The sequence below is a fragment of the Ricinus communis genome, chromosome 4, assembly GCF_019578655.1.
Source record: "Ricinus communis isolate WT05 ecotype wild-type chromosome 4, ASM1957865v1, whole genome shotgun sequence".
NCBI classification, from domain to species: domain Eukaryota; kingdom Viridiplantae; phylum Streptophyta; class Magnoliopsida; order Malpighiales; family Euphorbiaceae; genus Ricinus; species Ricinus communis.
In genome coordinates this window covers 12,258,423-12,330,511 of record NC_063259.1, presented here as the reverse complement: position 1 = coordinate 12,330,511, position 72,089 = coordinate 12,258,423, and the positions used below count along the sequence as shown (strand labels likewise).

The window sequence follows — 72,089 nt, the reverse complement described above, 5'->3', positions numbered from 1 at the left end:
TGCTTTGCTTAGTGGAGTAGAAATTATTCCACTTGTCTTTGGAGTATTGTGGAGATGCTTCACATGCTTTGGAGTCTTTTGATAATGCCAACCGTCTTTTGAGAAATTTGTCGGCCATGCTTTGAAGGAATCTTTTGCTTTTTGACTTTTCTTTTTCTTTTGTCTTTTGTCTTTTTCTTTTCTTTTCTTTTCTTTTTCTTTTTCTTTTTTCTTTTTCTTTTCTTTTTCTAGGCTTTAGTGTGGGCTTCTTGGCCCAACACAAATAACCTTGGGCTACCATTTATGGTTTTCAACCCATGGGCTTTTAAAGAAGGAGATAATAATTATGGGACTTTGAGTATCCCATAACAATCATCTCTCGCTGGATCATCCAAATCGAATGCAGCAGTACTAGCACTGGAAGAGGATGATGATGAGGCTTTGGATTTGCCTTTAGAAGAAGCCTCTCGGACAACCGCTTTTATAAGTTGTAGGAAATCTTCTTCGGTTTGGGCTGCGGCAAGCTTTGGAAGGAGAAAAGACTTCTGTGCCAAGAACGTTGTTTGTTCTTTAGGAGGAGGCAAGAAGCTATGTTTGGTCAAGAAGTTTTGAACGGCTTTTAGGGACAGTTTGTCTTGGTGGTTGAATTTATCCCACCATTTTACTTTGAATCGACGGATAAGTGTAATCTCACCATCTGGAAGCAGATTGAAGTGAAAGTACCATACACATACCCAGGGTAAAAAGAAATTTGAACAGAAAAGGAGAAGCGGGAAAACGCTTTTCCATGGAATTTGGTTTGTAATTTGCTTTGAAGAGGTTGAACAGGGGTAAGACTTCGGGAATAAGAGTCTCAGGGGCATTACCGTAGTAATTCCACCACTGTTTAAACCAGTAAGGGATTTTGGAGGTTTGGATATTGGTGTCGAAGTAGAATAGCCAGGAGTGGCTTCTTCCTTCGTTTTGGATAAGAAAGGTATTGAACCAGGCTTGCTGGTAATCCCAATAGGAGAAAGAGGTGTTTAGATTTGAAGGGTAGGTTCTTTTTAGAGAAGTAGGGAAGGAACGAGGAGAGTGTAAATCCATACCCCAATCAGACGGGTGAAGGATTCTTTGGATTGTGTATGTTGAATATGCAGGGTCTTTATGGGCTTTGTCTTTTTTGAAATGCTTGAATTTGGCTGAACCAGTAACCTCAAGGATTGACTGGTAATAAGCCTGAGGCTTTGAAATATTCCAGGGTTTAAAAAACCAACCTGGAGGGAAAATCTTTGAAACCAATTTTGAGGGGATTTCTGTGCAAAATCCTTCCTCAATGGTTAAAACATTTTGAAAAATAGGTTTTTCCAAATACTCATTTGATTTAAAACGTTTTGATTGCGTCAAAACAATCTCCTGAGAGTTTGGCTTTGAAAAACTATTTGAGTTTTGAGATAGGTTTGGAGGGAAAATCTCTATCTCGGTATTTTGAAAAGGGATAGATAGTATACCTTTATCCTTTGTAGAGGAAGAGGACGACTTTGGAGTCGCTTCTGGCTTTGGAATAATTTGCTTTGTAGATGGTTCAGACAAGGATTGAACCATTTGTCTTTTATATTCTTCCACCCTTTGAATGAATTCAGGGTCTTGCTGAGCAAGCCATTCCTGAATTTATTTGGCTTGATCGGCTTTGAAAGGATCCATTTGTTGTTGAACTGGATCCGGTTGATCAATTTCTTCTTGGATTATCTCAGTCCAAGTCCTGATGGGCTTTGAAGTTGAAGGGAGAACTTCCTTCACTGGGCTTTGAATTTGGGCCGGTTTTAAACTAGCCGTGGACTTTTCTTCTTTGGACTTGATTTTCTTGGCATTTTGTATCACTCCTGTTTTGTAAGAACTCTCCGGTTAGAAAGTCGGGAATAGAATTTGATTCTCCTCGAATAAATTCAATCTCAAAATCAAAAACATATAAGATAGCTTGCCAATGAAAATCATTTTGAAGCTATATTTTGGACATCTTTTGTAAAACTTCTTTCGCAGACTTGCAATCAATCCTTAAAGAAATTTTTGATTTAAAAGATCGCTTTGAAATTTAGAAATCTGAGAGAACTATCGAAAGGATTTCTTTTTGATAGTAGAGTAATTCTTTTGAGTATCGTTCCGGTGGCGAGTAAACTGGACAATACATTCTTTGGAATTTTGAACTTGCTTTAGAATCCCACCATATCCTAACTCCCGATGCATCCGTTTCTACAATCTTGAATGCGGAAGGATCCGCTAGATGGTGCAAGGAATTTCTAAAACTTGTTTTTTAATGCTTTGGACTATCTTGGTATCGATCGGACCAAGGAGGAGGGTTTTCCTTAGCCTATCATGCAGGGCTTTGCGAGACAGTTTAAATTAGGATAAAAATCCATGACATAATTTAAACTAACAAGAAATCTTTGAAGCTGAGTTTTTTCCAAAATTTTATCCGGAAACTTTGGAAGTGAATGCAAGGGATCTCTCAATTGGAGTAATTGTACCCCGAGAGATGTAATGTCCAAGAAATCTAATTTTCGTTTGAAAAAGAGATATCTTAGACTTTGAAACCACTAAACCATTTTTCTTAACAACATAGAAAAACGTTTCTAGGTGTTTAAAATGTTTATTCAATGGAATTTGAAAAATTAAAACATCATCTATGTAGACAATGCGAACTTTGAAAATGGATTAAAAATGTCATTCATGATTTTTTGAAATTCGGAAGGGCATTCTTTAATCCAAAAGGCATCACATTCCATTCATATTGACCGAATGGGACGATGAAATGCCGTTTTGTAACGATCTTTTGGATCAATCTGGATTTGCCAAAATCCCGATTTCATGTCCAACTTTGAAAAGATGAATGCAGAATGCAGTTTTTGTAAAAGATCTTTCTTATTTGGAATAGGATACCTAATCCACTTAAGAGCTTTGTTCAAGGGTTTGTAGTTGATCACTAGCCTAGGAGTTCCTCTTTCTATTTCGCTATTCTTATTGACATAGAAAGCTGCACAAGACCAAGGTGATCTAGACTTTGAAATTAAACCCTTAGACTCAAGATCTTTAATCTCTAATCTGCAATGGCTTTCTAAAGACTCATTCATCTCAATGGGTCTGGCTTTAGTAGGGATTTGCTTATCTGAAAAATCGTTTTCATATGGCAAATCTACCATATGTTGCTTTCGATTCCAAAAAGCATTTGGAAGATCAGAACAGAGTTCATTCTCAATCTTCATTTGAAAATCAAAAATTTTTCTTTGAATAAAATCATTTTACAGTTGATCAAGGATTCTCTTCAAACCCACATCTTGTTGAAGATGAGAAAGATGGGTCTGTTTACCTTTGATCAAAGCATTGATATCAAAATTGTAAATGGAATGTGCTTTGATAAGATTCAAATTTCTCTTTTTTGGTTTTTCTAGAAAAGGAAAAACAATCTTTGAATCTTTAGCTTTGAAAATGATTCCAGCAGTTGTCACTTTAAAGGGAGTTATCAAATTGATAAACGGAGTCCCTAAGATAACAGTTTGCTGAAGATCCTTTGTAAGAATAAAAACATTCTTTAAAGCAATATTATTATTAAGAATTGCGACCAGTTTTACCGGCAATCTTAATCTTTGAAGAATTGGTCAAGTTAGCCTTTCTTTTGTTTCTTGATGAAACCTCTTAGGAACCGATTCATGATTGATAAAATTGAGGTCCGCTCTGTATCAAACAACGCGATGGTTTCTATCTGGAAATCACCAGGGAAAACAAGCTTTATTTGAATCAAATATTTTCTTGAAGTAATTTCCTTTAAAACATTGATAAAGTTTTCAGGAACATTTTCAGAAACTTCAAGGTTTTGAAAATCATTTTCCTCATCAGAATCAGAATCACTATTCTGTTTGAGGATCAGGCTTTGAAGCAAAACAGAATCATTTTGTTGTTTTTCTTTCAACTCTTTGAGTTCTGTTTTGATGGTTTTAATCTCCTTCTGGAGTTCTGAGCGATGGGAAGAGGGTTTTCAACTTCTTCCCTTTGTCCAAAATCATAGTAAGATCATAAGTATTCTTACTAGAAGAAGGAACGGAGATTCGATTTTTAAAATCTCTTTTAAAACCCGCTTTTGAATAAGAGGATCACTAATATGCTTTACAAATTTCAAGAAGAGCTTCTTGTTGCCTAGTGAGCATATTAATGTTCTTTGAAGAGCTCTCTGAATCTGTCTCAGAACAATCAGTTGAGATTTTGATTTCATCAATTTGAAATTCTTCCTCACTGTTTGAGAACTCTGATTCAGATGAATCAACTAGAAGAGCAGAAATCTTTTGCAAAACTTCTTCTTCTATTTTAAGCTCAAGAAGTCTTTTGGAAAACTTACAATACTTCGAAGTATGGCCTTTCTTACCACATTTAAAGCATGTAATTTTTGAAAAATCTTTTTTAGAATCTTTCTTTGGAAATTTAGAATGAAATTTGGAAGAACGGTAATTAGGCTTAAACTCTAAAATCAACATAGACCTAGTAGGCTTTGCCATGTTGTAGTTAGGTATTTGCACCATATTAGATTTAAGATCACTCAACTGGGCCTTATCATAATAAGTAGTCCATTTAGGTTTAAAGGGCCGAAATTCAAAGCATAATTTGAAAACTGGGCTAGACTAGGAAGCCATGTACATAATTAACTAGTAAATTAGATTCATACCTTCGAGTATGGGCTAGGCTTAATAAAATGGACTAGACTTAGGTAGACCTCGCATACTGTAGTGCTTGATGTGTAGAAATATAATTATTGTATTTATCAAAAATAGCCCATTAAATAATAAAATTAAAGACAAAGATACACAAATAGGGAAGTTGGCTTCTGGATCCATCTCTAAATTTGTGGTGTAAGCTTCCTTATAGAGTCAAAAAATGTCACTCATTAGTAAAAGTCTCCCTGTGGATTACCCAGATGGTGAATTCCATCTCTGCGCTAGTGTTTGTGACTAGTTAGCATATTCCTAATTAGGTTAAAAAGCCTTACAGTGCTGTAGTCGCTAGAGACACTGCGCATCCGAAACTGCCGCCCACAGTGGCGACTCCACTGGGGATAAGAGAAGTTGATTCTGATGTATCTTTGTTTTTAATTTTATTATTTAATAAGTGGTTCTTGCATCACTACACCATTTTCACATATTGTGCACTTTAGTCCCTATAGCCCCGATAGCGTCTACTAGTTCTTTGGTTCCACTTGAATCTTAAAATTACGACACTGGCTAACCATCACTCACAAATGATGAATGAATTTGCTTCATCCCATGGACCTTTAAATGGGGAGACGAGCCAAGATAAAACACTTTTTGCTTATAGGAACCTTTTATCCTTATCCAAGACTCAGCTCATGTAATGGCAGTAGTAATCTCCTCTAGGAACCTTATTGTTTGTTATTCAGAATGTTTCTCATCATAAGTACTTAAAGTCCACATATTGAAAAGCCTTGACCCAAGAACATGTGGAATCAGGCCCTAGGCCCAAAGTATACAAGCTTTTATACATATTGGAAAACACCGCCTTGTTTATTTTATATGTTTTGAGAGCTTATGACATGCATGTTGGGCCTATTATCCCTTGTTGATAGAAAGCCCAGACCCAAAATTCTAGGAAAGAAATACTCACCACGAATCGTGTGCATGAGTAATAAGGTTGAAAGGATGATTTATATATTAATGTGTCAGTACTTATTTTCTACATCTAGATATCGAGGGAATTATGGAAAACCATATGATGAAAGTTATTGCCTTCTCGGGTCTCGAGAGATGGAGGACGGGCAAATTTAAGATTAGGATTGAAGTTAATCTAACCAAATCAACTTTTTGAAATCAATTTGGAGCTAATTGTTAAGAAAAATGAAGTTTGAGGTTTAAACGATGAGTTTTGCAAGTTTGGGGACTAAATTGTAAAGTTTTCACAAACTTTCCTCTCTTTAGAGTCAATTAACTCTATGTAGAGCTAATATGCTCTATATAGAGCCGATTCTTATTTTTCTTGTTTTGACATTATTTTTCGGCATTTTAAACGACTAAAAGTAGATTTTAGAGAGTATTTAATGATAATTGATAGATTTTAATGATGTTTATTTAAATTTTAAAGATTTGATTTATTTATGGAATATGGGCAAGTAATTATCTGATAAAAGAAAATTGGTTCTTTAAAAAGAGTTTTAAAGGAGATTGAAATCTATCTGCTCTTCTAAGGTGTCTTAAAAACCTACCTCTATAAATAGAAAGTAATGACCTAGGGTTAGGGAGGAACAGCATCAATTGGAGGCTACTACTATTGTAAACCTACGTCATTTAAGCATAAGGTTTTTGGTAACTGAAAAGTAAGGTCATTAAGAAAGAACCGTAGATTTTGAAACTTTTGTGAATGACAGAAGCTATTTTAACACCTCATCCAACACTGGATTCCCAATCATTCTTCGATTCAACTGCATCCTCGTCCCCTGAGACCCATAGAACGATCAACTAGGGTGACAACCTTAGGGTTCCCCTACATTCATTATCATCAACATCACTCTCCCATTAAACTGGTTTTTCTATTCTTTTTATGTTTTTTTTCTTAGAATCATGATTAGGGTTTCTTTTATTTCTTGTTTACTATGTTTGATTAGATTTAGATTTCTTATGGATTAAAATGTTGCTAATTATATTAGATTTTGAATCTGACAATAAGAACACATTAGAATTTGAATTAGATAATATGTCTACCTTTGGATTTTGAATCTGATTAGTCAAACAATTAGGATTACATGCTCGATTTGTATTTTCTTTATAGTTTTGTCATTAGATTAGTTTTCTAGGATTCTATAATTTAAATATGAAATCTATCATATTTGTCTACTGTATGTTTAGACTTTTAGGGTTGCATGACTTTTTTAGGATTTCTAGTTTAATATGATGTTATTTACATCTTTTATCTTATCTTTTTTGTGTTTTAATTAATTATTTTACCTTTTGTACATGTGAAATTGGCTTTAGGATGTGAGTATCACAAAGGAACTATAGAAGCTAGCCTGGAAAACCCCTACAGCCAATCAGCTCAGTGCATAGCTGATTCGGCTCTGCGTTGAGCCAATCAGCTTAGGTCATTTCAGCCCTAATTTTTAGATTTTTATGAACTTTTGACGTATTTCTTTAGTTATTCATGTACTATACTTAGTTTTAGGCCTTTTATTTCTCTTTTTAGTTATAGCCTGGATTGTAATAGCTAGATTTATTTTCTGCACTTTATTTTTGTTTAGTTTTGATTTAATGTATGTCAAATAACTGTAATATGACTGCTTAATTAAAATAGGACACATAGACTTTAGGTTAAAATTGGAACCAACATGAAAACTGTAGTCCATTAGGCTAATCAATGGTAATTGGGGCTTTATCATGTTTTAGTTAGGTTAATTGAGCAATATTAGATTTAGGTTCACATAATTGGGTTTTGTCATAATAAGTAGTCCATCTAGGATTAAAGGCTTTGTAAAATATAACTCATAATTGGGCTAGACTATGAGGGTCTTGTAAATAGTTAAATTAGTAAGTTAGTTTAATGACCTTAACATGGGTTGGGCTTAATAAAAGTAGGCTAGACTGTAGAGGGCTTTATGTGCAATATTGTATGCTTGTATATAAAATGTTGTATTTATAGGGAGTAATTTGTTAAGCAATTAAATTAAAGACTAAGATACACAAATAACATAGTTGGCTTCTGAATCCATCTCTAAATTTGTGGCGTAAGCTTCCTTATGGAATTTGAAAAATGTCACTCATTAGGAAAAGTGTCCCGGTGAATTAGCCAGTTGGCAACTCCCGTCTCCACGCTAGTCTTAGTGATTAGTTAGCATGTTCTCGATTAGGTTGAAAAGCTTTGTACTGCCGTAGTCATTAAAAATACTTGGGTGCACGCCCAAAACCATTGCACACAATGGCGGCTCCGCTGGGGATAAAAGAAGTTGATTCCAATGTATGTTTGTCTTTGATTTTATTATTTAATATATTATTCTTGCATCAATACACTATTATCACACATTGTGCACTTTGGTCCCTATAACCCCAGTAGCGTCGATTAGTGGTTCTTTGTTTCCATCGAACTCTAGAGTAACGATACTGGCTAACCATCACTCACAAGTAGTGAGTGAATTTCCTTTGTCGCATGGACCCTTAAGTGGGGAGACGATCCAAGGAAGACCACTTTTTACTTGTAGGAGCCTTTATCCTTATCCAAGACTTAGCTCATGGTAATGACCATAGAAATCTCCCTTAGGAACCCTATTACTTGCTATATGAAATATTTCTCTTTATAAGTGTCTAAAACCCAAGTATTAAAATCCTTGGCCCAAAACATGTGGAATCAAGCCCTACACCCGAAATATGTAGGCTTCTATGCTTATATTGAGAAACATTGCCTTGTTTGTCTTAAATCTGCTTTGAGAGTTTATGGCATGCGCGTCGAGTCTACTATCTCATGTTGATAGAAAGTACAAACCCAAAATCCTAAGGAAGAAAAAACTCACCATGAACCGTGTGTTGGAGTAATAAGGTTGGAAGGATAAATTATACATTAATGTGTGTCCTAACCCTTTTCTTTTTCTGTCTTTATGCATTGTACGTGCATCATGTATCTCACTTGTCTTTTAGCCATATAGACTCTCCTGTGAATTAGAAGAAGCAAGATAGTGGGAGGTTGGAAAGAGTATCCATTTCTCTGATAATCCGAGCTGTATTAGAACATCTTGATAGACTAAGACGCCAAGCTACTGAAGTTATATCTAAAATGGACAAGGAAAAAGCTAACTAGCAAGACATTGAGATCCTCAAGAATGCCATTATCAACGATTTAAGAGGTGTGATTCAAGAAGAGCTCCAGCAACTTTTAGTGGGGATGGTTGTAAACCAAGCCCCATCTGCTGCTCCTATTGCACCAACTAATCCCCTTGCTGCTATTGACCCGGCTGTAGTAGCCGCTGAAACTGCTACTATCTCTACTAATGCCAATGCTAAGGACCCAACTAGGAAGGGAGCACCCCAGAATTTTTGGGACTTTGATGAATTTATGCTAGACCAGGTGTGGGTGGCAGTTTCGGCGTGCACCCATGTGTCTTTAGTGACTACAACATTATAAGGCTTTTCAACCAAATCATAAACACGCTAACTAGCCACTAAGACTAGCGGAGAAATGGGAGTGGCCACTCGGGTAATCACCAGGACACTTTTACTAATGAGTGGCATTTCTCAAATTTCATAAGGAAGCTTGCGCCATAAATCTAGAAATGGATTCAGAAGCCAACTTTCTTATTTATGTATATTAGTCTTTAATTTTATTTTTAACAAATCATTCCCTATTAACATAGCAGTTCATATAGCAGCATACCAAATAACACATATAATTTACCTAGTTCTAGCCCATTTTTATTAAGCCCAGACCACATTAAAGTTATTAATCTAGCTTGCTAGTTAATTTTGTTCAAGTCTTTCCTAGTCTAGCCCAATTATAAGTTATATTTTACCTAGCCTTTAATCCTAGATGGATTACTTATTATGATAAAGCTCATTGTGTGAACCTTCCAATCCTAACTAAAACATGGTAAAGCCCACTAAGTCTACTTTGATTTTTAGAACTTAAGCCCGATTAATATTAATTAACCTAATGGACTACAGTTTTCATGTTAGGTCCAATTTTAATCTAAAGTCTATATGTGTATTTCTTAATTAAGCAGTCATGTTACAATTGTTTAAAGTACATTAAACTAAGAACTAAATAAAAATAAAGTGCAGTTGTAAAGAAAAGCTGCAAAACCTAGCTACAGTACACAATCGATAAAAGTATATCAAAAACTAGTAAAACACCAAAAATTAGGGCAAAGGAGTGCAGATTCGATCGATAATAGACATAGACCCAATCAACTCAACGCAGAGCCAATTGGCTCTGCACTGAGCTGATCAGCCCTAGGGGTATCAGGCTGATTTCTGCGATTTTCTTTGTAATCTTCATGTCCCAGAGCCGATTTTGACATGTACAAAAGGTAAAAAAATGATTAGAATATGAAAAGGATAAAATAATAAACAACATTAGATTGAGCCAGAGAGCCTAAAAATTATACAAACCCTAAAAAATTGAAAGCACAATGGACAAACATGGTTGATTAATCATATTACTCTAATAAACTAATTTGATTACTAAATCATAAAGAAAAGGAAGATATAATCATATAATCCTAATCATGTGATTAATTATATTCAAAACCCTAATGCTGATATATTATCATATTCAAAACCCTAATGTTCTTATTATCAGATTCTAAAAGAAACACGCAAATTCATAGGAATCCCTAATCTAAACATATTAATTATAAAAATAAGACACAAAGTAAACCCTAATCATGTACCTAAAAAAAGCATACAGAACAAGAAAACTAGTTTAGAGTGATGTTGATGATGATGGATAAATGTTGGGGAACCCTTAGGTTGCCACTATAGTTAATTGTTCTGCGAGTCTTAGGAGATGAAAAAGCGGTTGAGTTAAAGATGGATTGGGAATCCAGTACTGAATGAGGTATTAGGAAAGCATCTGTTGTCTTCAAAAGAGTTTCCAGATCTTAGTACTTTCTTAGTGACCTTCTTTCTTAGTGACCAAAAACCCTTCTGCTTAGTAATGAATGTGAGTTTTTTTCTTCTTTTTCCAATTCATAGTACTTTAATCGATTTTAGCTTATGTTGTTGTTTCTATCTTCTTCTTGTTAGCCCTAACCCTAGGCATCACTTTCGATTTATAGAGGTAGGGTTTCTAAGGAAACCTTAGAGGAACAGATAAATTTTAGCTTTTCAAAAAAAGAATCGATAAACATCCAATATTAAATCTTTGAAATTTTAAAAGATATCATCAAAATTCATGATTATCGTCAAATACCTTCTAGAATCTGTATCTAGGCATAAATATGTCAAAAAAATTACATTGAAATGAGGAAACCTAAATCGGCAATGTGTATAGTTGATTGGCTCTATACATGGAAGGTTTAAAAGAGGTTTGTAGTTAAGTCTTTGAACTTGCGAAATCCATCGTTTTGAACCTCAAACTTTATTTTTCTTGATAATTAACTCCAAATTGATTTTAAAAAGATAATTTTGGTTGGATGAGCCTCAACCCTAACCTCGAATTCGCCCCCGTCCTTTTTCTCCCAAGACCCAAGAAGGCAGTAACTTTCATCATAGGATTTTTCGTAATTCTCTCGGTATCTAAATTCAAAAAATGGGTGCTAACAGCTGCCTTTGGTTTGTCAAAATTTATAAGCATGCAATGCATTTAAATAAATTGAGACAAATCATAAATATCAAGGTTACAACAAAAGGATATCTCTGCGAGCTGTAGAAGCCGCGCCTGTTTGAATTTTCGAGGACTTCACCTGCTTAGGTTGAGGGCTTCTCCTGCTATCTAGGAATCAAGTCCACTGACTTTGGAACCATGTCCGCTGATTTTGGAACCATGTTTATTGATTTGGAAACCACGCCTATTGATTTGGGAACCATGTCCATTGATTTCATGATTGCAAAGACTCCATTTTGGCTATTTTTCATTTCAAGAAACAATTTACTACTTTGGGTTTATTCGATAATTTTCCACTTTCGGGTACTTTTAGTTAGAATTGCCCGCCTTGGGTCACGATTCAATTCATTTTGATGCCTTTTGGAAGCTATACTGGTATTTGACCCACTTAGGGACTAAAGCATAATTTTGATGGGTCAGGGACCAAACTTATAATTTTCAGGAAGCTTTCACTTTGAATTGCCAATTGGCCTTCTATGTGTGTTCTAAAGACTTGTATCGTTCTTTTGGACTTAAACATGATCTTGATGGGTCAGGGGACCTACACAATATTTCGTCCTTGCCAGGACATATATACATCCTTATATCCATCATTCATTCACTTCATCTATTTTCCTTCACTTTTCTCTCTCAAGCCCTTTTCCACCTCTTTCTGTCACTTCTCTTTCATTTCTTAACCAAACTCCACAAAATTAGTCTTGAAATGGCAAGCTCTTCCTTAAGATTTGTTGGACGTATCCCAATTGCACCGAGTTGGTAACTTTCTCCTCCAATTTCTCGCCAAAATGACCTTGGACTTGTGAAAGGAGAGTAAATCACTTTTTTTCACAAAATTGAATACCCATCAAGCATTTTCGGGCATCGGAGAGGTATTTTCATGGCTTTAAACTTTATTTCCTATGATTTATGTACTAGATATATATGTTATTTATCCAAAATATATGAACAATTGCGAAGAAGATGTAAAAAAACTATGTGCCCTAACCTATAGAACCGATTGGCTGTGTGTAGTGCCAATCGACTATGCGCTATGCCGATTGGCTCTGTATAGAGTCAGTCGGCTTTGCACAGTCTGAATCGACTGTGCATATGTCGAAAAAGGGTTTTCAGAGATATTTTACAAAAGGTATCAAATATTAGACACATACTTACCTGTTTAGTGTCTTTTCATGCATAAATTATGTGTAATACTTGTGCATTTGGCATTTCAGGGTGACGTTGTGTCGATCCAATTCGTTAAAATTTTTTATGGTGCTCGTGAGTGGTTCGATGAGCTCCCTAGCTCTATCTAAACTAGGGTTGGAGATACCAACTTCTATCGATTTGTAGCTACACTCCTGTCAGTCATAAGGAGGGTCAACCAACCTCTGTCTATGCCTTGCTCGAGAGGTAAATGGACACTATGTACACCTTCCACACCACATTGATGAGCTGACACCCTCTCCTCTTTCCTTTACTGCTATGACAGGCATTGATTTCTCAAGCATGCCTGTGCCCTTTGATGATGCGATCCATGATCAATGCTCCGATGTTTAGGAGTGCTTCATCACTGATTTTCTTGGGTTCTTACCAAAATTCAAGAACTAGCGTTGCATTGCCTATCAGAGCATACCCCTCCACTACCAGGCCTTTGTCCCTCGGAATGCTCAGGAGGTTAATCAGATGGCCCGAGCCTTCTTGGTGTTCCTTTTTCGTATAACTTTGTTTAGTGACTCAGGGAATTCACTAAACTTTCACTACTTAGCCCCCTTGCGGAGTTTGGATTAGGTCTCTAGAATTAATTATGTGTATTTCAGTTTATCTTTTCAGTCATTGCTTCAAATTGCACTCATAAACTATAAGTACAAATTGCCATTACGTAATTCATAATGAAACTCCCAAAAAATCAATTAACATTTTCATTCTACTTTAATAAGTTTCAAACACAATGGCTATAAAATAACAAAGCCTAGTAGAATTATAACAGTAAAATAATGCCATTGTATACTCACTAATTTATTATTTTATGTTACCTAACAGTTTCTCTGTTTTAGTTCATTTAATAATATCATTACATTTGAATACATTAATTATATTTCTTCAATATAAGAATATTTGACTTAACTTAAACCATTTTTTAATTGTAATATTATTCAATATTATTATTTACTTTAATAACTTTTAAATTTCATTTTTATAATACAAAAAATTATACATTGGAATATTTCATTATAATTGAAAATTATAAGGCATTTAGTAATATGATTCTATACATATGTCAATTTTTTAGGATTAATATGACAAGTTATTACTGCAATGAAATGCATACTATATTAAAGTTGATAAATATATATGCTTCTCATATTTATTTTTCTAACCATATAATAAATTTAAAAATTTTCTAAAATTTCATCAATATGATTTTTATAAATTACTAGAACAGATGCATATAGAAATATCATAAAGATAAAAATAAAACTTATATTTTATATTAATATTATTATAAATTAAGTTATATATAATTATAAAATAGAAATTTTAAATATAAAGTAAACAAAAAAATAAGCATCCAATAGCATTAGTAGATTGCTACTATTTTACTAATGATTGACATTTATTTTTAATAATCTATATTATTAAATATGTAAATGTCATTTACGCTAATGCGAAAACTAAACCAATATATGATATGCTCACTAAGCCACTTTTGAAAATTCAACTTATATGTCCTCCACCTCTTACCATCAATGTCCATTTTTCTTTAAACTATATGTCCAATATCTCCACCCTACCACAACTAAAATGATTTGATATGTTAACTTCATATCCATGCTCAGCACTAACATCAGGTTATTTCAAGGCTCATCTGTAGGGTCGCTCCTCCTTAATTAGATGTTTATTCAAGTGTCTTAAATAAGGTTACACATGTGTGGGATTGCATCTATCTTAGTGTCCCAGAATTGATACTTTAGTATGCAATTATTTTTCTAGTATTTTGGAACTCGATTAATTTATTGACTCTTTTCAATAATCTAATTATATATTTTACTAGTGTCATTTTATTTTCAGTACTGTAATTGATATTAATCAAAAACTAAATAGGCCATACAAAATTGAATAGTTGAAAAAGATCATAACTTTTAATTATAAATTTAAAATTCTAAAACGAGATTTTAATTAAGTTAGGTCTTAAATTAGTAAAAAGATATCATAATTTTCATATTCTCACTACATGTGTTTATTACCATTTCACTTTAGTGACTAATTTCTCGATTAAAGGGATCACCGCTGATATACTTTTGTAGCTTCTCTTCATACAAAGGCCCAACATTGCAATATCAGATTATTTCTAGGCCCATCTGTATATATCATTGATCAGTGTGGAAAGTTGTAGTATCCTGAACTACCTTCAATTGGTGTCGAATTCCATATATCCTAAAGTCCTAGCACTGAACACTTATATGTCCTATTTTCTTATTGTAATTCTTTGAACTCAATTAATTTGATGGATCTTTGTCTTATTAATGAACTCAAAGGCCAACTTTTACCATGATACTCCATGTGGGAGAATTTTATAAAGCCATGTCATGTTGTTTGTGGCATACTCATAAAAATATTTAAAAGATTTAAATGTGATCTTAAATGTTGATAATGATTATGGCAAAAATCAATGACTTATTTAAATATAAAATTGTTATATCTAAATACAAATAATTATAATAAGTATAGTAATTGTTATAGCCAATATAAATGTATGTGTTGTTAAATAAATAATATTAATAATAAATTAATAACAAGATTTCTAACTATATTCGTATCAAATTTCATATGATTATACTATATGATTTTTAAAAATGACTAATATACATGTAAATACAAATATCATAAAGATAAAAGTAAAACTTATATTTTATACTAATACTATTTTAAATTAAATTACATATAATAATAAATAATTTTTATTTTAATACAAACTACATAAAATAATCATACAACAACATGAGTAAATTCCTACTATCATATTGATGGCGAACATTTTTTTTTCAATATTCTATATTATTAAATATGTAAATATAATATATGCTATTAAAAAAAATTAAGCCATTAGTTTTAAGAGAAAATAATAAAAATACATATATTTTTTTATCTTTATCAAATTTACGGTGTCAATTTTTTTGGTTCTATTGTGTTAAAATAGCAAAAGTATGATTTTTTAAAATTTTATTAAGATTACAGTTTCAATATTTTTGGATTTTTCTTTGATAAAGCAATATAAACAATTAAAAGATAACAAAAAATCAACTGAAAAAACAACCACAATGTCTTTTTTCAGGGTTAATTGCAAAAAAATACTCGACCTTTGGCATTTTTCTCAATTTAATCATGTGTTTTTAATTGTAACAATGTTATGCGCGACCTTATCAATTTTGTCAAATCGATACATAAATAAAATTTCCAGTAAAATTTATTCCACGTGGCTGTCGGAGCTCTAGTAACTTAAACACGTAGAAACGGTGCGTTTTAAAGCAAAACCAGAAACGGTGCGTTTTGGAGATAAGAAACGGTGCATTTTTGACATCCTAAATTAAAAATCCTTGTTCCCAAATTCATCGTGCTTCATATGCCCCAAATCTCTAATTCCCAAATTCATATGCAATCTGTAACCCTAGTTGTTCTTATTCTCGTGGTTCATATGCCCCCAAATTCACATTTGTCTCATAGTTTGAAGGTAATGGTGTTGTATTAGGTTGATTGAAAGATTCATTTGGAACTTCTGATCCTGTAATGCTTCAATTACGAGCTCGATCAATAGTTCGATGGCTTCATCCTAACATAGCAATGCTTTCCTTATATGAAAGATGTGATGAATCATTTGAAGGCTTGGTATTGTAATACCTATGAGTTTAGTTTAACTGTTGGATAAATATTTTTATTGTAATTTGAACAAAAATATTGAATAAATGACAATGTTAATTTATGATTATTGAGCATTTTTACATAGGCCATATAACTTGAAGTTGGATGCCTTTTGCATATATGGTAGTAGTATAAATCATAAATGGAGAATACAAGTGTTTAAGAAGAGTATGAATTGATGAAAATAAAGGCATTATCTGCCTTCAAAACATTCTGTTAATAGGTGTGAAAACAAAGACAGTATTTGCCTACAAAAAAATAGTATAAAGACTACTACAAAGAAAGGCACAAGTCTGCAAACAAGATAACAAACACAATATTTGCCTAAAAAAGGAAATTTCATGCTCTACATTTAATCACAATTGCATTGTACTACTCAAATTGCTTGACTCCAACAGGTGCAGCACCTCTCCCACCATTTTTAGCTCCTCTGTCATGACCTCTGCCACCTCTATTGTTTGTTGAAGTTGCAATTATTGGTCTGATATAAGAGGGAACTGATTTGCCCTTACTTGCTGCTGCCTTTGCTGATGTTGCCTTTGCTGCTGCCTTTGTACCAAAAATGAATTTCACTTTCCTTGATTCAGGCATCTAGAAACCAAATACAATTGTTCCATTAGACTAGGCATAAAATAATAAGAAAAAAGATGTTGTATTTAAATTACCCTCAAATACATTTTGCCAGAATCTTCAAAGATTCTTACTCCATAACCTTGGTTAACCTGTTTGTACAACCATAATGAATACAAATTGGGCTTCTCACTGTTCAAATGTAAACTAAATACAAGTATTCAAATGTAAACCAAATACAAGTATTTAAATAACTTACTAATGCAGTTTCTTTTTTCCTGCTTTGAGGTCCACTTGAAGGTGTGCCAGCAAATTGCCTTAGTTCACTTGAACTAGGGACATCAGATTGAGTTGTTGGGGAAGTTGTAGTAGATCCAAGTGCAGAAGTTGCTTTTCGTGGCCGGCATGCTTGATTGGCAGTTTAGGAGGCTTATTGAAAGATGGATCATTTTTCATCTTACAACTCCTCTTGTTGTGCCCAACTCCTCCACAAACTACACAAGTCATTTGAATTCCTTGTCTAGACAGCTTATTAGGATTCTTTGGATCTTCAATGATATCTCTCTTCCTGTTCTTCTTTAGGTCTGCCAGGCATTTTCTTAAATTTAGGTGCCTTGATTGGAAGCCCATCAGCTTGTGGCCACATTTTTCTGCCATTAAGTGGCTCAAGAGCATTTTTGTAGGTTTCAATATAAGTTTCTATAGTATAGTACTTGTCCATAAAGGTTGCACTGTCCTGGTTCATCCAATGAATGCTAAAACATGCATGGATACAAGGAATGCCTGTTATCTGCCATGCTCTACAAGTACAAGTGTGCATATTTATATCAATCACAAACTAATCCTCTCCTATGTTCACTTGGAACTTGCCACCAACAACAGGTTTGCAAGTACATAATCTGCTATTATACTTGATTTCTTCAAGCTTAGTTCTAATTCTAGGTGTGATGGAGTTAGTTAAACCACTAGCATGTATCAACTTACTGTGCATTCTCTCCATTAATGCACATCTAATCTCTTCGAGCATGTCTATAATGACCATACTCCTAAATTTCACAATGTAACCATTGAAGGTTTCACTGACATTGTTATCAATCATATCACACTTAGGAAGCTCACAAATAAATGACTTACAAAAATTTGGATGGATCCCTCTGTAAAAAATTGTTATAGGCAGCTTCATTCTCTACTTTAATTTAATCAATGGCTTCCTTATAAGCAGCTTCATAAGTACTTCTAGCTGCACTCCAAAACATGTTTTTTAATACTTGCCCCTTAAACTCCTTCTTCCAATTACAATAAACATGTCTAGTACAATTCCTGTATTCAGCAAAAGGTGCTAGGTTCTTATAGCATTAGTAAGACCGTGTGCAATAAAGCAAATATAACTATTCAGCAAATACAAATATAAAGTAAACAACAATTAAAACAGTCAAGAAAAAATCACCTTTTGTTGGTCTGATATAAAGGTTCAACCTAAACCATCTGTAATTTGTAGCTCCTCTAAAATAATGGTTAAAAACCAAGTCCAAAAGTACTCATTTTCACCTTCAACTACAGCCTAAAAGATGGGGAACATTTGATTGTTCCCATCTTTAGCAACTGCACATAATAATGCCCCTCCCAAAAAAGTTTTCAAAAAACACCCATCAAATCCAATAATGGGCCTGCAATCCTTCAAAAACCCTTTCCTCAAGGAACTAAAGACTATAAAAAACCCTTTAAAGGTGCAGTCTTCATCAAGGAGGAAATCAAATCTGCCTTCCTTATCCACCCTAAGCAATTCAGCTTTATAGCCTCTTAACTTAGCATAATGTTCTTGTACATACCCTCTTAGCATATTAAGTGCTTTCTATTTTTCCCTATAACACTTTGTTCTTGACACTTGAACACATAACTTATCAAGTAAGTTATCCTCCAAGTCCTTCACACTCCAATTGGCATTTCTTCTGAATCTATGTATATATTCCTTAGCTATCCATTCAGAGATAGCTTGCCTATTTTTCATTTTCCTAGGGCACCTATGCTCACCAACATATGTCTTAATAGCAAAGGTATGCTCTCTTTTAATCATGCTTCCATACAGTCTCCATGGGCATTCCTTGTCACATCTCATTTGAAGTTGGTACTTGCTACTTCTCATCACCTGCACATTGTGACCATTAATAATTGCCCATTTACAAACTACAGCTTTGCACTGATGTGCATCTTCAAATCGCATTCCAAGAACTAGCTGTAAATACTTATGATCATATCTGGGATCATATACAACCCTCATTCTCCTCTTTCTTGAAGCCTCTTCAATGCCATCCTCATCAGTACTGTCTGAATTCATATCCCCATCAAAGTTTTCGTATTCACTTACAAAGCCAGATGCTTCATGTCCAGCATTTTCTGCCCTAATAGTGCCATCAGTAGATGATCTTTTGAATTGCAAACCAGTGTTGCCATGTAATCTGTCAGCAAGCTCATCAACAGGCACATAACTTATACTTTGTTATCCTTTTCCTTGCTTCCACATACTCATCATCATCTGACAGTTCATTATCATTTAGTGCATCATCTGTGTCACTCTCATCAACTGGTAAGTATTTAGGATCCTCTTCTGATTCTACTTGCTGTTGCAATTGCTTACTATGTTCAACACTGACATCAAACACAGTTTCATCTAAATCATCTAAATTGTCACTCTCATCCTCAGTTTCATCTAAATCATCAGTCTCACCCTCATCAACTAGTAAGTAGTCAGGATCCTCTTCTGATTCTACTTGCTGCTGCAATTGCTCACTATGTTCAATACTGACATTAAATACAGTTTCATCTAAATTGTCACTCTCATCCTCAGTTTCATCTACACCTTCTGGATTTTCACTAATACAGCTAACACCACCATCTTTTCCATGATTAGATTGACTTGTGCCACCAGGCAATGCTACTTGTCCTTTCTCTCCTTCGACATAGACTTGTAATACTCCATTGCCATCATCTATATACTTAATCATATCCATTAAACCTTTATCATCCACCATTTCCCTTAACCCATCATTCAAACTCATTCCTAGAATCTTATAAGAAATCTTTGCCCCATAATACCCTAGTTTTTCTACTTCATCAAATATGTCCAAATATCCTATCCTATCTAGGTCTAATCCATGTTTAGGCATAATATCTCCACCTACATAAACCACATTCCCACAAATATATGCCCACCATAGTTTATATATACAGAAAACCTGTCAGACATTATGTTGAAAGAGTGCATGAATGTTAATATTTCAATAAGACAAACACAATAATTACATGAATAAGACCCTACAGACTATGACAAACTCAAATAAATAAATACCAAACTCACAGTACTCTAGAATGACAAACTCAAATACATTTTGACAAACCCAAAAGTGCAGTAATAAAAAAATGATTGATGGCCTACCCCACAGATATCACACTCATCTCCTTAATGTAAAAGTTTCTTAGAAAAAGGTATTAACAATGTAATAACTTATTTGTCATTTTCCAGTGGTCGGTACTTCAAAGGACTACAATGTTCGATGGCTTCAGTGTCTTTGCTGCTTCAAGGGACCACAATGTGTTTGATTCTTCAAAGCACTACAATGTCTTCGCTTCACTTTCACTCTTTCATTTTCACTCTCTTTAAAGAAATGGTTTCAGTAACAATTTCAGTAACAAATAACGAATCTATTTCAATTTTGGGGATTTAGGGTTTTCTTACACTATATACACTATTGTTTCGTTCTTTTTTTTTGTTTCTGATTACGATGTCAAAAACACACCGTTTCTGATTTGGCTTTAAAACGCACCATTTCTACGTGTTTAAGTTACCAGAGCTTCGAGAGCCACATGAAATAAACTTCATCGGAAATTTCATTTATGTATCAATTTGACAAAATTGATAAGGTCGCGCATGACATTGTTACAATTAAAAATACATAATTAAATTGAGAAAAACGCCAAAGATGGAGTATTCTTTTACAATTAAGCCTTTTTCAAAATGGAATTTAAAAACACAATAAAGATGACATTTTTGAAAAATTCTCAAGTTTTTTTTTATGCCCACTAACCCTCCTACCACCTATGTCCCTTTCGCTTTAACTTAGGTGCCAATTTCTCCATAATAGGAGTCCCAAGGCTATACATTTTCTTACCTTGAAATTTAATGACATCCAAATGCGGCTTTAGGTTTAGACTCCCTTTCTTTCCCATGCAGTCTTATACCATCCAAATAGAACTTTGGCCTTTTGCTCTTTATATTTTATATGCATGTGACAGTTTAGCTTTTCCTCTTTAGAAATAGAAAAGGTATACTGATATTCTGTTCTTGGACCTGATGAAATAGTTAGCCAATCACTAAATAAATGGTTGTGATTAGTTTGAGTAAAATAAATGGCTCAGATTGCATTGTACCGGTATATTTAGGTACCACAGTGTAGAAAAATATGAACCTGATAGAGCAAAATCACAGCTAATAATTTGAGAAAATAAAGATAAAGAAAGACAAAATACACAATAGAACACACAAATATACGTGAAAAACCCCTAAACAAATTAGGGTAAAAACCACGGGCAATGATAGAAGAATTTTACTATAAGAAAAAATAATAGGAGTTACAAACTCTCTATTTATAAAGGAGAAAACATTAAAATTCTCTCTTTATAATAAGAGAAAAATAATTGCTTAACTCTCTAATATTTTTCTCTTATTTTGGGATACTTTAATAACAAAGTGAGGCCTCTATTATATAGGCTTGGAAAGTACCTCCACATTGTTAACTTAGCAATGTGGGAGAAAATGCTCCTCAAATATCAACAATCTCCCACTTGAAGATTTGATTGAGGATCAATCAGATCTTCACACCGTTCTTTCTTCCTTGCCTTTCCATGCTGCTTATACTTTTATCAGGCCACTAGAGGATTGACACCAAATAAATTTATCAGTGTTAACTGCCTTCGTCAAAAAATCTGCTAGGTTGTCTTTAGTATGAATTTTCTGCATATCCACAGTGCCCTCTTCCACTTTTTCACGAACGAAGTGATACTGGACTCGTATGTGCTTTGACTTTGAATGAAAAGCTGGATTCCTTGCGAGATGCAAGGCACTCTGACTGTCACAGAACAGAGGAATATGCTCTTGTTCGTGCCCGAGTTCCTCCATCATCATTTTCAACCATACTGCTTCCTTACTAGCTTGTGTAGCTGCTACATATTCTGCTTCTGTTGTTGATGTCGCCACAATCGACCGCAGCTTTGATACTCCGCCAAGAAGTGTGAACACATACCCTGTAGTAGATTTGCTTTTATCAAGATCACTGCATAATCCGAGTCAACATATCCTCCCGATAATAAAGTCCGATCCTCCATAACATAATGCAACATCCGAGGTTCCCTTAACATATCTTAGAATCCTCTTTACAAAGATTCCAATGCTCTCTACCAGGATTCGCCATGTACCGACTTACTACTCCCACTGCATGTGCAATGTCTGGTCGTGTACAAATCATCGCGAACATTAAACTCCCCACTACTGATGCATACGGTACTCGAGACATTTCCATCCTTCCTTCTTCACTGCTAGGGCTCATACTGGAGGATAATTTGAAACTAACAGGAAGTGCGGTAGAAATTGACTTACAATCTTGCATATTGAAGCGTCGCAAGACCTTCTTCAAATAATTTTTCTGAGAAAGCCAAATCTTCCTATTGTTTCTGTCTCGGTGAATTTGCATCCCTAGAATCTTGTTTGCTGGTCCCAAGTCCTTCATTTCAAATTCCCTAGCCAACTGTGCCTTTAGTTCTTCAATATGATCTTTGTTAGGGCCTGCTACCAACATGTCATCTACATACAACAGTAAGATAACAAAATCACTTTTACCAAACCTCTTGAAATATGCACAAGGGTCTGCATTAAGTCTGTTGTATCCAAGACTCATGATGAAGGAATCAAATCTCTTATACCAACACCTCGGCGCCTGCTTTAAACCGTATAGAGATTTGTTCAACCTACAAACCAAGTTTCGCTTTCCTTTTTCTTCAAAACCTTCTGGCTGGAGCATATAAATTTCTTCCTTAAGATCTCCATGGAGAAAAGCTGTTTTCACATCTAGCTGCTCTAGATGTAAGTCAAATGTAGCACACATCGCCAAGACTACTCGAACAGTTGTTAATCGAACCACAGGGGAAAATATTTCGTTGAAGTCAATCCCCTCCTTCTGAGCATATCCTTTCACCACCATTCTTGCACGAAACCGCTCCACTTGATCATCACTATTTCTTTTGATCTTAAAGACCCATTTGTTGCCAATGGCCTTTCTTCCTTGTGGTAGTGGCATAAGCTCCCAAGTCTTGTTCTTATGTAGAGCTTCCATCTCTTCTTGCATTCGCCATCCAACGAGATGCATCCGCTCATTGCTTCTTGGAGAGTTGATGGCTCTCCTTCCTCGATTAGAAGACGATGCGACATTCGCCTATATCATAATCTTTATGCCAGGTTGGTGTAAATTTTATACGTTTTCCCTTTCCAAGTTCTGACTCTTCAACTTCGGCTGGCTCTTCAAACTCGACTGGTTCTTCCTCTTCGTGCTCTGGTGCTACTTCAGAAGAATCTTCTTCCCGTAGACTTTCTTTCCACCCTGTATAGTTGTAGTCTCCGAATTTTCTTTTAAAGTGCTATCATCTTCTCCCTTCAATTTATCTTCAGGAAGATTACATCCCTGCCGATTATAACCTTGTGGGCGTTGGGATCCTACAGTGATACCCTTGACACCATCAAAGATATCCCAAGAACAAACACTTCCGGATTTTGGATCCGACTTTATAGTTTCTTGGATATTATACATCACATACAGGACTTCCAAATATATGGAGGTTTGAATAATCAATCGGCTTCCCACCACATCTCCATCGGTGTCTTTTGATCAATTCTTTGTAGATGGAGACCGGTTAATCACATAACAAAGTGTGTTAATCGCCCCAAAATGCCTTATTTAGGCCTACAGCTCCCAACAATGCTCTAGTTCTTTCTAACGAGTTCGTTCATCCGCTCGCCACTCCATTTTGTTGAGGAGTGTATGCCAGTGAACTGTCTCTTGATGCCTTCTTGCTTGCAAAAGCTATTAAATTCATGACTGTGTATTCTCCTCCATTATCCCGTCCTTAAACACTTGATCTTATTGCACGAATCAAGTTCAACCCGCTTTGTAAGTTTTGAAAATTATAAATACATCTCCCTTGCTCTTGATTGGATACACCCAACATCTCCTTCGAGTAATCATCGATGAAGGACACAAAGTACTTAGCTCCTCCTAGTGATGAAACCGGTGCTTGCCATACATCGAGTGAACTAATTCTAGAGCATCCTTGCTTCTAGAATTGGATGTATTGAACTGTAGTCGATCTTTGTTTGCTTGTTATGCAATGCTCACAAAAGGGTAATGACACCTTTGTGAGACCGGAAGTAGATTTTTCTCAAAGCAGAATCTTCATGCCTTGTTCGGACATATGTCCAAGCTTCCGATGCCACACCACTGCAGATCTCTCGCTTGAACTACTTGAAGCAACAGATGCTTCGCCCATGCAGTCTATCCCAAAACATATACAAATTAGCGTAATTTTTTCTCCTTTCATAATTACAAGCGCTCTCAGCTAATCTTCATGATTCCTTTCCGAACTTTGATAATGCAATTAAGATCATCCACCGTCCCGGAGATAACAAATTCTTCTTCGGACCTTCCACATGTCGCACTCCTTGAATAGTGCGGACTGTACCGTCATGCATCTTCAACCTGATAGTTCCAATGCCTATAATCTTTAAGGCATTATCTTCACAACTATACACAGATCCTCCTAAGATAGGTTCATAATGATGGAACCACTCTTTTCGAGAGGTCATGTGATAAGTTGCTCTTGAGTCAAGAAGCCATACATCAGCAAATCTCTTCCTGCTTTCAATTGATATTGTTGCTTCACAGCATAATACATTTCCATCATCCGAAGTGCATGCCACATTCCCTTGAGGATTGGAATTCTTTAAACTCCAACAATCCTTCTTCAGGTGACCTTTCTTACCACAATTGTAGCATTTATAATTCTTCTTACTCTTTGATTTTGATCTACCATGATTGTGACTCCCACTTGGACCACGTTCTGTTGATCTCCCTCTCATCACCATCAAGGCTTCCACTTGTTGTGAACTTGCCTGCTTGTCTTCCTTGTTTCTTCGCCGATTTTCTTCTTCAAGAATAGCTACCGCTATATCATCAAAGACTAGAATTTCGAATAAACATTATTTGTCAAACTGATGATGAGTTGATCATACGAATCAGGTAGACTTTGGAGTAGAAGTTCTGCACGTTCTTGTGACTCTATTTTATAGCCCAATGATGTGAGTTGAGAAAATAGAGTATTCAAGACATTAAGATGCTCACATCAAGTAGATTCCGAGCATTCTTAAGGTGTAAAGTTTCCTCTTAAGGAAAATTTTATTGTGTAATGACTTGGCCTCGCATACCTAGTGAGGTGGTCCCAAATCTCCTTTCGCTTTTCTTTTCTTCTATGCTGGACAAGATCCCATCTGCAAGTGCTAGATGAAGGTTTGCAATAGCATTCCCATCCATCTCGTTCCACTTATTATCATCTGTGAGTGTTGTCGGTCGTTCACTGATAGCCGCAAGACAATTGTCTTTTCTCAATACAGCCTTTATCTTTAATTTCCACAGTGAGAAATTACTCCCGTTGAACTTTTCAATCTCAAATTTTGCCGCCATTGCTTCTATCACAAACGGTGCGTTTTAGCTTGTAAAATGAACCGCAGTAATGAACACAACTCACTAGGTAAGTTCCCAGGAAAGACTGGAGGGTTACAAGCGGACCTCTTAAATACCAATCTCCTTAGACAGAACCTTCCCTAGATTGTAAGTATTCTTACTACTCCACACAAGCTCTTTTGCACCAAAGAAAACCTCAAACTCCTGTGAAAGATCAGGCTGAGCTGCAATCACAGAATTTTAAGGAATTTCTTACCAACCAGGAGCTCTAATACCAATTGTAGAAAAATATGAACCTGATAGAGCAAAATCACAACTAATAATTTGAGAAAATAAAGATAAAGAAAGACAAAATACACAATAGAACACACAGATATACGTGGAAAACCCCTAAACAAATTAGGATAAAAACCACGGGCAATGATAGAAGAATTTTACTATAAGAAAAAATAATAGGAGTTACAAACTCTCTATTTATAAAGGAGAAAACATTAAAATTCTCTCTTTATAATAGGAGAAAAATAATTGCTTAACTCTCTAATATTTTTTTCTTATTTTTGGATACTTTAATAACAAAGTGAGGCCTCTATTATATAGGCTTGGAAAGTACCTATGCTCCTCAAATATCAACACAGTGCAATCCTAAATACAATAATGTTCATTAAAAAATATGGTAATGAGGTGATTATTATGTAATTACCGAACATGCCCTAAAAATTTGGAGTGATTACCTTTTGAGAAGAAGCTCATGGGGCAAAGAAAATATTGCTTCCGACCCACGTGATCTTAAATTCCAAAAACAACGGCCGAAGAAATTGAAAAAGAAAAAAGATTTTGTTATCCACGTCTTCTCCAATTTGAGGCTGCCTCCACCATTATCACATGTAATCAGAAAACAAGGGAAAGCCCTACCCCACTCCCCACTCCTTCTCTCTCTCTCTCTCTCTCTCTCTCTCTGCAATCTATCTTCTCCACATTTTCCCCAGATTCTTGAATTTGTTTATTTGTTTATTTATTTTTCAAGCTCTAATGTCGCTGCTGCTGCTGCTGCCCAATGACTGTTTCTAGTGAAAGAAAATGAAAAGTGTTCAGATTATTCTCCCTCAACTCTGTCCCTGTAAAAGTTTGAATCACAGTTACCGATCAATCCCTTTCTCTAAAAGAAAAAGGAAAAAAATTTACATCAAAAGGTTGGGTTTCCATGCTTGTGTAACCCCAAACAACACCACCAGCTCTACAAAAACACTCGGTGTCGTTTTGAAACGGATTGCTAATGAATTATCAACACACGAAGGAGTAGGAGAAGGAGAAGAAGAAGAAGAAGAAGCAGAGATTTCTCAGTCACCATCAACTTCATCTTCTTCAATTCAGTTGGGTTCAAATTTCACATCTTTTGATGAAGATCCAATGATACACAAGTTAAGGACACAATTAGGAGTCATACACCCAATCCCATCACCGCCAGTTAATAGGAACATACTTGGATTATTTGTATTTTTCTTCTTTGTAGGTGTAATTTTCGATAAGCTATGGACTTCAAGGAAGACAGCAACGGCAACTAGAAACAGCAAAAATAAAACAGGAGGAGGAGGAGAAAGCCAGTTCGGTCCTTGGCCACAAGTTCCTACAAGTTTCTCATTATTTTTAGAGAAAGATTTGCAGAGGAAGGAGTCTGTTGAATGGGTAAATATGGTTTTAGGGAAATTATGGAAAGTATATAGAGGTGGTATTGAGAATTGGATTATTGGGTTGTTGCAGCCTGTCATTGATAACTTAAAGAAACCTGATTATGTTGAGAGAGTTGAGATTAAACAATTCTCTTTAGGTGATGAGCCTTTGTCTGTTAGGAATGTTGAGCGTAGAACTTCGCGTCGAGCTAATGATTTGCAGTGAGTTTGCTGTTATCCTAAGCATTCCTTTTGTAGTATTGTTGCTAGTGTCGATACAATTTGATACATAGTTAATTTCACATTTGGTCTTTTTTGTTTATATAACTGAATTTTACTCTCTTTGGGTTCTTTTAGGTATCAAATTGGACTCAGATATACTGGTGGTGCACGGGCTCTGTTAATGCTTTCACTAAAATTTGGCATTATCCCAATTGTCGTACCAGTAGGCATTCGAGATCTTGACATAGATGGTGAACTGTGGGTTAAAGTGCGGTTGATACCAACTGAACCTTGGGTAGGAGCTGTTTCTTGGGCTTTTGTGTCCCTTCCAAAGATCAAATTCGAGCTCTCACCTTTCCGCTTGTTCAATTTAATGGGTATGCCATGATTCAATCCCTAAAATGAGTTCTTTTATCTCCCCTTTTATTTTCCTCTTTGTGTTGGTATTATTGTCAATTTGATTTCTTCTCTAAAGTAACTAGTTTTCTAAAAAGTAATAGTTCAAAATTAAATTTTTAATGATTAATTTCTTCTTCTCTTGTGCTTTTCACCTTTCCTATTCAGATATGTGGTTGTTATAATATGGTCATAAATGGTCAAGGTTGGCTATGAACTGTAGTAGATGTTAAAGATCCCCAATGGGAATATGCTAGTGATCTTTCCATGAGTCGCTGAGTGAATTAGAGGAATCTAAAGGGTTCATAGTATCACTGTCTTGCTTTTTCTCAAATTCTGAGATAATTCTCCCGTAGTCATTTTCCAGATGTTGCAGTGTTCTTTTGAAGAAGATGTTGGGCCTAGCACATCATAGACGTTTACTTCTGAAAAGGAGTTAGACAAAGATGGACCAAAACTGGAAGCTGAAAAATAAATATTCAATGTAATGCAGCCCTTGTCAAGTAAAGTTATGCATTTTGTTGGTTTCTGATGAACTTTGTTGACAGAAACATCGAACATAATGAACCAATGGCTTTAGTCTTCCTGAAAACTGTCATATTTATTGAGAAGTGTGCTTATTCTTGCTTCCTTTATGTATGAGTCTGCATTTTTTAATTTTTCAAATGAAATGAGAAATCCACTACTTTTTTTGATAATTTTTATGGTATGAGTCATGACTGGTCAAATGTATATGTTTTGAGAACTGAACCATATATATGGCACAAAGCTGCTCTTTATCGTTTACATCTTTGTATTTTCATATCTAATTGAGTTGACATAGTAATATCCTAATTTCTGTTTCTTGTTTTCTGATCTTTGCATGTATTGGGCAACTCCAGCAATACCTGTTCTCTCAATGTAAGTGGGTTTTTGACTCCAAGAAAGTTTCAATCACTAGTTCTTTTTTCTTTTTTCTTTTTCTTTTTCTTTTTTGTCTACTTTTAATTTATTAATCTTTAGTTATCTTGCATTTAGTTTTAAAAGGTAAGTTTTCTTAGCACTATCGTTTTTGCTGTATTTTATCAGGTTTTTGACAAAACTTCTCACTGAGGATTTGCCTCGACTGTTTGTTCGTCCTAAGAAGATTGTCTTGGATTTTCAGAAAGGAAAAGCAGTGGGCCCTGTGGCAAATGACTTCAGATCAGGGGAAATGCAAGAAGGAAACAGTGATTTTGTTGGAGAGCTATCAGTTACTCTTGTAGATGCTCGGAAACTTTCCTATGTCTTTTATGGTAGAAATTACTTCTCTCTGTTTTCCATGTTTCCTTGCATCTTTATTCTTTTTCTTTTTCCAGCAGACAAGATACTATGTGGTACAGATTCAACTCTGAAGGACTTTGCTTGTATTATTTAGTAGCTGAATTGTAGTTGATTTATATTATTGACTTGAAAGGATAGCTTTCTATATGCTACCAAGAAAAATCATAGTAATTGAGTTCATTGAATTGGTAACTTTGACCATTTTACGACTCTTAGTAGAAAGATATTTTCAGAATCAAATATGACAGACCATATGAACCAGAATAACCAGGAATAACACGACTGCAGCAGTTAAATATTTTCAACCAGTTACTATCACATCCACTTTGAACTGTTCAAACTATCAAGGTAGCTAGAGAACCAATTGACCCAGACACAATTCAAGTGGGAGTAGATTGTTGGACATAATCGCCCATTATTATCTTTCTGGAGTATTAGTTTAATCATTGAATTTAAGCTTGCATTACACCACCCTTGAGAAAGTGTACATGGATGTGGCATTAAATGCAGGGTGGTTTCTGTAATGACTATTATGGCGTCTAACCTGTGTTCATCTATTGTTTAATTCCTCTTTAGATCAAATAAGCATTCATATAGCTTTATTTAGTTGGGACAAATGAAAAGCATTGGCCAGTGTCCGGTAGGATTCAGAGGTGCAACCATTTGATGAGTATCAATTTACTTTCTCTATCTCTTTTATGTTGATGTGTTACAATTTCTATTTGGTGAATTTATAAGGCCTAATTACAAATTAAATCCTGAATATTACACTTTTAATAATTTTATCCAATTGTTTCAAAAATTAAAATAAATACCTAGTCTTTTAATTTGTTTTCAGAAATACTTTCCGATGGGCAATTTTTGAAATTTGAAGGTAAAAACATGATGTGTGAAGTCGATTATGCTTATTAAAAGAATAACAATTATGAATCAGTAAAAATAGTTTATCCACTTAATAATATGACCATTAAAAATCTTACATATATGTATTTAATCACATATTTTACATCTAAATGTAACAAAGTTTTTATTGACTCACTAATTTTTATATTAGTAAGCAAAATTGACTTGTCACGTCGTTTTTCTCTTTGTAAAATTTTAAAAATTATTATCGAGACGTGTTTTTGAAAATTAATTGAAAGTATATGTATTTATTTTAGAACTTTGAAATAATTGGATAAAATTATTAAAAAAGTGTAAAACTCAGGATTTAATTATTAATTAGGCCATTGATAATATGATAACTTTCATCTCTTTGCTTCACTTGAGATCTGCCAGACACAGTTCGTGTCATTGCAGAATATTCATGTCTGTTGATCATCAAAGAATGTGGTCTCTTGGTTCTCTTATATCTCTTTTGCCCTCCATATGCTACTCTATTTTATTCAATTTCTTTTCCATATTATATGCTCATTGATCCCTTCTTGTTGTCAGGTAAAACCGATCCATATGTGGTTTTGAGCCTGGGGGATCAAACTATACGTAGTAAAAAAAATAGTCAAACTACTGTAATTGGGCCTCCTGGAGAGCCAATTTGGAATCAGGTGATGTGCCTCATAATTTGTTGTTGATATAGTGTGATTCCAATATGCACAAAGATGGGTTTTATCCCACTGGAATTGTACGTCAAACAAATTTATTTTGATGTGAGCAGCAAGGTTTGCTTAACTAATTTTGTTTTGTGACTTTGGCAGGATTTTCATATGCTTGTTGCAAATCCTAGGAAACAAAAATTGTATATCCAAGTGAAAGACTCCCTTGGATTTACTGATTTGACTATTGGTACTGCAAAGGTATATATCTAATTCCTATAACAGAATGTTCTGGAAATTCCAGCAGTTATCCATAGCATTGACATGATTTTATTTCAGCGGATGTCTTTAATTGTTGGCATGCATGGTATATAGTGGGTTTCACATCATATATTACTTGCATGTTAGAAGTTACCTTGCTTAGACTTTTGGGCTATAAGTGTCAACAGCTAGGATAATGCAATTAGCCTAGCAAATTATGAGCAGAAACAAACCATGCCTTGTAGTTTTTTTTTTTCCTAATTATTTATTTTTCAGAAATTTGGCTTAGGTTTGTCAAATCACTTTTAGAAATGATAATTTTGAAAAGCTCAAACCGTGAACCTGATCATATAGTAACATAAGCCCAATTGTTTTCACAATTTGAAGATAACAATCGCCATGCACCAACAATCTGTATGCTTTTTCCTGAGAATTCAACTTCCTGAAAAGTATACTTCTCGGGAAGTAGACTTTTATACCAAACAAGGCCTTATATGCATGTATGCAATGAAGGTTTCTAAACCTGCCCTGAAGGTGAAGTTAGAGGGTCAAGGATTAGAGGTCCAATTCTAGTTGCACTGGGGTTGAACTGAAATTTTAAAAATATAGTATTAAGATATTTTAAAAGTTATAAAGTTCGAACAAAGTGATACATAAATTAAAAATATTGAAGAATAGTAAATTCATAAATATCTTCTAAATTATGAGTAGAATAAATGTATAATAAACTGTAAATATTTTCTAAGTTATGACTAGAATAAATGTAGTCAACTTTGACACGATCCAATTTATTGCAACAAGTGTTTGAGACTTTAGATAATAATGTTTGACAACAAAATTAAGAGTGTTAAGCTAATATTAAAATCTCTACGAGAATAAATTTTTCTGTAACTTACAATTAATAATAAAACAATTTTGCTAGACTACACATTGTATATATAAAAAAAAAGTAGTTTTATGAGCCATACTAACAAGTATTAATGTATTTATTTATACAGATGTTAACTTTTAAACTTTAAAGAAAAAATACAACTTAAATAATATGGAAAATTTGCATTTGAATATTTATCTTGGTGGAGAACAAAGCTCAAAGGAAGGAGAGCAGGGTTAATTATCCACAACTGGAAATCTTAATTTTATTTAAGGTGGTTTAGCATCTTAATATGGAGCCAAGTCACCTCAAATTAACCCACTGAATCACTTGAAGCAGTAGCTGGTCCATTGGTTCACTGGTTATCCAACCCGTCCAGTTTAGATGATTTTTAATGGGTTCAATACTGAAGGGGTTTCAAACATTATCAGACAGTGGTTCGGTCCCTTGGTTTTCCAACTCCCCACTGCCTGTTTGTCTGGGTATGACAATCATGGGTACCATTTATGTCCAGTTCCAGCAGTCCCTCTGTTCTATAGTTTGAAGACAGCAAACAGCCATGCACCAACAATCTGTTTACTTTTTTGATCGATATATAAATATGAAGAAGTACTTGCTAGTTTGTGGTCTTTCCCTTATGGAATTCATGTTTTTAATTTCTTCACTTTATATGGTCTTAAGTTTTTGATTTTGAAATAAACTTGAGGGTTAAGTGACCAAAAGGGGGATGCTAAAATAAAATTGCTTTGCAGATCTGTATTTACGAATCTCCTTTTCTATGCTTTTATTATATAAAATCTGGCTTACCAAAATGGATACGATGCTGTTATATAAAAACGTCTAAGTGAAGTTTTCAGTGAGGTGCAAATGTTGCTTCATATGTCTATTGAACGTTAATTACCTAATTGTTATTTGCTGGTTGCTGCCTTCTGGGATTTGGCCCGTGTTAAATTTGTATTTGGCTCTGTTAAAGTATTCCTGCATCTATTGCCTGCTTTAGAAATGGAAGTTCTCTGTCAGCAGTTAATATCTTTTATTTTTATTGTATGTATAATTTCTAAAAATTCAATGATATCTTTAGGTTGATCTAGGATCTCTCCAAGACACTGTACCAACAGACAGGATTGTGGTTTTGCAAGGAGGTTGGGGAGTGTTCAGGAAGGGGTCTTCTGGAGAGATTTTACTTCGACTAACATATAAAGCATATGTTGAGGATGAAGATGATGACAAGACTGCAGTAAAGTCCATTGATACATATGCTTCTGATGATGAATTGTCTGATTCTGATGAATCAAATGCTACTTTCCCATCAAGGGCAAGGGATTCTTCCAATGAATCAGATAAAGAGTCATTTATGGATGTTCTAGCAGCTTTAATCGTAAGCGAGGAATTTCAAGGGATTGTGGCATCTGAGACAGGAAACAACAAACTTTTCGACGATGTCTCTGCAGCAGGGCCACATGGTCGTAACGCTGAATCAATGCCATCAGATTTTGATAACAGTTCTGAAGGGCCTGGAGGTATATATTAGTACCATACTTAAGGTTGGTTCAACTGCTTTTTTCATGATGCACATTTCAACCTGTCAATTGCAGGATCAGTCATAGTTGGGCTTGCTATTTTAACAAGCATATTAGTGCTAATAGCTATCAATATGGGTGGCTCAAGCTTCTTCAACCCTTGATATGACAAGGAAGGCTTACAAAGAGTTGGTGTCTAGTACTTCTGTTTTAGAAAGTAATTCCTAAGCTTCCTTCTGATTTATTTTTCTTTGCAATACAATACAGTTTCTGTCTTGAACTTTTTTTTGTTCCCACTATTCAAGCAAATATTTACTTCTCATCTACTTATTTTCTTATCTAAACATTTGTTTTCAGGACAGGAAATACTTTCTCATTCTGGACGTGTGGACCTCTTTTTTCAGTTGAGAAGGGGACAAGAATTTAAATGGGAATGCCATATTCTCCTTTCTTGGTACTTAATAGTACGAGAGGGAATGGGATTCCCCTTGTGAGGTAATTATTTATTTCCCTATGTTCTTGAGTCCACATTCTCATTTCGTAGCCATTAGATTTTACTAGTAGAAAAAGAAATTAAACATCTAGAAGTTGTCAAAAATGATTTTAGACCGGTGCCAAGTCACCAAATGGCATAAAAGAATTTAAGAACCAAATGGCAATGACATGTTGATATTCTTTTAATTACTTCTGTTCATTTAAAATAGTTTAAACTACTCTTATCTGTTCATTTAAAATAGTTTAAACTACTCTATCCTAAGATTTTTAAAATATTTATTGTCCATTGTATCATTTAACTTCTTTTCATAATCATATTTTAAATCTTAGTACATGTCACGAGTTGCAAAGTTAAATATGCAATAACTGAATTAAAAATAATAACTGTTATTAGAAAGGAGTATTTGGCAATAATTCAATCGGAAATAGTTTGTCTCTTTATTTTAGAATTTAGACATGTAATTAGGAGACAACAACTAAAATAGATTCATTATTATCTTAAGCCGGATTTTTATTAACAAGAAGGTCAGAAAAGCTTTTCAGAGCTAATTACATCTGAGAGCAAAACAACGCTCAAATGAAATGCTTGATCTCAATAATTATAATCCAAATAGAAATAAAGAATCTAAAAGCATCATCCAGAACTGGCCGGAAGCTATAAAAGCTTGATGATCAAATGATAGCTTAAGAAATCCAGACTTAAAAAATTTCAAGAGAGCTTGAAGTGAAAGATAAGCTACAATTAGGTAGCAGGGATTGCAAGTGATCAATATTGTCGAATTCGCTTGTATTCTCCTAGGCCTAGAAGAATCAGATCCACTTAAAATAGATCGGGAAGAAGGTTCAATTTTGCCCTTAAAGATCACCGAGTTAGTCAGATTGGAACTTGATGCTTTTGTTTGAGACTTGAAGCCTTCAATCAGATTGGGTAAACTTTAAGTGAAAAGTTGGACTTTTTCCCTAGATTATAAGAATAGCGAAATTTCTTGAATTTGGGAGTAACAAAAACTAGCAGAGAGAATTAATTATTATGAGATACTTCATAGCTCTGCAGCCTACTTACAAAAAAATACCTAGGAAACTTGCGAATTTTGATTAAAGTTGTTACTCTGATTAAGGATAGGCATAGTTCATCTGTTGATGTTTAGCTCATTAAAACAGGCATGGTGATAATCCATTAAATACAAATATTCAAACAGAGGTCCCAGGAGTTTGTCCCTGGCTGTGATCTTTGTAGTCTTTGTCAGTCAATATGAGTGAGAAAAATGGAAAAAAAATAAAAATAGAAACTTCTTTGATTCGTTTTATGGACAAATTCTAACTTGGGGTCAACTGGATTTGTACTTATTTTACTCATAAGGAAGAATTCATCCTAAGATTAGGTTTAAGAATCCACTTCACTGAAATGTTCAAATGAGATGTGATCCAACTATATGCTGTTAAGGGTCCTTGAGTGGCCATGGATAATTCTATTAGTAGGCGTTACTTTTACATCAAAACTTGCAAGACACTGAAATACTTTACCATTTTGGCCTGGCTTGCTGTTATGTTTTTATGGGTATGACCTTCAGTTTTCATTGTTATTGTGCAGTGTGCTCTTAACTAAACCATTCATATTCTTTTCCTATTAATTATACACTCATGTAAAATTTTTATGATTGTTATGTTTCTGGTAAAGAGTCACCACATTGGCTTACCACAATTATCTAATTTACAAATGTTACCTGGGTCCATGGGCAGGTTGATGCAATGATTCCCTCCCTCACATTATGCAGATGTTATACCTTGTTGTTCTTATGTAAGTTCTTTATTATAGCAGAGAAATTTTCTTCTTTTTCTTTTTGGCGGCAGCAAATTTTGGGTCTTAATCTAAAAGCGATCGAGTTTCCACCTGTTTGTATCTATCTATTGTTTTTGGTTGGCTGTCTATTAATCTGCCCGATCGTTAATTTATTAGTATAAATAATATTTATATTGAGCTGTTAATTCATTAGTATACACCTTTTTTTTATATATATATTTTGATTAAGACTAAATTAAACAAGTATAATGACAACACAACAAAAGGCATAATTGATAACACATTTTATAAGATGAGAAATTTTTATAGATTATTGATTTATATATTAAATATATTTATATGAACAAATAGAAAAAATATAGTTAATGTATTTTTAGGATCAAACTATTTATCTCTTGCTTTTTGTCTAAAACATTCGTGGTTGGTTCTATTATCCATTGTTATTATATTAAATCTTTATGTTCTTAATAAACTAACTATTTTCTTTTAATAATTTATTTAGATTAAAAAAATATTTAATAGGTCTAATTATAGGAAAAATAGTTAAATTAAATTAAATTATTTTTCTATAAATATTGTAGAACTTATTATACTAATTTCAACACAAAGATGAAATGCTTAATTATCAACTAATTTTTGATTTTTCACTTTGAAATAAAAATGTTGATTTATTGTAAAAAAATTTAAATAAAATAAAATAAATTTCCAAAAACATATTGGAAGACAAACCATAACATGACCAAAACAAATTAAAAATGTTAAATTATTATAAAAATAAATTTTAAAATAACATACATAACGGTAAATTATAGTATAACAAAAAAAAATTAAAAAAATTAAAATTTATATATTTTGAATTAAAAATCTTGATTTATAATAAAAGTTAAATCATATATGAACATAAAAAAAAGTATAAAAACAACAAAAACCAAATATAACATGTATATTGCATGCAATATGACATTGACACATTAAATTATTTCACCATTTAATACAAATAATATAATAAAAGGAGACACGGTATGTATGCAAAATACTATACTAAAAACAGTTAAAGAAATGTCCCACATGGCATGCATACAAAAGTAAAGATTCTTTCTCAATTTTTTTCACCTTAGATCATTCTCTATTTTTTGATTCATTCTTCAACTTTTTTTCTTCTGTTTTTCTTCATCAATTATATCTCTATCTCATTTTCTTTTTCAAAAATAAAGATATATTTTTTATTTTAGCTTTGAAAATAACTTATTTTACCATTTATTTTACTTAAAAAAATGTCACGCATAACGAAAATATTCTCTCCTTTTTTTTTACTTGTCACATATTACTAATCACTAACAAGTTCAATTTCTTCTCCTCTTTTCTTTAATATATTTCAAAAGAATTATCTCTTCTATTTTTCTTGAATTGATGTTTGAATTCTATCAAATATTTTTTCTAGCTACTTAATTATAAAGCTATTTGTTATAACTATTGTTAATCTTTTTAATACTATATTTAAGAAATATTTACTGATTAAAATAAAATTATTTAAATTCAATAAGAATTGTTCAAATGAATCTTGCAGACAAAATAATTTTTTTTCTAATAAAAAATCTAATTAATTATCAATTTTCTTGTTATTATATTCACATTCACTTTTTTGTTATTTTAAGTTTTATGGGGACATTAAAACATGTTAAAGGACAACTCATTAAGAAAAATAAAAACACTGTAGAAAAGAAAAAAAGGAACGTATAAAAGAAAAAAGAAACACAGCACCGTAAAAAAGAAAAAAAGGTAAAAAATCTCATGTTTCGTGAAATTTTCTCAAATTTCTAACTCCAGTATATTCAGGTACATAGGGTTCATCATTAGCGGCGACAATTTCTTCTTTAGCTTCTATGGGTTTTCATTTAAAGAAGGTAGAGGAACGGTGTCTTTGCATGGGATTGCTAGTTGAGATTGTTAAAGAAAGTAGGCCGATGTCACTTGAATTGGTTTTTGCAATGGTGATAAGTTGTGAAAAGAGAGACAAAGAGAGAGAGAAATGGGTTTATGTTGAGAGACTAAAAAGAAAAGTGATTTATCGGTGATGGTTTTCAGAAAAGAAGGTAAGGACTTCTTATAGTATGGAGAGAGGGAGTTATGCTGCCATTTTTTAGTGGAGAAAATAAATAATTTTGGGTATGATAGTGTTTAAACCAGTATTTTGAGAAAGTAAAATATTCATAAAAGAAATAAAATAAATTATAAAGTAAACATGCAATGAGATGATTTATGAAAACCATATACTAAATATTAGTATCCATTTTTTGGATTTAGATATTGAGAGAATTACGGAAAAATCCAATAATGAAAGTTGTTATTTCTCTTGAGTCTCACAGAGTTAGGAAAGGTCAAAATCTCAATTAGGGTTATAACTAATTGAGCTAAATATTGTGTTTGGAAATCAAGTTAGGCTAAATTGATAAAAAAAATAAATTAAGTTTTGGGGTCAAAATTAGTTAAATGGCCAAGTTTGAGGGGTAAATTATAAATTTTTGTGAGTCTACCAACATTTAGAGCCAATTGGCTCTACGCAGTGCCGGTCGGCTCAAAACTCGATTTTTGTGGTCGTTTTTGAAGTATTTCCAATTTTAAACACCCATAACCATCAAAGTCAATCTTTTAGAAGGATGTTATCAATAATTATCTATTTTTTTTATTCTTATGATTAAATGGGTATCTGTTAATATTATTCCAAGTTATTAAAAGAATTCAGTATTTATCGATTTAGAAAAAGATTTTGATAAAGCCATTTGATTATCTTTAATTCTTAGGATTATTGATAATTAAATGGAGAGTATATCATGTCCTCTAGGATTTTCTCTCATCTTCTATAAATAGAAAGAAAACCCTAGGTCTTGGAGGTTGGCAACTGAGTACAGAACAATTGGTAAGAGTTTGGCATACATACTGTGATTTCCAAAAACAAACACAAAATCCATTAAACACTCTATATCTCTACCCCATCTTTGGATCAACTTCCTCCTTTACTCCCGATACTTAAGAATCTGCTCAATATGATGACAACCTAAGGGTTCCAAAACTCATATCATCATTATTTCTTTTTTTGTGATTTTTTTTATGGTTTTGCTATTTTGATTGTAAGAAACATGTTAAGAATAACTTGATCTACTATGTTTGGACATTTTTTAAATGCTAGGAATGTTTAGGAATAGTTCTTGGCATGATTTATTTGATTTTATAATATGCATGCTTGCTGGGTTTTGAATCTGATAACTTCCATGTTCCTAGATTTTAAATTTGATAAATCATAGAGTAACATGTTAGATGACATGATTGCATATTTTTCTTGTGTTTAACATGTTAAGAATCAAGTTTCCTATGAGATTCTCATCCATGCATGTTTCTCAAGTTTTAAAACGAAAAACTTTTATTCTTGGATTTTAATCTTATATAATCATGTATATAAGTTAATATGTTAGATAATGTTGATAATCCATATGTTCACATAATTTAGATCTAGGCATGTTAGATTTACATGATTAGTTTAATGTCATATTCTTAGAGATTTGCCATGTTTTAGGAATTTCCATGTCCATTCATTGTAAGTTTCTCTTTTCATTACTTTGATCTTCTTTGTTATAAAATTAGGCTTATTTTACATGGTTTTTATTAAATATGTTTTAACCATTTTCTGTATGTTCTTTGTGCATGAGTTGCAGAAGAATGAGGAATCGAGTGTCAAAAAACCAAAATTGGCCTAATTAAGAGCCTAAAGCCGATCGGCTGTGCGTTGAGCTAACCGGCTTTATGATATCACCCAATCAGATGTTCTCGGATTTTGCCATAATTTATGGATTTTCGACCTCTTTCGACAATTTTTTCCTATTTTGACATAGATTAGTGGTTTTCTTGAGTTTTTTAAGGATGTTTTTCTTGACACCTTCCGCACTTCCGTTGATGTCCCGTGCCCCCACTAACTACTGGTGCTCCAGTGCCTGTGCTCCTCGTGTGCCCGTTTGCACTGCCGCTGACCCTCCTACGGGCTTGTACACTGCCGTGGTGACGATGCTATAGGCTCGTGGGACTTTGCATTGTCGCAACTTGGTTCGCACGATTTTTTTTTTGTTGAGATTTTTCAAACACTTATAGTTAATTTTTATACACTCGAAGAGCAAAAAATTAATAAAAAATATAAATTTGAACAAAAAAATTTAAAAATTTTAAAAATATAAGTAACTAAAAATTAAAGAAGTTGACAAATTAGACTGAAAATTGAACAAAATAAAACTTTAAAATTAAAAAAATCACTAAAACTAAAGATAACTAATATTAATTAAAAAATTTAACTAATTCCTAACTAATGAAAAACTAATTTCTAATCCTACAAGGAAATGAGACGTGCCTAGAGTCAAATAACTCCCAATTTAATATTGTTTTAATAAAGAATTGAACATTCAACGCATACTAAGCGCACAATATTCACATAATAACATAAGATCAGTTATACATGAAAGTATATTATTAAGAAAAAATAAATTGATATGTTACCACATGGAGAATATTGCCCATTGAGAATAAAAAAAGGTAGGAATACTCACTTTTCCTTTATAGGCCTAAGTATGCTCATGGTGGGCATTCATCCATGTACTCCACCTCTTGGCTATAAGCTATTCCTTTCAAGTATGGCTTTATACTCTTAATGTGAATATCTAAAGTGCCACAAAAGCTCTTATCAATTAACAATGGATATCATCATATAATTTATCATGAATAAGAGAATCTAAAAAATCACTATATGAATACTCATTAATAGCAGATTTAGGAGATAAAGTTAACGAATTAAACACTTAAATTTCATAGTCTCTCCTAAAATTATCATGGTAAGTTTTCTATTATGCACATCAATTACAGTTATAGTAGTTGCCAAGAAAAAAAGTTTGCTCCTTATCCATCACTAATGTGTTTTCTATTCCAAGCAGTATAAAATTAACATGAATTATTAACTTACCTACTTGTACTAGCAAGTCTTCCACTTCACCTCTAGGATATTTTACTGATCTATTAACAAATTGTAGAGACATGGTGGTGAGCTACAAACTCTCCCGAGCTAAATTGTTTATAAATCAAATAAGGCATCAAGTTGATGCTTGCTCTCAAATCCAATACAGTTTTTGTAACCTTCTTATCACTCATTGTAATAACAATAGCGAAGCTACTAGGATCCTTCATTTTAATAGGCAACTAATATTAAAGCACTGCACTTTCTGTTTCTAATACTTGTACTTTTTTATTATTCGCATATCGCATTTTGTTGGTCTTCAACTCTTTAAAGGGCTTTTGTATAGCTAGCTTATTCCTGATAACATGCAACAAAGATAAATTAATATTAACTTTAGAGAGCATCTTAATAACTTTAGAAAATTATTTGCTATTTTGAGTCGGTTGAAAAAAAAAAGATGGTCTATAAGTCTGAGCTGCCTTATGGAATTTAGATCTAGAAAATGCTTCATTTCTTCTTCTCAAGCCCAAGGTTAGGCTATACTTTTTCTTTCTTTTGCATGCCCTTTTTTATTTATTTGTATTTCTACTAATTCATCATCTTTAGGCGTGCCTGCAAAAGAAGAAGAATTCCCTTTAGTTTCCATTCAATTTTATTATCAACCTCACCATTTCTAATAATAGTAATAGCATTGACTTATTCAGGTTGACTTGGTAGTTTCTCTTTCTTGAGTTCTTAAACAGCTTCAACAATTTGTCTAATTTGAGCTTCTAAATATTTTATTGAAGCCTCAACGAAATCTATCTTTTTCTCATTCATCTCCATCATATCATATGAAACCATCATAAATGATTAAAGTGTTTCTTTTAAACTTGGCTTATTTTGCTTATTAGATTGAAAAAGTTTATTCTTGATATTGAAAGGAAGGATTGGAGTTCTTTTGAAATTGAAAATATTGGTCTTGGTAATGAGGTTGATTTGGGTTTCTTAATATTTATGGTGGATTTTGATCATTGTATCTTCAAGAAAAATTTAGATGATTTTTCTGTTGTGGAAATCAGGTTAGTTTCCACCGACAAATAAGCTATTAAATAAACAATAAGAAAAGAAATACTAGAACTTCATCGAGGTTCGATAAAAATTATGCTTACTTCCTCGGGCACTACCAAAATAATATTTCTTAATTCAACAAAATTACAAAGAAATATTAATAAGAAGAGAAAGAAGAGAAATATAATTTAGCCCATAGAAATATAAGGCCCATTGTTTTTCTTGACACTTAGAAAAGGAGAGAAGGCCCACTATTTATAGCCTTGGGACTACTTCTTCCTTTTCTTAGCTTTTCAATGTGGGATAAAGGAGCCAAAAATAACAAATCTCCACCTTGGCGACTTCCTAAGCCCAATCAAACATTCTTTGTTTTCTCTCATCACAAATTTAGCAATGCCTCTAAATGCGCTTGAAGCGCCCACCTTCAAATTTTCAAAACATTTTTCAAATTCAAACAATGTTGGAACTTGACACCAGTTACTATTTTCGTAGTCATATCTGTAGGATTTTCAGTAGTTGGGATCTTCTGAAGAAGTATCTCACATTCTTTAAGAATTTCTCTCACGTAGTGATAATGAACATCGATATGCTTCGTCCTTGAATGATAGACTTGGTTTTTAGCTAAACAGATAGCACTCTGACTATCATAATGCACTTTGACGTGCTTCTGATCAATTCCCAAGTCTTTCACCAACCCTTGAAGCCAAATTGCCTCCTTTACAGCTTTTGTAACTGCTATATACTCTGCCTCCGTTGTAGACAAAGCAACCGTTGACTGCAAAGTAGACTTCCAACTAACTGGTGCTTTTGCAAGTGTAAACAAATAACCAGTAGTTGACCGACATTTATCCAGATCACCTGCGTAGTCAGAATCACAATATCCAACCACACTCAGACCAAACTTCTCATCCTGCTCAAACATTAATCCAACATCCATAGTATTCTGAATATACCTTAGGATCCATTTCACAGCTTGCCAATGTCCTTTTCCAGGATCATGCATGTACTTACTCACAACTCTGACTGCTTGTGAAATGTCAGGCCTTATGCACACCATAGCATACATCAAGCTACCAATTGCATTTGCATATGGAACCTTCGACATATATTCTCGGTCTTCATCATTCTTTAGAGATTGAGAAGCATTGAGTTTAAAATGAGGAGCAAAAGGTGTACTAATAGGCTTTGTCGTTTCATCAATTCCAAACCGCTTCAGTACCTTTCTCAGATATTCCTTCTGAGTTAAACATAGTCTTTCCAATTTTCTGTCTCTGCTTATCTCCATACCAAGAATCTTTCTAGCTTCACTTAAATCCTTCATTTTAAACTCTTGATCTAGTTGAGCCTTTAACTATTCAATTCCTCTTTTATTCTTTGATGCAATAAGCATATCATCAATATAAAGGAGAAGATAGATAAAGTATCCATCCTGTAGCCTTTTCAAGAATACACAATGATCATATTTGCTTCTTGTGTACCTTTGCCTCATCATAAACTTATCAAATCATTTGTACCACCGCCTCGGTGATTGTTTCAAACTATACAACAATCTGTTCAATTTGCACACCAAATTTTCTTTTCCAGCAACCCTATATCCTTCAAGCTGATCCATGTAGATTTCCTCTTCCAGATTACCATGCAAGAATGCAGTTTTTACATCCATTTAAAATAGTTCCAAATTCAATTGTGCTACTAAGGCCAATAATATTCTAATGGAGGAATGCTTTTCCACTGGAGAAAATACTTCATTGTAGTCAATTCTTTCCTTCTGAGCATAGCCCTTAGCTACCAATCTTGCCTTGTAGCGAACATCATTCTTATTAGGAAATCCATCCTTCTTTCCAAATACCTATTTGCAACCAATTGCCTTCTTTCCCTTAGACATACTAGCTAGCTTCCATGTCTGGTTTTTCTTAAGGGATTGCATTTCTTCCTCCATAGCCATTTTCCACTTATCTGCCTCAGAGCTCTGTACAGCTTCAATATAAGTGGCCGGAACATCAACATTTGAAGATACAAAGGTTACAAAATCTTTAAAATGAGCAGGTTTTCTAGTGTTCCTCTTTGGCTTACTCAATGCAATTGACTTATGTTGCTGTGGAGGTTCTTGTGCTGGAACCTCTACTTCATCACCTGATTCATCTTCTAACTCCCCTTCTTCTATAGGAGTAGATTTATCAAACTGATCTACTGTTGGTTCGATACTTCTACTACCATCAAACTGCACCTGTTTGGGAGAATGCTCCACCTATTGTGAAGCTCCATTTGTCTCCTGCTCTTCTACCTTTTTCACCATAGTAGATTCTTCAAAGGTAACATCTCTGTTGAAGATTATCTTCTTTGAATCTAGGAACCATAGGCGATATCCTTTTACACTTGATGATATCCCCATGAAAATTGCTTTTCTTGCCCTCGGATCCAACTTTGATTCCTTAACATGATAACATGCAGTGGAACCAAAAATATGTAAGGAATTATAATCTGTAGCAGGATTCCATACCATACATCTAAAGGTGTTTTACCGTTGATAGCAGTTGATGGCAAACGATTAATGAGATGACACGCATATGTTACAGCCTCAGCCTAGAACTGTATATCCAACCCAGCATTGGACAACATACACTGAACTTTCTCTAGTAGAGTTCGGTTCATCCTTTCTGCCACCCCATTCTGTTGTGGTGTATTTCTGACAGTGAAGTGTCTCACAATACTTTCATATTGGCAGACTTTCATAAAAGGATCACTTGTATACTATCCTCCATTATCTATTCAGAGACATTTGATCTTTCTACCTGTCTGAGTTTCTACCATCTTTTTCTAGGTGAGAAAAACTCCTAACACTTCATCCTTTGTCTTCATAATGTACACCCACATTCTCCGGGAAAAATCATCAATGAAGGAAACATAATAATGTTTGCCTCCCATTGAAGCTGTCTTGGAGGGTCCCCATACATCTCAGTGAACATAATCCAGAATACCCTTAGTATTATGGATTGCAGTACCAAACTTCACTCTTGTTTGTTTCCCCTTTGTTCACAGAAATTCAATTTGCAGATTTTCACTCCCTGCAATAATCCTTGATTTGCCAGAAGTTTCAAGAATTTTTCGCCTGCATGTCCCAAGCATATATGCCACGAACTGGTTGCTTCTAGTTCCTGATTATAATTAGAAACTATTGCTGCTGTACCAATAACTAGATTACCAAGATAGTAATACAAGTTATTGCTTTGCTGAACACCTTTCATCACAACAAGTGCCCCAGAGATAACCTTCAAAGTTTCATTTTTAATGATAATAGTGAAGCCCTTTCTTGCCAGAACTCCCAAAGAAATAAGGTTTCTTGTCAAACTCGGCATATATCTGACATCAGTCAGAATTCTAATTGTTCCATCATGATTCTTCAACCGAACTGAACCAATTCTAGCAGTTTTGCAAGTGTTGTCATTTGCTGTGTAGACAACTCCACCCTCTATTTCTTTAAAATCAAAAAGCCACTCTCGGTTGGGACACATATGGTGGCTACAGCTTGAATTAAGAATCCAAGCTCCCAAATTGCTGGTTGATGGCATCATTACTAATGAAAGATCAGAATCACGTTCAGCTACATTTGTATATGCAACAACTTTCTCTTTAGCTTTTTTCTTTCAGCTTCGAACAGTCTTTCTTCCAGTGCCCCTTTTCTCGGCAATAGGCACATTGGTCTTTGCTAATTCTGGACTTCGATCTTCCCTTCTTCCCTTTACTTCTTTTCTCCGAACAGCCTCTCACTACCAAAGCTTCCACTGCAACACTGGAGCTACCTTTTTTGTCTTTTCTTCGTAACTCATAACTATATAAAGCAGCACAAACCTCATTGAGAGACACCTCAGCCTTCCTATAGAGTAAAGTAGTCTCAAGGAATTCAAATTCTTCTGGAAGAGATCCCAACAACATCAAGGCCAAATCTTCATCTTCAAATGTCACATCTAAATTCATCATGTCAGCAACAAGTTGATTGAAGTTTGTTATGTGATCAATCATTATGGTATCAGGAACATATGTGAATCTAAACAATCTTTTCTTCATATGGAATTTATTTTGACTGCTCTTTTTCAGAAATTTTTCCTTTAGTGATTTCCACAATTTACTAGCAGAAGTTTCTTTACAGAATGCATATTTCTGCTCTCTAGACAAGCACGATCGAATTGTACCACATGCCAATCGATTCCACTCATTCTCCTCCACACAGTTTGGTTTCTCATCTTCAATGGCAACATCTAGACCTTGTTGGAATAAGGCATTTAGAACTTCACCTTGCCACATACCAAAATGACCGGTACCATCAAATATCTCCACCATAATTCTGGAATTCACCACTGCATTTTTCACTGAAATTGATGAATTTGGTGCTACTATTGTGGTTGGTGTAGAGGTATTTTCCCCGCCAGCCATTTCTACTTCGATCTATATTTAATAGCTTTCAAATACAATGGGGAATGACCCAGATTCTTTTCTGATATGGAAGATCAATTTAAACTACAACCACTCAGCAACCTAGCTCTAATACTAATTGTTGTGGAAATCGGGTTAGTTTCCACTGACAAATAAGCTATTAAATAAACAATAAAAAAAGAAACACCAGAACTTTAACGAGATTCGGGAAAAATTATGCTTACTTCCTCGGGCACTACCAAAATAATATTTCTTAATTCAATAGAATTACAAAGAAATATTAATAAGAAGAGAAAGAAGAGAAATACAATTTAGCCCATAGAAATATAAGGCCCATTGTTTTTCTTCTTGACACTTGGAAAAGGAGAGACGTCCCACTATTTATAGCCTTGGGACTACTTCTTCCTTTTCTTAGCTTTTCAATGTGGGATAAATGAGCCAAAAATAATATTTTCCAACCTAGTTATATATGTTGGAATAAGGGTCATTCATAGGTTGCTTAGGTTGGTAAGAATCTATCAAATTTTCTTGGTCATACATATTTCCTCTATAATTATTAAAAGATGAACAAACATTAGCACCATGACCATAAATACCACTTACCTCATTGCTTGGTGCATTTTTAGTTGAAGCAAGTATTTTAATATGTTTAGTTAATTTAGCTATTTACATAGCCATCTCATTACTATCTACTACTTCATTCACTCCTATTCTTTTTATCCTCATACTATTTTGTTGATAATTGGCTCCTAACATCTCAAATATGTCATAAATCTCATCAACTGTCCTTTCTTACATAGCATCCCAGCTGCATTATCAACTATACATTGATATTGTTGTGTCAACCCATTATAAAATGATTGATCAGTTACTAAAAGTGGGTATCCATGGTGATAAAAGTGGATTTGAAGTGATTCCATACTTCATGAAAAGATTCAGTATTTCTTTGATAAAAACTAAAAATTTCAGCTCTTCATTCTTTGATCTTTTGATGTGAGTACAACTTACTCATAAACTTTTAGTGAACTTCATCCCAAGTTCTCAAAGAATTAGGATGCAAGGTCATTAACCAAGTTTTTGCTATTTTCTTTCAATGAATAAGGGAAACACCTCATTCTCAATTGATCTTCATTTAATCTAGATAATGAGAAAGTATGAACTATAGCATAAAATTTTCTAATAAAAATTAATGCATCTTTACTAGGCATACTATAAAATGAAGGAAGCCTATTAAAGTGAATGTTCTTAAGTTCATAATTCCTAGATGCATCACCTAGAACTATGCATAAAGTAGTGTTACCAATTATACGCCGAGCATAATCCTTCATAGCCATTTGCCTTTCAATTGCTACTTGTCCTTTGATCGTTTGTCATTATTTCAACCTCTTCTTCTGATTCTTCTTCTAACCTCTCCTCAAATTCCTCTTCTTCTTCTAGCTTTTGAGGCAAAAACTCACTTTCTACTTCTTGATCATTTTTCATCTTTTTAATAGTTGATCTCAAGTTATAGGGATTTTGAGTTGATGAATCTCCTAATCTAGTTTTCCTACTAAGCATACAAATTAAAGAAATTTTTTAGATTTAAAACTTGTAAAAAAATTATAAAAATAAAACAAAAACATAAAAAATAAAAACACAAAAAGACAAAAAGTAAAAATTGACAATTAATCAATAAAAAATTAGAGACACTGGCCATCCATCGTTCACAAGTAATGAGTGAATTTTCTTCGTCGTATGGACTCTTGAGTTGGAAAACGAGCCAAGAAAGAGCACTGTTTGCTTGTGGGAGCCTTTTATTATTTTCTAAGACTCAGCTCATAGTAATGACAGTAGCAATCTCCCTTAGGAATCATATTGCTTGCTATTTGAGATGTTTTTCCTTATAAGTATTTAAGCTCACATATTGAAAAGCCTTGACAAAAAATATATGGAATCAAGCCCTAGGCCTAAAACATGTAAGCATATGGTAATGACAGTAGCAATCTAACTTAGGAATCCTATTGCTTGCTATTTGAGATGTTTTTCTTTATAAGTATTTAAGCCTACATATTGGAAAGTCTTGACCCAAAAACATATGGAATCAGGCCCTAGGCCCAAAACATGCAAGCTTTATACTTATACTGAGAAACATCGCCTTGTTTTTTTTTTTTTTTACTTTGAGAGCTTATGGTAATGCGCATCGGGCCTACTATTCCCTGTTGATAGAAAGCCTAAACTCAAAATCCTAAGGAAGAAAGACTCACCATGAACTATTTGCGAGAGAAATAAGGTTGGAAAGATCCTTTATGAACTAAGTATGCTAACTGTGGGCTGCAATTTCGGGCACGCACTCAAGTGTCTTTAGCGATTATGACACTGTAAGACTTTTCAACCTAATAGGGAACACACTAACTAGACACTAAGACTAGCGCAGAGATGGGAGTCGCCACTCAGGTAATCATCAAGACACTTTACTAATGAGTGGCATTTCTGAGATTCCATAAGGAAGCTTATGCTATAGAGTCTAGAGATGGATCTGGAAGCCAACTTCCTTATTTGTGTATATTAGTCTTTAAATTTACTATTTAACAAATTATTCCCTATAAATGCAAGCAATTCATACACAAAACAACACACATAATACACCTAAGTCTAGCTCATTTTAATTAAACCTAGCCCATATTAAAATAGTTAGCCTAATTTCCTAATCAGTTATGTACAAGGCTCATCTAGTCTAGCCTAATTACCAGATTTACTATTGAATTCCAGCCTTTAAGCCTAATGGCCTACTTGTTATGGGAAGGCCCATTTATTGTGATTTTAACCCTAACTAAGTTCAAGCTCTAACTAAACATGCTAAAGCTCACTAAGTCTACTTAGATTTTAGGGTTTTAGGCCCAATTAAAGTTGATTAACTTATTAAACTACCAAATTCATATTGGATTAATTTTAACCCTAAGTCTATGTGGCCCATTTTAATTAATCAATCATGTAATCACATATTTAATTAACATAAAATAAACAAAAACAAAAAAAATAAAGCAAAAAGTAAAATTTAGTTATTACAACTCGCCTACAACTACAATTGCGAAAAGAAAAAGACCTAAAACTGTAAGAAACTAAAAGTACATCAAAAATCACCAAGAAACACAAAAATTATAGTCTGGCTTGAACAAGCGATCGGCTCTATGTGAAGAGCCGATGGGCTCAATGTAGAGCCAATTGCCTCTACATTGAGCCAGTCGACTTTAGAGTTCCGAAGCTGAATTTCTTCATTCATCAATGCAACTTGGCATCCCTAGAGCAAAATTTCATATACATGAACAGTAAAACCCATTAGAATGAGAGAAAGTAGGATAAAAATATTAAAATAAAAGTAACAGAAGTCTATTAGACGATTAAAATTCTGAATTACTAAAAAATCCTAAATACTGTAAACTAATAGAAGGCAAATCAAAACAAGAAAATCATGTTTAATAGGTTTAATTACCTAATCATAATAACAAATATATCTAAATATTGATCCTATAACATGTTTCTAATTAGATCTAAAAGCCCTAATTGGAAAAATGTCAGATTTCAATACTTTAAGTTCTTATTATTAGAATCAAACCCTATTAGCATGCATATTTTATAAAAAAACTAATCTAATCATAATTATCATAGATCAAAAGCCTAACCATATTTCTAAGATCAAATAATAAAAGAAAATAAAAAAAAAAGAATGAAAGAACCAGTTTTATGATGAATGTGGATGTATGGTTAAAGGAACCCTTAGACTGTCACCGTGGATGTTGAGGATGTAGTTGAATCGAAGACCGAGTAAGAATCCAGTGCTGAATCTAGCTTTGAGAAATCTTCTGTCGATTAAAAAAATTTTCCAAAAATAATCTTTCTTTAGTGGTTTGTTTGCTAAAATCGTTCTTTCTTTAGTGGCTAGGATCTTCGAACGACGACTAAGAACAACAGTATTTTTCTTTCTTTTCTCTTTGGATTTTCTCTTTGTTCTTTCTTTCTTAGTGTCTCTTAAGTCTTAATCTCACTTATGGCCAATTGTCAATTCTTGATCCTCCCTTAAAACCCTAAACACCTTTTTCTATTTATAAAGGTAAGGTTTCAAATGAAACCCTAAAAAAAGGATAGATTTTTAGGAATATCGATAAATATCTTATTCTTTTATTTAAAGTTTAAATAATTATCGATAAAACGATAAGGAGACCTTATATAATATGCATCTAGACACAAATTCGACACAAGAAATGGAGTGTCAAAATATCAATTGATTCTATCCCGCAAAGGGGCCAAACAATGGAAGTTCAACGAATTCCCCAAATCACTAAACATAGTCCGAAAAAGGTACACCAAGAAGGCCCTAGCCATTTGATCGACCTCCCAAGCTTTCTGAGGCACGAAGCCTTTGTAATAAAGCAGAATGCTCTAATAAGCTAAGCACCAAGTGTTCTTACACGCCAGTAAGAACTCGAATAAGTCTGTGATGTAACGCTCCTAGACATCTGAGCGCTGATCATGGATTGCATCATCAAAAAGTACAGGCTACCTATGAAGTCTATCCTCATAATAGCAGCAAATGAAAGCGGGGATAGAGTTACCTCACCAATCGGAGTGTGAAAGATGTGGGTGGTTCCATCCACCTCTCAAGTATGGTGTAAATTGAGGTATGATATGTCCTCCTAGTGTCGTCGATCCTAGCCTATACAGAGCTCGGTAGCTTGTTGAACCACTCGCGAGCAACATAGAAATTTCTGGTGAACCCGATTAATATGGCATCACTCTGAAAAAGCATAAGCACATGTATTTGTAAACACAATGTACCTACATAAAGACCCAAAATAAGTAAGTACATTACTTATTTTATGTTAAAAAACCTATAAAACTAGTTTTCGACCTATGCACGGTCGTTTCGGACTATGCAGAGCTTATCGGCTCTATGAGTCAGGGTACGATTTTTTCTTAACTTTTTCATCAAATTTCACGTGTTTTGAGCAAATAACGCGTATATCTAGTGTATAAGTAACAAAAAATAAGATTTAGTGCAACAAAAATACCTCTCCAATGGTATAAAACGTCTAGTGAGTGTTCAATTTTGCCAATAGAGGGATTTTCTCCCTTTTAACAAGCTGAAGGTCATTCTAGCAGGAAATCGATGCGATTGGGTGCGTCCCGAGAATCTAAAAAAAGAGGTAGCCATTTCAAGACTAATTTTGTGAAATTTGGTTAAGAAATGAGAGAGAAAGTTAAAGAAAAAGTGAAATGGAATTTGAGACAAAAGTAAAGAAGAAATGGATAAAGTGAATTATGAATGGATATGAGAATATATATATATATATATATATATGTCCTAAGAAGGCAAAAATGCCAATTTGGTCCGTGACCTATCAAAATTATACTTTAGTCCCTAGATGAGCCAATTACCAATACAAGTCTCCAAAAGACATCTAACAAGTCAATTGCATCTCGAGCTGGGTTTTTAAAAAAAATGTCAATTTGGTCCATGATCTATTAAAATTGCATTCTAGTCCTCGCATGGACTAATTATAAATACTACTCATACCTTCTATACCCCGGTCGGTAAGTTAACACTATCTCCTCTCTCTTTTGCTGCTATCACAGGGATACTTCACAGGTATCCCTGTGCCCTTCGATGATGCAATTCATGACCAGTGCTCTGATGTCCAAGAGTGCTATATTATAGATTTATTTGAGTTCTTGCGGGCATGCATGAACACTCGTGGCATTGCCTACCAGAGCATTCCTCTCCATTACAGGGGCTTCATGCCTCAAAATGCTTGAGAGGTGGATCAGATGGTCTGAGCCTTCTTTGTGTATCTTTTTAGGACCACCCTGTTTAGTGACTCAAGAAACTCATTGAACTTCCATTATTTGGCCCCTCTGCAGGATCTAGACTAGGTCTTTTCCTATAATTGGGGATCTGCGACTCTTACTTACTTGTACCACTAGATGGACATATCCATCCATAGAAGTAAGAGGATTTGCGGCTTCTAGCATGCCATACATGTAAGTTCTGCCTTGCTTTCTTTATTTCTGCTCCCTTTGCAATACAACTACTGACTTTTGTTTTGCAGGTCTAGATCTTGGAGATTGGACTCTTAGTGGGCTCACAGCCTATCAACACTTCTTGGGGTTTCCCGTGCTTGAGCCATTAGGGCTCGAGTATGAGCGTCCTTCTAGAGTGGGCGCAGGTCCATGTGCATCGCATGTGGATCAACTCCCTAACCCGGGACAAGGTAAATAAGAATTCATTAATCACGTTTGTAATTTATATAAGTTAGTCACTTACCTTTCCAATTTACAGATTTAGAGCAATTGGCTAGGGGAGCTCTGTCATTGGGATCCCTATATGCTTTTTGCTGCTGATCTCGAGTATAGGAGGATCCTATTGGCTGGACCTACTTGTCAGGCATGGTACTTGGGTGAGAGGATCTACAGATAGGAGCGGGGGCCTAACAGACACCGAGTCCCCTTGTCTTCCACACCTCTCTATGTTCCAGATAGTGGATCTTGCTAGGGAGGAGCTAGCAATATGCTTGGTGGGATATGATGAGCTTGAGGATCTCACCATTCGGTCTCGGAGGACGGACTATGCTTCCTTCATCCCTCAACTGTTAGGAACTGTGCTGTTTGATGAAGACACCATGGCTCAGGTATTTCTTCAAACTTACTTTGTTGAGTCTTTTATATTCCTTTATTCTGCTTATTTTTTCAACTGCTTTGTCTGTAGTTTATCCGTCATACCCCTATTGCTTCTGAGTCGATAGAGGGGCGATCTGCCCGACACTCTAGGCTCTCCCATATCTCAATCTCCTCTACCGATGTTGCACTCAAAGCACCTCCTATAGCCATATCGGATGTGATTCTAGGGAGCATTTCATTCCTCCCAAATTTAATGCTCTCGTATTGGAGTCCTTAAGGTGCAATAAAGCACTAGCTTGCCATGGAGCATTGCCTTTCGCCGAAGTTTACTCAGTGTACTTGTCCACACGTGGGTTACATTCTTCTTGTAGTTGTTACATATTTTCTGAGAGATTAGTAACACATAATAGTAATCACACAGGTTCAGAGAGACCAATTTGAGCACGTACGTCGATTAGTCGGTGCTACAAGGAGGCAATTCTTCATCCTCGGTGAGGACTAGCGAGTAAGAAAAATGGTTTATGAAATGCATTATGTATGCATGTATTCATGTATAGAGTGCACTAATTAATCTCCTTTTGGATTTTCATCACAGGGACCATGAAAGCTTGCAAGGCAGGTGAACGACAAACAATATATATATTAATGCCCAGTAACGCAGGATTGATACTCTAATGCTTCAACTGTCCATATTGCGGACTTAAGGGATGGACATCGATTTAGATGATGGGATGAGGGATTCGGGAGAGGACCCCGACCTTTGATTTTTTTTCTATCATTACTTGACTTTTGCTCTTTTGCTATTTTCTCCTCTATACACTTCAAATTTTTTAGAGGTATATAAAATTATGTGCTTTTGGTGTTTAAATCCCTTTTCGCTCTTAATTTCTTCTCTATATTGCACATTTTAGACTTAGCACGACTAGGGCCTGAGAAAATGCTCGAAAAACCTTCAAAAAGCTAAAAGAAATGCACGATGACATCATACAGCTGATTCGGCTACATGCTAAGCCGTTTTGGCTCTGCACACAAACGATCGGCTGTGTGCTCAGGCGATTCGATTCTACAGTTGCAAAGTTTGAATTTAACACTAATTTTAGGCCTTTAAATGTACATGCACCCCTTACACTTTCTTGCATGCGATTTCATTCTTCAAAACTTAAAAAAAATGTCTCAAAAAAGTGCCAAAAGCCTACATACCCTTCTTAAAACCTTAGCTGGTGATGATTGGATTAAACTTGAAAAATTGCATCTTTTATCCTTCAAAGCCATTCAACACACTAAGCTTGATTATAGGTTCTTTTATTCTACTATTAAATTTTGGTGTCCAAGAGACCATGTTTTTAAATTCAATGGACAAGAGCTATGCCCCATGATTGAAGAGTTCTCTGCCATTCTTGGAGGCCATATGAGTTCTTCTCATCCGATTGCTTTGCTAAGATTTGATGATCTTTTTCCTAGCAAACTGGTAGAAATATTAGACATGCCCCTAACTGAAGTACTTTTTGATTTACTGGTGAGCACATTACTTTTACTTCTCTAATCTTTTGTTGTGAGAGAAAAGAAAGAGGGACACCTGCTTGGATCCGGATGCTGGGCTTTTGCCTTTGTGCCCAAATCTGCTAATTTCTCCTTAATGTGGGGGAGATATTAAGATTGCTGGCAAAATTGATCAAATGGAGCATGGAACAAATCCTATACCCATAATCTTGGCTAAAACCATCATTGGGTTAGATATGTACAAAACCCATCAAAGGTTTGGAGGCAGCATCATTCTCTTACAGGTATACAACCAAATCTCTTTTCTTTTATTATCTTTGTCTTAACTTTTGCCTAAGTCGCCCTTTCAGATTTTCAACTTAACTTTCTCTTTTTCTTTTCTTTTTTTTTTCTTTTCCTTTCTTCTTCTTTTATAGATTTAGTTGCGGGGAAAGCTCCAAATACTGACCATCTCTAGGAACATCAATTATTATAAGCTGAAGCACATACAAGTTTGATAAATTATTACCTCGCCGACCATGATGGTTAATTTATTGGATTAAGGGCATCCTAGACATGCTTATTTGCTAGACATGCCCATGGTAGAAAATCAAGCATGTTACGCTCACGGTGTATGATGATTGTGTGCCTTACCTAGACTACAGGCATCCACTTTCTATACACCTTTAAGATTTTATCGCCAGTATGGGCAGAAGCAATAGATTTTGGAATTCCCTCTTGAATTTGAAGGCTTTCCATTGAGCCAGGATTTCTTAGGCAAGATGGGGAGGCTCTATCCTTGTCGAGACATAGAACACAATCTTGACTTTAAAGGCGACCTGATCACAAATGACAACTACAAAGCTTGGGCCGAGTTTCAAATTACCACTTCTCTTGGATTTGCAAGGTTCAAGAGGACTCGAGATGTAGATACAAATGCAAAGAAAAGGAGAAGGTGAACATATACTTCTTTTTAGATCTCATTCATTTTGCTTAGGACTTTAGCTTAGTTTTTTTTTATAGTGAGCAATGTAATAAATAGACATATATGCATTTGATAAAAATTTTAAATAATTTATTCATTTAGTAAAGGCCCAAATGGGTACATTTTGATTTCTCATGATATACTGCTGTCATCAGCCAGTCTTTTTAGATTTTCTAAATGATTATTTTCTCTCATTGTCCTGATTTTTGTTTGACTAGCCATTTTCGAGTTTTTTGATCAGTAAGCTCTTTTTCTATTTTTTTATTATTATTATTATTATTATTATTATTATTATTATTATTATTATTTATACATAGTATTTCTTGAAATGATCTAGGTTAATTGGCTCAGAGAAATCGTTTCCTTCCATGTCCGAGATCTTAGCAGCACCTTTAGGTAGAATTTTCTTTACAAAGTATGGGCCTATCCAATTAGGCTTGAACTTCCCTTTTAGGTAAAACACAATAGGTCTTGTGTGTCTCAATAGTAAATCTCTAGCTCTTATCTTTTCTGACTTCACTTTCTTATTGAATGCCCTAGTTATCCGTTTCAGATACAACTATATGTAGTATAGGGCTTTCATCCTTCTCTCATCAACCAAAGCTAACTATTGGTATTTCTGCTCAACCCATTGCTATTCTAGTATTTTTGCCTCTAATATAACTCTCAAGATTTCAATCCCATAAATTTAAGAGTATGGAGTCTGTCCTGTCGACATTCTCACAGTTGTTTGATATCCTCAAAGTGCAAAGGGTAACCGAAACGACCAATCCTTATGATTCCATACCATCTCTGAGAGAATTTTCTTTAAATTCTTGTTGGCTGCTTCCACCACTTCATTCGCCTGAGCTCTGTAAGGAGAAGAACTGTGATACTCAATCTTGTATTCTGCTAATAGGTCCGTTGTTTTGCCCATGAACTACACACAATTATCCGTCATAACGTGATTTGGGACTCCATATCTATAGATTAGATTCCTCTCTATAAACCTAGCCATTTGTCTTGCCCCTATAATAGTGAATGACTCAGTCTCAAGCTAGTTGTAGAAATACTCAATTGCCACTACTATGTATCTATGACTATTTGAAGGAGGTTTTATCTCTCTAATGATGTCGATTCCCTAAGCTATAAAAGGCCATGGGGATGTCAAACTCAGTCGGAGGTACATGACTCATATCGCTATAAAGTTGTCACTCACAACATTTTCTTACTAGAGCTATACAATCTTTTTACATTGTTAACTAGTAATAACCTTGAAATATAACCTTCCTGGTTAATACTATATCGTTCAGATGAGGCCCGCACACTCTTTTGTGCATCTCTTCCATCACTACCTGCGCTTGTGCCTTAGTAACACATTAGAGTTGGAAACTTGAAGCCAATTCTATACAACACTCCTTCATAGCTGAGGTAATTTTTGGCTTGTATCCATATTGCATACCTTCCCTTCGTAGTTGTTTCCTCAACATACACCCTATTTTTTACAAACCTCTTTAGATCATAGAACCAAGGCTTCTCTTTTGGTCCCATTTGAACCTCCATTATTCAATTCCTTTGATAATAGGGTGGTCCTAACTTCATGATCACCCTTGGCTTTATTAGAAGTTGCAATTGACGATAAGGTAGCTAGTGCATTAGCTATCTGGTTCTCATCTCGCGGCAAGTGTATGAATGAACAATTAGAAAAATTGCAATCCAAGGCCCTAAGGTAATTGACATATGGTTTTAATCTTCCTTTTTTCATGTCTCATTCCTCAATGGCTTGTTGGATCACTAGCATAGAATCCCTATAAACCATCAACTGATTCGTTCCTGCTACTACAGCCGCTTCTAATCGAAATAAACATGCTTTGTACCCGCCATGTTATTCGTCACTTTAAAGTAGCCATTGGTAGCATTTCTCCTTCCGGTGTAATCAAAACTACCCTTAACCCTACACCTATTGCATTTACAGCTCTATCGAAGTATATTTTCCACTCTTAGAATTCAGTTGCCCTTAGATTCTCATCAGAAAACTCCAAATCCTAAGGGTTATCTCCTTTAATCGCATTTGAGCTAAAAATTCTACTATAATATTACCCTTGATTACCTTCTTGGTGACGTACTCAATCCAAAATTCTATTCGGAGCTCTAACCATCTAATTGACTTTTCTATAAGTGGTGGAGCTTTGAATAGGTACTTCAACGGGTCTATTTTCGAAATTGCTTGCACTCTATAAGATTGAAAATAATGTCTTGACTTCCTCATAGCACATATCATGGCTAGACCGTCTTCTCTGTGAGGTTATACTTTGACTCATAAGGCAACAACTTCTTATTAAGATAATAGATCGCATGCTCTACATCATTAGGCCCATACTGTGCTACCATCATGCCTATGGCTTCCTCTTCCAAGGTCAAGTATAGAATCAATAGTTTTCCATCCTTCGGTGGCTTTAGTATTGGTGGCATTATTAGATACTCTTTAATCCTGTCAAAGGCTTTCTGACAGTATTCATCCTATACAACGGGTTGGTGTTTCCTCAAAAGCTTGAATATAGGATCACAAACAATTGTGAGCTTAGAAATGAATCTATTAAAGTATTGCAAACATCTTAGAAATCTTCTGACTTCTTTCTATATTTGGTGCTGGCATTTCTTGAATAGCCCTAACAACTTTCCTGATGTTACTCCGAACACACTCTTCTTCAGTTTAAGCCTTAGGTTATATCTTTTCGCTCGTCTGAAGAACTTATCAATAGCTTAGAAATTGCCTTCCCCTGTTTTGGACTTTACCATCATATCATCTACATATACCTCCACTTCCTCGTGCATCATATTGTGAAATAAGATGGTGGCAGCTCTCTGATAAGTTGCCCTCGCATTCTTTGGTCCAAAAGGCATAATCTTATAGCAGTATGTCCCCTATTCGGTGATGAATGATGTTTTCAGCTTGTCTACTACTGCCATCATGATTTGGTTGTACCTGAAAAAACCATTAGTGAAATAATACATTGCACTTGAAGCAGCGCTGTCAACTATCATGTCTATGTGAGGAAGGGGAATGCAGTCCTTAGGGCATGCCTTATTTAGGTCCTAGTAATCTACACACATTCCAACCTTGCCATCCTTCTTCGGGATTGGGACGATGTTGTAAACCATTCGGGATAGTCCACTACAATTAAAATTGCCGTTTACCTACTTAACAACTTCTTCCTGAATCTTCTCTACCGATTTTGGTCTTAGCCTTCTCTTTTTTTGCTCAATTGGCTTGATATACGGATAGGTTGTGTTAGTACCCATTTTCTAGATCCAAATATTGAAGGAATTATGAAAAATCCTATGATGAGAATTATTGCATTTCTCGAGTCTTGGGAGATTGAGGACAGGAGAATCCAAGTTAGAATAGAGCAATATGTCGTAGGTTTAGGGCTAGCTATATTTCTTAAGATTCTTTTATAGAGATACATGGACATATGCAGAGTGTTAGTTTTTAGGAAGCCACTAAGAAAGAATTCTAAATTAAAAAACCCATTTAGGAACAATAGAAGCTTTTCTAAAATCTCAAAACAACATTGGATTCTCATCCAATCTTTGATTCAACTACCTCATCATCTCTAGAGAGTCGTAGATCATCAAACTATAGTGACAACCTGAGAATTTCCAAATCCAACATCATCGGCATCTTCTTCCCTTTTCTTTAATTTTATGATTTTAGAAACATGTTAGGATTGATTTCAAGGGTTTTATATGACTTATATGATCAAATTTAGTGTTTTTAATAGTTTTATATATTTCTATAATGTTTATGTGTGTTGTGTTTTGAATCTGATAGTATGTTTTCTATTGGATTTTGAATCTGATGATTGAAATAGTTAGGGTGATATGTTAGATTTATTCTTTTGATTATATGATTATATTGAATTTATGGGGTTGCATGATTGAAATCTAGGATCTACCATGATTGAAGTTTTATTTCTATAATTTTTTTTTATTTTCTAGGGTTTGTATTATTTTTATGACGTCTAGCTTAATTTGATTTGTTCAGTTATGATTTTACTTCATATGTTCGATTTTTAATTATATTTTTATCTTTTGTGCATGTTAAATCGGCTTATGAGCGAGGGAGGATGGGAAAACTACAAAACTGATCATAATCAAGCCCTAGAGCAGATTTAGCTTTGCGCTAAGCTAATAGGATGTGTGATGTCACCAATCAGCTATACGCTAGGCCGAATTGGCTTTTTGATGTCATCAATCAGTTGTTTGTCCTAAATTTCTCGAATTTGCTGATTTTGAGCCCTTTTGCTGGTTTTTGCCAATTTTAACTTGTTTTAATCATTTTTCTTAAGTTTATTAGTCGTAGGAAGAATTGTAATAGTTAGATTTACTGCTTTATTTATTTTGTTTTTTTTGCTTTATTTTGATAATGGCAAATAACTATTATATGATTGTTAACTAAAATTGGACATCTAGATTTAAATCCTAAAACTTGGACTTCAACATGGAATTTGTAGTCCATTAGGTTAACATATTGGTAAGTTTGGGCTTAAATTAAAATCTAATTGAACGTAGTCAGCTTTTCCATGTTTAGTTAATTAATCAAGCCACTTAAATTAGGATCACTAAATCAAATTTTGGCATGTAAGCTATAGCCCATTTAGGTTAAAAACTTGGTAATGAAAGCAAAATTTGTAATTAGGCTAGACTAGATGGGTCTTATACATAATTGACTAAACATAGGCTAGGCTTAATAAATTTGGCTAGACTAGGTTGACCTCACATGTCGTAATGCTTAATATGTAGAAATATAATTGTTGCATTTATATGGAATAGCCCATTAAACAATAAAATTAAAGGCAAAGATATACAAATAGGAATAGATTTATGGCATAAGCTTCCTTATGGAATCGAGAAATGTCACTCTTTAGTAGAAGTGTCTTGGTGAATTACCTGGGTGGTGACTCCCATCTTCGTGCTAGTCTTTGTGATTAGTTAGTATGTTCCCGATTAGGTTGAAAAGCTTGCAATGCCGTAGTCGCTAAAAACACTTGGGTGCATGCTCGAAACCGCCGCCCAAAGTTGCGACTCCAATAGGGATAAGAGAAGCTGATTCCAATGTTTCTTTATGCTTAATTTATTATTTAACGAGTGATTCTTGCATCACTACACTATTATCACATATTGTGCACTTTGGTCCCTATAGTCCCAATAACGTCAGTTAATGGTTCTTTAACTGCACTCGAATCTTGAAATTGCGATACTGCCCAACCATCACTCACAAGTAATGAGTGGATTTCCTTCATTGCACTTTGGTCCCTACTGCAATAACTTCTCGTGATGAAGAAGCACATGGTGAGCACCTCCGAAATCTAAATGACTACATGCTAGAACAAGCTAAGAAGGAGTCTGCTCTTACTGCAAAAGTTGTTATGGATCCAAGATTATGCATATATGACTAAAAGGCTTGAAAAGATGCAAAAAATGCTAAAAGATCAAGGTTTAGATTCAACCTTTGATTTCAATGAACTAATGTTGATTGGTAAATTTTATATGCCTAAAATGCAAAAGTTCAACGGAAATAGAGATCCAAAGGTAGATTTAAAGCAATATGCTACTATCATGAGTACTACTCATTTGGCTAAGACATAACTCATCAAGTTAATTATACTATCATTATAAGGTTTAGTTGTGAATTGGTACCATGGTTTAGAAAGGCCCATCAAGTCTGATTGGAAAAAGCTTTGCGATGCTTTTGTGCAGCAATATGACTACAATGCTCAGCTAGAAAATTTAAAAGCTTTAGAATCAATGAAGCAAAAGCCTAATGGATCTTTTTCTGACTTCTTGACTAGATGGAGAAACAAAGCAGTTTTAATAAAGAACAAGCCTTCTGAAAAGGATCAAGTTTGGATGGTAGTTCGGAATGTTCTCCCATTTTGGGTTGGAAAAGCTACAAATGATGAATTCCAAGACCTTCACGGGCTTGTATGATGATAGCTTACAAGTAGAAGAAATTGAAAATGCTAAAGCTGGATGGGACAGGGGAAACTATCAAGCTAGAAAAATTGAAGACCAACCATCTGAAGATGATGGATCATCATAAGATTCAACTCTTGATTTATCTTAAGATAAAAACACGATTTTGTTATAGGATCAATGAAATAACTCTGATTTTTTGCTTGTTTGATGTTTATCTTAATGGTATTTTGCATTACGGTGATTATTATATGAGTATGTTTAACATTAATTCTATTCGAATTGGTTTGTTTAATCTGGGCATAAATGATAATCCTAGGTACATTTCTACTACATATAATAACTTTTGAAGAGAGGAAAAAAGTGAGAGAAAAAAAAAGAGAAAACAAAAAGAAGATAGTATTTGATACAATATGATTGAATTCAAGGGAGGAAATTTATTAATATGCTTGAAAGGATCAGAGACAGAGGGACATACGCAAGTCGATACAACCAGAATGACTAATGGCGTTCGGTTTGACTCTGGTAGGACCGACAATGAAGCCTAGCACTAAGTGCAATCTCCAGTGACAACGGTAAAAAATGCATGAAGATGAATTGCCCGTAAACTATGGACGGTATAGAAGATTCACTTCAACACTAGGGGCAAAGCAAAAAGGTCGAGTTCATCCTCCATTACAGTAATTACAACCTTAAGAATAACAAGGACCTTTGAGGATATTGGCGCTCTAAACCTGAAATATGCAATACTGATTACATGTGACTCTAAAAAGGAAATTTAGATCGAGCTAGAAACTTCCATATCAAGTAAGAAATATTATGCTCGAAGATGTTGAAAGGAGCTCAAATCTCAGGGGCAATAAGTTCATAAGTCAATCTATAGCAAATACTATCTTTGAGGAAAAAAACCATAGAAAAATAAATTCTACTAACTAGAATTGTACAAGCTAGTCAGGCACAAGTGAAGGAAATAAAGTGAGGAGAAAATGTTTGACTACAATATCCAAATGAACTAGTTAATAACAAGAGTAGTATTATGTGAGATAAAAAAATGTACCCATTTGTGCCCTTATTAAATGAAAAAAATTTGATTAAATTTTTTATCAAACTTGCACATCAATTTTTATTGCTTGTGCACTCCAGAATGAGAAAACAAAATAAGAAGCGAAATCTATGAGATCTAAATAGAAGCAAGATCATTTTTTAGCTCTCTTGCAGGAAAACCCAAGAATTGGTAGCACTCAAGTCTTCATCAGCCTTAACATTATGCTCAATAAATAAGCAGAGCTAGAGTTTTTCCAATCTTGTTTTAAGAGAAGTCTTGAAAACTAATAAAATCATCTGTAAGCTTGACGAAAGGGAATGGGAGGGAGTGCTTCAGTTCACCACTTCTTAAGCAACCAAATTTGCAAAAAGAGAAAAAAGAGGAAAGAAAAAATAAAGAAAAGTATAAAGAAAAGAAAATGCTAAGTTGAAAATCTAAAAGAGCGACTTAGGAAAAAATAGAGTCTGCTAAGTTGAAAACCCAAAAGGGCAGCTTAGGCAAAAGTTAAGATATTAGCCTGCTAAGTTGAAAAGCTGAAAAGACGGCTTAGGAAAAAGTTAAGGCATAAGACTGAGGAAAGAAAAGAGATTTGGTTGTTATTTATATAAGATTGTGGCAAAGCCAATTGTCATTATACAAGTTTCAATACAACCCCAGCAAAATGATCCAGTCCTTGCACGCATGAGTTATCTCTAGATCTGCATTTCTTGTTATCACCATGACTTTTTCAGATCTTTGATATGAAATCAATTACAACATCTACCATTAGGCTCCATGCCATGTACCCGAAGAGTAGGTGATTTAAGTTTGAAAGTGTTGATGCTGATGGGCAATAGAATGTTTCTATCTGAATTGAAGGATGATTTTTAGAAATGCATTACATCTCATACATAACATGCGTATCATGCACTTTCAATACCTTTTTACTTGATGTAATCTTTGTACTATTGTATTTATGCCACTAACTTGTAACAGGAAAATGCAGAAAAGATCAAAAGAAATAAAAGTTTGATGAATAAGAATCTAGTTGCAACAAGTGTTGATCTATACTCAGCGGAAGCTCAAAAGTTTACATCCGAAGTGGAATATGATTAGCTCATTCCTTGAAGTGGAAAATATATAAGTGAAATATCCACCAGTTTATTTCCTGAAATAGAAGATCACAAGCCTATCAATTCAAGTTCTGAAGAACAAGTGTACTTCTCGAAGCAGAAAATCTCGAAAGGGATAACTAATTTACTCCTCAAAGTATAAGACTCTAGAGTGGGGAAAATCACTATTCTTCATCCCGAAGCAGAAGTTATCAGTTTGATGCTTGAAAGTGAGAAATTTACCAAATCACAGCCCGAAATGAAAATTACTACATAATTGCATCTCGAAGTGAAAAAAACTAATAAGCCAGATAAAAAGTCTGTACCAACTCGAGCCTACAAATCGTAACTTTTATAGCTCATAGTTATCTTGAAGGGTGGTCTTCAAGATGTGACGGGCGTAGTCCTTAAATCAACATGTGACGGACATAGTCCCTAAATTAGATGGGCATAGTCCCCAAATCATTGGACGTGGTTTCCAAAATCAAAGGGCGTGGTTCCTAAAGCTACGAGCGTGCTCCTTAAATCATCGGGCATGGTTCCCTAAATCAGCGGGTGTGGTCCCTAAATCATCGGGCATGGTTCCTAAGTCATTAGGAGTGGTTCCCAATTCATTGGGCGTGTTTCCCAAATCATCAAATATGGTTCCTAAATTGATGGGCGTGGTTCCCATATCAATGGTCGTGGTTTTCAAATTGACGGGCGTGGTTCTAAAATCAACAGGCTATTGGGAATTAAAATTAAAACATAAGGGAAGGCATAATGGAAGAAATTTAAAATTTTTCTTAATTCCCATAAAGGATCTCATTGATTTAAATAGTCATAACCCATAAAACAAGCAAAAGATGGAGAAGGCTTATAAAGGGTGTGTGTCGCCTATTCTAAGGAATGCTTCTTGCTTTGTTGATTCTTGATTCTTCAAGGATGATTGATGCACTTTAAAGCTACTCAAATGATTAGCCTCTAATGCTCTTCCATAAAAGCTTCAAAGTCATAATCTTCTATGAACAATCCTTCATAAGAGAGAGAGTGGAGATGATGAGGAGTGAATGCTAGTTCCAAGCTAGGTTGAATCTTAATTAATCCAATTAATTAAGTATTGATTGCATCATTCTCCTTCACACGCATGTACTAGGCACCCATCATACTCCATAAATATATACATGGAATTTAACGTAGTCTTATAACAAGCAAGACCTTACTTACTCTTAAGTTGGCCCTTAATTGGGCTTGTTTAGACTAAGTTAACTCAATTAATACATAAGCATAGTTATAGGGCTCTTGTAACCAAATTTCATAGCCCAATATATATTAAACTAATTAACTTTTAATTAGGCCCAATGTATATAAGCTTAAGCCTAATCTTAAGCCTCATTTTAATCTCAACTTTAAAGCCATTTGTGTGTGATCCAAAAGGTTCCTAACATATTCGTAATGAATTATGAATTAAACCCTTTTAATTGAATCTTAATTCTCTAATTAACTTAACTCATATTTCATAGATTAAGATTGGCATATAGTAATGCATTATGACCACTCAAATATGAAGAAGAATTAAAGTGCTGATGTGCATAAAATACATACATCTAAATGGGGTTTTTAAGATTGATTTTATATATATTTGGATGTGAATTGGTCCCAACACTCACCCTACGTGTCTGTTTGTGTGCATTAGGTCCAAAAGAAGTCAAAGTATGATAAAGGGAAGAATTGGAGCATAATTGCACGTCAAAGCTACCGAAACAAGCTAAGTATGCCCATGAGGAAGGTTAACACGGCCGTGTTGGATTCAACACTGGCCGTGTTGGATGCATCAAACATCAAAGAAAAAAGAGGTTTTTAGGGAGCACGGCCACAAAAAGTAACACGGGCATCAATACCAGAACGTGTTGGGAACACGATCATCAACACGGCCATGTTCATGGCAGCTGGTCAAATTCATTTAAAAAGAAAGAAAAGAGAAAAAGGAGGCAGCTAGGGTTCGAGCGTCCAAAACTCATCTTTTTCTCTGTCTAAGGGTTTTCTGAGTTGAAACTAAGAGAAAAGGAGACTTGGATCAAGGTTTCACTTGGATTCTCTTCGAAGATCAAAGATTGGCGAGGATTGTCGATTGGTTTCAATCCGAGTAAGAGGAACAAGAATCGATCCAAAATTGGGCACGAGGAATTGGAGCTATTTACTCTCATCCAAGGGTGCATTCGGGTTCCTCTACCTTTACTCTACCTGTACTCATTTTTTGTAATTGAATTCTTGTTGGTTGTGATTATGAACATGATTAGCTAAACTTATTAACCCATTAAGGTTCTTTATCTAGGAATTTTTGTACTTCAATTTTGAATTGAATGTATTGATTGCCAATATTGGTTTGCAATGGAAGTATTTATTGATTTGTTCTTCATATCTTGTTGAATGATTTTTGAAATTTGAATGATCTTGAGAAAGACATTTAGGTTTGGATTGTCCTTTGCAACCTAGAATTGAATTCGCCTAGAGATAGGGTGTTCGTTCTACCGGATTGAGAATTAACAACTCTCAATAGTGTTAAATGGTATATAATGCTAATTTAGGTAATTAGAGTTAGGAAGAGATTTCAACCTAATTAATCTAAGTTAAGATGTTAGTGTCCTTGAGAAAGGCATTAATTGTGTAGAGATTTTCCCACGGAAATTGGATTCAATCAATCAATTCCACCTTTAGTTTCCATTCCTTAGAGACAAGAATTCCCAAAGGGTTATTCCTTTACTTGAATTAATCATTCCCTAGTATACGTAGTTCGACAACAATTAGAGTAGCTATTAGTTAATTTAGGAATTATTCATTAACACCATTTATTTTCTGTAATTAGATAACTGAGAAGATTGAGTAGATTTAGGTTCACACGTTCTTTGGGGAATACGACACTTGGTACTTGCCTTTAGCTATACTCCACTGATAGGTACACTGCCTTAGGTCATAGTCTTGCTTGACTTAGCACACATCAAGTTCTTGGCGCCGTTGCCGGGGAATGGTTTTCTATGGACTAAATTAAAATTTTAATATTTGTTAGTCTAGTCATTTCTCTTTTTGTTTATAATTTATTTTCTGTGTATAGTTTTATTCTTATCCTGTTTGTTGGTGTTGTTGTTCTTTATTGTGCTCAGGTAGTTTATGACCAGGAGCTCTAATCCTAATCTTACAGACCTTTATCTGAACCCGAGCGCTCTCTTAGATTGCTAAGGAGGCGTATGCAGACAGTAGAGGAGGAGATTGAAGCAGAGATTCCTGTTTGTAAAACTAGTGAGATGGAGAACCACAATGCAAATGGAGGTAATGATGAAAGGACCATGTACGAGTTTGCTAGGCCCTCTCTAGCAGGGACATAAATTGGGATAGTGAGGCCTCCCATGGCGCCCAATAATTTTGAAATAAAGCCGAATATAATCCAGATGATCCAGAATACGATGCAATTTGGAGGATTGGCGAGCGAAGATCCGAACAAGCATATCGCCAACTTTTTGGAAATATGTGATACCTTTAAGATTAATGGAACAACTGATGATACTATACGGTTGAGGCTGTTTCCTTTTTCCGTGAGGGATAGAGCGAAAAGATGGCTGCAGTCCTTGCCACCGAAAATGATCACTACCTGGACTTCTTTAGCTGAAAAGTTTTTGAATAAGTATTTTCCTCCTGCTAAGACTGCTTAAATGCGAAATAACATATCTTCTTTTGTGTAGGGTGAAGGAGAATCGATGTACGAAGCATGGGAGTGCTTCAAGGACTTGTTAAGGTGTTGCCCACACCATGGTCTTCCTCTCTGGATGCAAGTGCAGACATTCTATAATGGCATGAATACAGCCACTAGACAAATGGTAGATGCAGCTGCAGGGGGAGCTATCAATAGCAAAACACCTGAGCAAGCCCAGGATTTGATAGAAGAGATGGCCACCAACACTTATCAGTGGCAAACTCCACGGGCTAGAGGTCCAAAGCCCGTTGTATATCGGGCTGAGGCAGATCCTACAGCAGCCTTGGCGGCACAAGTAGAGCTACTTTCCAAAAAGATAGAACAACTTCAGATGCCGGTCCAAGCAGTTCAGCCCGGATGTGAATTCTGTGGTGGACCGCATTACAGTGCCAATTGTAAAGCGGGAGGTATGTTTGCATCTTCTATGCCTACTAATGTTTCTAACGTTGAGCATGTTGATTATGCAGGTATGCAGCAGAATGATCCCTACAGCAATACATACAACCTAGGGTGGAGGAATCATCCTAATTTTGGATGGAGGAATTCCAATAACCAAGGTCCACCAGGATATCAGAGGTTGCATCCGCAGCAACCTATGCATTCTGTTCCCCATCAACCAGGAGGTAGTCAAGAGAAGAAACCTAACTTGGAAGAGTTGATGACGAAGTTCATTGCAACTTCAGAGAACAGATTTCAACAAACGGACACTGCCATTCAGAATCAACAAGCTTCAATTTAGAACTTAGAAACTCAAATTGGGCAGTTGTCTAGGATGATGGCTGAGAGGCAGCCAGGCACGCTTCCAAGTAACACAGAGTCTAATCCAAGGGAGCATGCCAAAGCAATTACTTTGAGATCAGGTAAGGAACTTCCTAGTCCATCTAAACCTTTCACTAATGATGATTCTGATGTGCAGGTGGATGAGTCGAAAAAGAAAGACAAGCCTAAGGAGAAAGAAAAGGGAGCAGTTGAAGAGAAGGAGGATTTGAAGAAGATCCCCTCGAGGCCATACCAACCTCCCATTCCATATCCTGCAAAACTCAAGTAGGATAAAGTTGATCAGCAATTCGGTAAATTTTTAGGTCTTTTTAAACAATTATGGATTAACTTGCCTTTTGTTGAAGCTATTTCGCAGATGCCACAATATGCAAAGTTTTTAAAAGAAATTCTAAGCAATAAGAGGAAGTTAGAGGATTTGGGATTGGTAACCTTGAATGCAGAATGCTCAGCAATGTTTTAGAGCAGGATTCTAGTCAAACGACGCGATCCAGGGAGTTTTACTATACCTTGTTTGATTGGGGATAAATTGAAATTACTAGCATTAGCTGATTTGGGAGCTAGCATCAATTTGATGCCTAGTTCATTGTTTGAGGAGTTAGGACTAAGCACTTCTAAGCTAACTCCTACCAGGATGAGTATACAACTAGCAGATAGAACTGTTAAGTACCCGAAAGGGATTATAGAGGATGTGCTAGTTAAAGTTAACAAATTTATATTTCCTGTGGATTTTGTTGTCATGGATATGAATGGTGAGAGTGATGTCCCATTGATCCTAGGTAGACCATTTTTAGCTACATCTAAAGCTTTGATAGATGTTAGTACCGGAAAGCTGGAACTTAGGGTAGATGATGAGAGCATTACATTTGATTTGACTAAATCCTTGAGATACCCATATGAGCATGATGGTACTATCTGTTCGATTGATTTTATCAATGATATTGTGGAATCTCAATTACAGGAAAAAATGATTAATGATCCTTTGCAAGTGGCAATGCAAGAAAATGAGGATAAATTATCCAATGAATAAGTGTTGGAGCAGCTAGAGCACTTATTAGCTGCTGATGTTAATGATGAAAAGACTGATGGTTTTGTTGATCTCGACAGGTCAGGAGTAAAGAAGTTGAAGCCTTCTTTGGAGGAGTCGCCCGTTCTTGAGTTGAAAGAGTTGCCAGCGCACTTAATGTATGCCTACCTAGATGAAGCAAAGCACTTACCGGTTATTATTTTCGCTCATCTCACACTTGAGGAGAGGGAGATGGTGCTGTGCATTTTGAGAAGGTATGCAAAGGCATTTGTGTATAAGACGGCTGACATACCAGGAATAAACCCGATTTACTGCCTTCATAAGATTTTGATGGAGGATGAGTTCAAACCGGTCGTGCAGCCACAAAGGCAGTTGAACCCTCATATGAAAAAGGTGGTTAAAAAAGAGGTAATTAAACTTCTTGATGCAGGTTTAATTTACCCTATTTCTGACAATGCTTGGGTGAGTCCTGTGCAGGTGGTTCCCAAGAAAGGGGGCATGACGGTGGTGAAAAATGAAAAGGAGGAGTTGATCCCTACATGAACGGTAATGGGCTTTCGGGTTTGCATAGACTACCGACGCTTGAATGACGTAACCCGAAAGGACCACTTTCCCCTTCCTTTTATCTATCAAATACTTGAGAAGCTTTCAGGCCATAAGTATTATTGTTTCCTTGACGATTTTTTGGTTATTTTCAGATTCCCATAGCACCAGAAGACCAAGAGAAGACGACATTCACTTGTCCTTATGGCACTTTTGCCTATAGGATGCCGTTTGGTTTATGTAATGCGCCTGCGACCTTTCAGCGGTGTATGATGGCCATTTTCCATGACATGATAGAGGAGTAGATGGAGGTCTTCATGGATGACTTCTCTGTATTCGGTAACTCTTTTTCCCATTGTTTGCAAAATTTGGAAAGGATGTTAGCTAGGTGTATTGAAGCTAACCTTGTGTTGAATTGGAAAAAATGTCATTTTATGGTCCAAGAGGGTATAGTCTTAGGACATAAAGTGTCACATGCAGGGTTGGAAGTAGATAGAGCTAAAGTAGAAGTTATAAGTAAACTACCTCCCCCTACTTCGGTTAGGGCTGTTAGAAGTTTCTTAGGGCATGCAGGGTTCTATAGAAGGTCCATTAAGGACTTTTTTAAGATTGCTAGGCCTTTAACTCAATTGCTAGTTGATGTGCGTAAAATACACACATCTAAATAGGGTTTTTAAGATCGATTTTATGGATATTTGGATGTGAAATTGGTATCAACACTCACCCTATGTATCTGTTTGTGTGCATTAGGTCCAAAAGAAGTCAAAGAATGAAAAAGGAAAGAATTGGAGCATAATTAGACGTCAAAGCTGCCGAAACGAGCTAAGTACGAGCATCAGAAAGCTGAACATGGCCATGTTGGTTTCAACACTGGCCGTGTTACTAACACGGGCATCAACATGGCCATGTTGGTTTCAACACTGGCCGTGTTACTAACACGGGCATTAACATGGCCGTGTTGCGTGCATCAAAACATCAAAGAAAAGGAAGTTCTTAGGGAGCACGGCCACAGAGAGTAACACGGCCAGGAACACCAGCCCGTGTCCCCAACACGGCCAAGAACACGGCCGTGTTGGCGGTGACAGGGGGAATAATTAAAAGAATGAAGAGAGGAAAGAAAAAGAGGAGGTAGGGTTAGAACGTCAAAAACCCTAATTTTTCTCTCTCTAAGGATTTTCTGAGCTGAAACCAAGAAAAAAGGAGACTTGGATCAGGGTTTTAATTGGATTCCCTTCATAGATTAAAGATTGGGCGAGGTTCGCTGATTAGTTCTCAAATCGAGCAAGAGGCAACTAGGGTTTGAGATTTCGAATTTGCAAATTTAGGGTTTTTTTTCATTCAGCTTGAAAGAGAAGGGTGTACATGCCTTTAATTTTCTTTTCCTTATTTTATTCCCCAATTGCTTTAACCATGAACATGAGTAGCTAGATCTTTTGAAACCATTGGGGTTCGCCTTTGTTGATGGATTATGCTTAATTGTTAGTTTTATAATTGTCATTTTTGCAATCTTCTTGCTATTTAGTAATAAAAGTTTGATTCAGTTAATTTGAGATGTTGAATTAATTGTTTATTGGGTTGTTTCTTGACATTGAGAAATGCTTGTTACAATTGGACATTGAATAGTAAGGACTAGTAGTTAACACTTAGAGATAAGGTTGATTTACTCGCCGGATTAAGAATTAATAACTCTTAATAGTTTTAAATCATACTTAATGCTGATATGTAGTAATCCGATAGGAAGAGATTCCATTAGATTAGTGCAGGTTTAGGAATTTGGTAAGCTCAAGAGAGAAACCGGAATTCAATTCAGGATTTAGGCACGGGTAAGCAAGATCGGCAATCCATAAAATCCATCTTTAGAATTCCATCACTTAGGCTCCCTTTTGGGTTTGTTTTTCTCCTTGCAATTGTCTTTTGATTGTTCGTTGTCCTTCATTTACTTATTTGCACTCATAACCATTAGCTGGTACGTTAGAACTTTCACACCCTATTTCATACTAGATAACATAGTAAATAGTAGTAAGTCTAGGTTCACCCGATCTCCAGGGATACGACCTTGATACTCACTAGTGCTAGGTTGCATCGGTAGGTTCACTGCATTAGGTGTAGATTGCATAAAGAGCCCATCAAGTTTTTGGCGCCGTTGCCAGGGAAACAGTAACGGTGAACTAGAGTGAATTGTTTTTGTGTTAATTTAGTCATTGTTTGTTTATTCATTTATTCTTTATTTTTTTATTTTTTATTGTTATATTATTTTTAATTGATTGGTGGTTGTTTGGTTGTCGGTTTCAGGTAGTATATGACCAGGAGCTCTAACCCTGATCCTATAGCACCATTATCGACCGGGCGCTCTCGGATTATTGAGACGACGTTTGTAGGCAGTTGAGGAGGAGGACAGAGTTACAGTTCAGGTTCAAGGAGTTGACGCAATGGAGAACCTCAACCCCCAGGCCGATGATGATCAAAGGACCATGTATGAGTTTGCTTTACCCTCTTTAGATGGGATGAAAACGAGTATAGTTAGACCTGCTGTAGCGGCCAACAATTTTGAGATAAAGGCCAATGTTATCAAGATGATCCAGCAAAGCGTGCAGTTTGGAGGATTGCCCAGCGAGGATCCCAATGCACATATCTCCAACTTTTTAGAGATTTGTGACACATTCAAGATAAATGGAACAACCGATGATGCCATTCGGTTGAGATTGT

General features: G+C 34.9%; 1 protein-coding gene, 1 long non-coding RNA gene and 1 other non-coding gene across 3 annotated transcripts; 2 read left to right on the top strand and 1 right to left on the bottom strand.

Annotated features, from left to right (window-relative positions):
• Positions 1–26,363: 26,363 nt before the first annotated feature.
• Positions 26,364–35,814, top strand: LOC8270545 (tricalbin-3). The gene is made up of 10 exons (XM_002520556.4): positions 26,364–27,451; positions 27,587–27,828; positions 28,729–28,747; positions 28,916–29,121; positions 30,584–30,693; positions 30,844–30,942; positions 32,895–33,333; positions 33,409–33,550; positions 33,691–33,828; positions 35,569–35,814. Exons 1-8 carry the CDS (start codon positions 26,640–26,642, stop codon positions 33,495–33,497), a joined length of 2,016 nt encoding a protein of 671 aa, XP_002520602.1. The 5' UTR covers positions 26,364–26,639; the 3' UTR covers positions 33,498–33,550; positions 33,691–33,828; positions 35,569–35,814.
• A 15,606-nt stretch (positions 35,815–51,420) lies between these two features.
• Positions 51,421–53,904, top strand: LOC125369736. The gene is made up of 6 exons (XR_007215433.1): positions 51,421–52,115; positions 52,184–52,345; positions 52,414–52,762; positions 52,840–53,100; positions 53,173–53,256; positions 53,347–53,904. It is a non-coding gene; the product is annotated as an uncharacterized LOC125369736 (long non-coding RNA).
• Positions 53,905–66,993: 13,089 nt separating this feature from the next.
• On the bottom strand, positions 66,994–67,099 carry LOC112535110. The gene has a single exon (XR_003079304.1). It is a non-coding gene; the product is annotated as a small nucleolar RNA R71 (small nucleolar RNA).
• Between the last annotated feature and the right edge of the window lie 4,990 nt (positions 67,100–72,089).

Excerpts from the sequence above, each read along its gene's own strand:
- LOC8270545 (XM_002520556.4), top strand. The coding sequence starts at position 26,640 with ATGAAAAGTGTTCAGATTATTCTCCCTCAACTCTGTCCCTGTAAAAGT. Across the intron at positions 30,694-30,843 it reads GAGAGCCAATTTGGAATCAG|GATTTTCATATGCTTGTTGC; the intron begins GTGATGTGCCTC and ends TGACTTTGGCAG. Across the intron at positions 33,334-33,408 it reads CAGTTCTGAAGGGCCTGGAG|GATCAGTCATAGTTGGGCTT; the intron begins GTATATATTAGT and ends TGTCAATTGCAG.